General features: G+C 36.6%; 1 protein-coding gene across 1 annotated transcript; it reads left to right on the forward strand.

Moving 5' to 3' along the window:
• Positions 1-27,015: 27,015 nt before the first annotated feature.
• LOC126762304 (homeobox protein slou) lies at positions 27,016-52,410 on the forward strand. Its single transcript, XM_050478993.1, has 4 exons — positions 27,016-28,982; positions 32,254-32,506; positions 47,757-48,040; positions 51,495-52,410. The coding sequence occupies exons 1-4, from the start codon at positions 27,462-27,464 to the stop codon at positions 51,711-51,713; spliced, it is 2,277 nt and encodes a 758-aa protein (XP_050334950.1). The 5' UTR covers positions 27,016-27,461; the 3' UTR covers positions 51,714-52,410.
• The last annotated feature ends 19,679 nt before the right edge of the window (positions 52,411-72,089 follow it).

Below are 72,089 nucleotides of genomic sequence, written 5' to 3' on the forward strand. Positions count from 1 at the left end.
CGGTGCAGGTGGGCTTAGTTGCTGCCAGTTGCAGGATGGTTCAAGGGAGGCAGTGGGAGGACGTGAATGTTTTAACGCGATCAAATTTGTTGAAACACATTTGTTTCTCTGCGGCCAACAAAGTAGACAATAATACAGTGACAACAACAACAGACCCCACAGATTCACGGCTATTCCAAATTGTATGCGAAGCTGCTGATGTGTGCATATGTGATGTGATGTCAATCCATCATCATTTTATTTGATTTGGCCATTCCGAATTGTTGTTCAAAAAAAAAAAATGCTGTACGAATATTCCAAATTCTTTCAAAAAATAAATGCGTCATCTCTTATGGAGCTCGTTGAAGCTAATGAATGGAGCGCGCCAGAGCTCAAATTTCCACACAAATACATTACTTTATGCGTACACATATGCACCATACACTTGGATACGTATGTATGTACATATGTATTTATGCAAATGTACAGATACATATGTATTACTTTTAAATCATGTATAAATAAATAAAATTGAAATAAGCATTTAAATTATTTTTTTGAAACGCTGATTGGATCGGGCAAACGCATTTTTTTGGAAACAGACCTCATTGTATTTATTAGCTAACCTTTTGTAATGAGTATTAAATTTTTGATCACGTAAAGCAATTGAAATGACAAATTTATTCTGGCAATAATCCAGCAACAAAATTGTTTTATTTTAAATCTAGATCGCAGTAGATGGCGGCAGAGTTTTTTATCAAAAATCGTTCTTTTGCCTCGAAAAAGCTTGCCATACAAGGACTTGAGTTTAATCGGTGAGTTCATATGCAAGCAATACGAGTATTCTATAGTCTTCCGATCTGAGTCATTTTCTATAAGAATGAAGTATGGCGATTTCAATAAAAATTACTTATGGAAAACTTTTAATCGTTATCTCAAAATTTGAGGGAATAATTCGTTTATTTTGCAATTTTCAACTTAGTTCAGAGGTGAAGGAAGGAAATATTATTGAATATAATTATATACTTATATAATATAAAATACATTATACAAGTATATATGCATGGAGTAATGGTGAATCATGAGCAAGTGTGAAATCTTTTTCCTTTTATCATCCAACAAATAATAAATATTATAAATTAAATTAAGACGGTTTCGTTGAATGGACGAACAGAAGAGCTATAATGAAAATCAAAATTTGTAAAGAATTTTAAATCCTGTCCTTTCTGGTGTTTATAACTAAATTACTAAACAATATTAGATTATATTTAATATTCCCGTAGAATAAAAACTATATCCGAACCAAAAGGTGCACTGCCATCATATTTATAAAATCAACAAAAATCTTTTAATACAGTATTCAGTAGTACTCGGGTACTTGCGAAAGGTCTGCAATGTCATAGAAAGATCTACTGGTCCTTAGTAATGTCACACATGACATCCACGTTTTCTGCGAACTTTAGAAGCGACTTGATATCTAAGCTTGATACATTGTCTAGTCCTTTGAACTGCGAAGCTCCTTGACATTTAAGACGAGTTCTAGATAGTCCTGGACAGAGACATAGGAGGTGTTCGGTAGCCAGACTGATAAACTTTTGACAATCTCATCAGTTATATCGTTTCCCGGAATTTCTTTGTGGCCTGGATACTAGTATATATGCAGCCGTTTTCCGGCAATCGCTACATCTACTGCCTCCCTGCTTCCAAGCACATTCCCTGACGTAATGCGATATGAGATTATTGCCTTGATTGCCGCCTGGGTATTGACGTATATATTTATATATATTTTTATTGTTGTTTCTTGCGTTGCTTTCCTGAGTGCAGTATTGCGGAAGCTTGAATTGTCGCCTGAGATCCAGCCCCGAGCAATAGATCCCGGTTTCCAATCTTTTAGTTATTTTTTAACTGTGTGTGTTTTTTGTCCCATACCCGCAGGTTTTTTAAGAATTCACTTAGAGCCGCCGATTTGCCGCACAGCGTTCCACTGTAACCACTCTAAGGCAGCCGTTAGGGTGGTTCTTAGCGGTGATATCTAGGTCCTGCATCCGTTCCAACGGTTTTCCATATGAAGTTTGTCTAACAGCGGTTCACCACACCAAAACACCGCAAAGAAAGGTTGGCTTGAGTACCAACACCAATGCATTACATTCCTTAAGTACATCTTTATATTCCCTTTAGAAAGGTTCCTCATCAGCTATTTCAGTCCATTTGAATAGTTCTAGGAGCGTGATCACAGCTCCTGGTTCCATCAAAGTGGCCTAGATTCACGGTTTGCAAGACTGGACGGCAAACGATTTAATACACCTTTTTGAGAATATAGTGAGACTCCATTCCTCTAGTTAAGAGATTGAGTCACATTTCTCAAGTCTCATTAAATGCCCTATTACTAGCTTCCTGTCTAAACCTAGTTGGTAGCTTTAGGATTTGTGTAGAATTCCCGACCTCTCATTGATGAAATGAAACTGAATTGGTGAATCCACGAAACTAAAGAGACGGACAAAAATATAATAAATGAAAAAGGAAAATCTTAAGCATCTAATCATCCTGATACAATCTAAATATTAAGGACATTCAGTGATAACCATGATATTACGGGCGAAAACATTATTTATTAAATTTGTGATTGGCAAAAGTTTTTATATTATACATATTATTTAATTCTTGTTCGCCTCTGTCAAATCTCTTATATGCAATAAACGACTAAGTGAAAAAATGGTCTTTCATTTAAAAGCATTAAGTGTTAAAACAAAAATACGTCTCCAAATAAATACTATATAAAAGTAAGGCGTAAATGATGAGGGAAAACCCTGCATAAGTAGCAGACAATAAAACACTGACAATGACTTCCGCAATTAAGTGGATTCAAAGTGATGGTTTTGGAAGATATTTGTAAAAAAGATAGCTAAAGAGATTCTATTATTTTATTCCTCATCAATATGGGGGTGAAAACAACTTTCGGACGCTTAACAAACTCATAAACGTCATCAACACCTTAGGAGCAACTATTAAGAATGACAGTGCAACGCTCCGTTCAGCGGCTAACCAAAAAGAGTTGAACGCGCAAACAGTTTTATGGTGTGAGGACGCGAACTCAAAGCAAAACTAAAATTCAAAAACGAAACTAAGGAAGGGCAAGTAAGGAAGTCTTAATTTCGAGTACCGTTGCATTTATATGCTTGGGATTATATTCTTATAAATCTAATTCACTTCCAAATAATCAAAGAACTAGATTTTATATGTAATTAAATAATCAGTGAAGCTTCAAAGTGAATTCCCAAGTAGCATGTTGCGTGCGGGTATAAAAAGGTGACGATAAAAATAATCGTCATATAAATTCAAGAAAGTCAACAAGAGCATTCTTCGAATAAAACACCCTTTCCTAGATATTTTCGGCAGTCCTTTAGTACAGCTCATTTGCATTGATGTTGCCATAGTAAATGACATTTTAAAAATTCATATTGTTGTAATCATAAATTAATTTCATGGTTCATAAAAAACTGTCTATTTATTTTCTTTTCTGCAGAGGTGTCTGTTCAGCTAGTCCCCCTAAGTTGTTTGTTGTTTGTGGTTTCCAGTTTATAGCCGCGACATTTTATTTCCAATTTTTTTGTTTTAGTCTATTTTTATAGCCGTCAATCAGTTGTCGAAAGAGCGTCAACGGCTTGTTATATTTGTGGCATGTTTACATACTCGTGTACCGTTACAATTTTATTTATGTGTGCGTTGCTCAGCTGCCTCGGAAGCATGGAATGGTTTTGTAAGTTGTAAATCTTTGTATAAGTATATTAAATCTCAGAATTAGTCGTTTAATAAATTGTGTTTGTCGGAGGAAAATTGGAAGGGGAAGTGTCATCAAACACGCTGGACTAGCCCGACATAATTTTACGTAACAATAAGTATAACAATACTTATGCATATGTGTATTAGAGCGGGTTAATTTACAGAGAGTCGCATATCGGAAATGCGAGAAATTTTTTACCGATCATTCTGAATAATTTTCCATAAGATTTTACAAATTTCTTCGTCTGTTTTTGAAATATCGGAATTAAATTTACCACACAGAAGCATTTTAAGCTTCTATTAATCATTTGTCGGAATCGGACAATTACATCACATACATACATATATCTCATACAACCAAGTATTCCTAATTTTTATCAAATGCCTTCAATCAAAAAGCTAAACACTTGTAGTTTTTCATACTATATATTAGAGAAAGTTCTGGAAAATTATGTATGTTTAATTAGAAGTAGGCCACCGAAAAATAAAGTAACTGAAGGATATGGATAATGAGACGAGGCGACTGTCTCTACGTCCGTCCATCTGTGGAAACTGGAAACTGTAAGTTGAGATAGAGATATCTCAATGAAATTTTGTGCACATATTCCTTTGCGCCCTTATAATGGTATTAGAAATGGTCTGAATCGGACCGTTTCCACCCACACCAAATGCCATAATTCGAAAACCTATTAAGTGTCATAGCTAAACTCTCCAATTAGGTACAATTTATTTTTTTTAAACATCGAATCACAGGGAAATCTGTGGTTTAAAAGACATTAAGGATGTTAAAGAGGTATCAAAAGTTTTATCTGAAGTGATTTTCGTACAATCGCTTTCGCTTTTCTTTTCTAATAATACAGTATCCTTTTGTCAAAAATAGGTCAAACCCAATCAATAATGCCCCTAGCCCTAGTCATTATGTATGTATATACATAGATCGGTAAGTTTGTACAGGTAAGATCCGTATGATTTACAATGAGTCCAGATATTCTTTTAATCCAAATACACCGGATCTAATTATTTCCGACTCTCTAGCTGCCATGTACATATTTGTTTTGGTCAATATCCACCTGTGCTAACGCGGTAATAGCCGCGTTTACAAGAGCGCGCCAGATGTTCTTCCTTTTCGCTGTTTAGCTCCAGTTGGATTCCTTGTATTGCCAGATCCTTCGGAGATGATGAGGGATTTATAGAGTTGGGTCTTTGTTTGTCGAGAGAGGGGTTTACTTCTCAATTGCCTACTCAGACCGAATTAGCACCTGTGGGCAAGAGTTTGTTGTTGGTGTTAATGCTGGTTCCAAGATAGTTGAAATTATCTACGACTTCGCGAGTGAGACGACTGTTTGTTTGATGACAGAACACATTTCGTCTTGTCCTCGTTCATTACCAGACCCATACGTCTCTCTTCCTTATCTATTATCTAGTCTAGGGAAGGCAAAACTAACGGCGCGGTTGTTGAGGCCAATGATATCTATATCATCGGGGTATAGCAGGAACTGTACACTCTTATAGAAGATTGTACCTTCTCTATTTAGCTCTATAGCTCGTATTATTTTCTCCAGCAATATATTAAAGAAGTCACATGATAGGGAGTCTCCTTGTCTGTACCCTCACATGGTATCGTAGAGCTCGGAGGGGTCCTTCCCGATCCCGACGGAACTTTTAATGTTGCTCAATGTTTTTGCGGGGATACAAAGTTCAGACATAGCGGCATAGAGGCAGTTCCTTTTCGTGCTGTTGAAGGCGGTTTTAAAATCGACGAAGAGGGAGACGGTTCTTTTTCAAGATTTGACGCATGAAAAAAAATCTGGTCGATTGTAGATTTTCCAGGTCTAAAGCGACCTCAATATTTCACACAGTACGGTACGCCCTGTCATACTCACGCATTTCGGCCTCTTTCTTTTTAGTCATGCACAAATGCATCTCGCTTCCCTCTTTAGCGGTATCTATCCCATCCCGCACGTGTTGTGATCAATTGTAACATTGCGAAGTAGACAATCTGTTTTCTCTCCACTGCGACACGTACGGCACTCGTCGTCGTACCTGCTGTTCTTTGCCTTTTCCGAAAACCAATGGTTTCGTTTGCAGATGTACGTAAGGAGTTTGAAATGCCGCCCCACCGTTCCCTTATACAAAGTTTCTGATGAGTGCTCTCAGAGAGCAGGAGTGCAAGTCGAGTAGTAGTCGTTCAGCTGTCTGTTGTTTTCGACGTCGAACCTTTCCTGTGTTTGTTGACGTGCGTTTTTTGCTGCTCAGTGGCGGGTGCGTATCTTCGCTGCAACAAGATAATGATCCGAGTCAACGATAGGACCTCGGAGCGTACGCACGTATAAAATACTGAAAACGTGTCTTTTGTCCATCACAACATGATCGATCGGGTTGGTGACTTTTCGATTAATTTCTTATGCTGAATTGTGGCTAGACATTCATCCACCGGGGTGAATGCCAGGACTCGTCGACGGAGTCTCTCTTCTACCACGAATCCCACACCGAATTATATGATTACTGTAGTAAATCCCACTAGTACAAAGACCTACTCGTCTCAGTCTTTGCCCTGTTCATCGCACTTCTTGGACGGCGGTGATATCAGCCTTTAATCTTGGGTAATCCTTAATACGTTTGCAGTGGTCGTAATCAAAAAGAGGGTCTCTCATCCGAGGTTGCTTTGTTCTTTTCATTGGTGGTGTTTTTTTTTGTAGTGGCGGGTCCCAAACCCAGACCCTAAGGAGGTCGCTCGCCTTCAATTCCGTCTAAACCCCGATGTCGTGAGCTGCTTGACTCATATGTAAACGAATGGCGCTCAGAGAACTTCCCTCACTTGCGTGAACTTCTACACATATATGATATTTCGAAGTTTTCATAAACATAATGTGGCGAATATACATCGAATGTAATAATTTCCATTAAACTAGTTGGCGCAATAGCTTTAATTTAAACAAACGTGCGTCTAACACTAAATGCGGGGAGCATTGGCCTTGTGCTCCAGTTATATAACTTTTTATATAAAGATTCGATATCGAAAGTATTCAGTCGAAGCTCATTAAGTTTTTGCATAGCTAATTGTAAATAATTTATTTTCTAAAATGTTTTTCCAAAAATCTTATTTAAACAAAAATTATTAAAAATAGTCTGTGTTAGTCATAAAATAAATGGCTTAATGATATGCGTGTATATAGTACATATGTATATATTTACAATTTCGAAAACATTTTATTCGTCTCACTGCAAAACAAAGACAAAAAATTGCACGCCTCAGTGAAGATAAATTGCCTGAGATTTATTTGAAATATTTTAAGCAAAAAATTCATGTAGGCGAACGATCTTTCGGTGGGGAGGTAGCATCTTCTATTAAAATGAGGATGAAAGCATATTATAATTAACACATACAGACGAGTTTATTGGTGCGTATGCTTGAACGTGTGTCGAATACATGTTGAGCATTTTTCGCGGTTTACGTTAGTCCTCTAAATATCAAATGCCATTAAAACATATTTAACACATTTTGCAATTCGTTGATTTTGATTGCTGAATTAATCGCTCAAATGTGCCACCAGGCACACAAACCCATCCACTTGTGCCTCAGCTGCCTCAGCGAAGCTCTTGTACATAAATCTGATATTAAATTGCGCGCGCAATAAAAAATAATAAGAAGAGGACACCAACGAGCGTGTCATAATTTTGTCACCAATGACTTACATTGTTTTTGTCGCTGAAAATGTGTTTTTTGCTGATGTGTCTTTATTTGTACGATGGCCTCCGGTGACGACCCGAAGTGATTAATGTGTCGACATATACACACCGGGCTCCGACTGGCAAATGCCGTCCCCTGTTGCTCCTGCTTCTTGGCTTTGAGAGTCGGCTGCGCTGTGGGTGGCAAAATCTCCTTTGTAGCTGGAAGTTCAGGCTCAGGTCTTGTGTATTTGAGCGTTTGGCTGATTTTCGTCCGCTCGTCTGCGTCCTTTTTTATACGCAAATCTTTTTTGTGTAAGTCTATGCGGATGTAAGTATGTGTATGTACGTCAATCATCGCGCTTAAATAATTTGCGTTTGCTCGACAAACAGTTTAAAAATAAATTAATTAAGATTTCCAAACTATTAAATTAAGAGAATTATTCCATGCTCTTTGATCTGCTGCCAACTGACTGTGAATAAGCGAATGACTATAAAGGAGGCGAAAATGCTTGTTTGTGTACTATGTGTTATGTTTACATGCATACATTTGAGTGATTTTGAAGTAATAAGGTGGTATTATGTGCTAAAAACATTTATTCGTTTTTAATTCCTGCTTTAATCGTTTAGAAATTATTTGTGATATGAAAACATGTAATGTGGAACTGTTTGAATATCGCTTATATTATTTGGTATTACTCCGCCCTTATGTGTTTTATACATATGTCCAATTGACTGGCTGGTTGGTTGAGCACCGGACCGCAAGCGGCCGCACTTAAGCCATCATTAGGCCCATTATGCTCCCTGGATAGCCCATTTAAGTCCAGCAATTTAGTGGCTTTTTTCCAGCCCAGTTCCACAATGGCTCATAAGTTGCAATACTGGAAGTCGTGGAATATGTCCCTCTTCATCCGGCTGAAGGTTGGTTTCGTATAGATAGCGCATTCTCTGCATTTCGTCGAATCCACTTTTGCCATTTTGTGATGGTAGAATCTTAAGGGTAGATGTCCTGGCATGACTCCGTCAATGAACTTTTGTTATGCCCCAATTCCGGCTTGAAATACAGAATTGTATTCATCTACTTCTAGTTTGAAGTTGCCTTCTGTGTGCGGTTTACACAGAAGAAGCCCGCTCCTGTTCTTGTTTCGAACTCCGTCAGTGAATATGTAGATTTCTCCATTGGAATTGTCGACCACGGAACCATTGCTTCAATCTTCTCTACTACGGAGTGAAAACGATGTGTTCAGTTCCTAGTGGATCTTCTTCACTAGGTCGCCAGTCCGAGTTCATTGATAAGGTCGATTATGGTACCGTGCCTGTGATGACGCCTAGCCTGGCTCCAATGGCTTAAAATTATAAACCGACTGGCGGTAACCATTGCCTCATACCTCACTTGTATGTGTATTGGCAGGATATCGAGGATCCCCACCAATAAAAAAAAATGTTACAGGTATTAAATCATTGTAAAAATTCTACGGCGAGGTTCCAAATAAATCAGTAAAATTTGGGAAAAGGCCCCTCCCACTTTTAGTTGAAATTGCTGATATAAGTAACTACTTTACCAGTTACGACTAAGTTTGGTATATAATAACTGTCTTCGAGCAAATCACACCCACTAAACCAACTGTTCAAAAATACTGTCAGTTTTGACAGTTTTGTATTTAAAAATAAAATCGAAAACAACGCGTATTTTAATTTGAAAATCGATTTTAAATATAAGTGTTTGTATTTCTATTAAGAAATTACTTTGCAGATTACTCAATATTTGCAGAATGAGGAAGAGCTCAAAATCGGGAGTGTTGGTATAGTAGAATTTTATGTTAATACCTCGCAAGCCATCCAGCTGCAACTAAGAATCTTCATCGAATTTCGAAAAATGGGAGCATAAGGAAACGAACAAATGCTAAAATTTTTGTGAAGTAAATGAGGACTATAGCGAAAGCGAATTTAAATCCCACATGAGAATGAGGCGTTCAATCGTTGAAATTTTAAACAAATTTTTATACTCTTCAAACCTGTTGCTACAGAGTATAATAGCTTTGTTCACCTAACGGTTGTATGTATCACCTAAAACTAAGCAGGATAGATATAAGGTTATATGTATATATATAAATGATCAGGATGACGAGAAAGGTCGAAATCAGAGTGACCATCTGTCTGTCCGTCCGTACGGGTTGCAACTTAAGTAGAAATTGAGATATCATGATGAAACTTGATAATACAAAAAAAATCAAGTTCGTAAATGGGCGTAATCGGACCACTGTCACGCACACGCGCCGTCTAATAAGTTTAATGTACATATCTCCTAAATCAAAAAAGCTACTATAACTTAATTCTTCCAGCACCAATAATTTAAAAACTTCTACCAACAATGTGAAGGATGAAATCGGGAGATAACGCCGCTCACTCCTCTTGTAACGGTACTGCTAAAAACTAGTAAAAGCGTAATAAAACAATAACGAAATGCGCCAGAAACATTAAATTTTACCTCTGAGATGTTATGAGAAAGCTTTATGAGAGTCGATGTGCAAATTGGAAGATTGGCGTGGCACCACCCTCTTTTTGATGAAATCCCATATCTCGGGACCCGACCAACCGATTACGACAAAATGGCACGTGGCATTATACTCATATTGATATGTCAACAACCACACCTACTTTTTATGTAGCACAATTTTGAATTCCACTTGTTTCTTTCACTTTCCAGTACACAAATCAAGAAGCAATTAATATAACCTTATAAAACTGAATGCATTGAGTGATGCCCTTAATGTATGCCCCATTATGAACAAGTATTGTTCAAATCCAACAAAAACTGTTCAAGCCCCTAGTACCGAATATTTGGACTCCAGTACCTATAGTTGACTTTTGACTGAAAATATCGGCCAACCTCTTAATATGTGGTATTGGGAAAAATAGATAAAATCGGGTCGATATTACCCCAACTCTCAAATACCTCATATATGGTTTTCGTTTTTCTAACAAACCTTTTGTGTCTGTCAGTTATATATACTATATGTATATTTAAAATTGCTGGAATTTCGATACTCTGGTAAACGTTTTACACCTTAAAGTAACATTCCGAAAACATTTTTTTTTTATCGGACAACTATGGGAAATAGCTGTCATACAGACTGACCAATAAAAATCATGTTCTCGTATGAAAAGTTTTTATTTGTGAAGTACATTATATTATTGCTTCGGAGTTCCGAAGTTAGAGTTTTTTTCTTGCTCCTGTTTAGAAAAATCTACAATTAATTCTTTTATTTCAAAGCAACATTTATCAGCATACGTAAAAAATTATCAGTGCATAACGATCCTAGAAATAGTTAAAGATTTGGCGAAGAAGTGCAAAACGGACTCGATTGGTTCACAAAATTAATATAGTCACTTGCCGAAACACTTTGGTTTGATATGCAAGTTTATGCCTATCGGTTTTACATGTTTTCAATTTAGGTTAAGATTTCCTTAAAGATCAATATTTAATACTTTCAAATATAGATCTAGGCATTTTAAGTTTTGAGTTAAGAAGTTGTTTGAAATTGACAAATGATGATAACTGGGAAGGGGTCAAGGAAACGGGGAAAGGAACTTAGCATATAGTTAACGCAATATTAGGAGTATGATTTCTAGTACTATGTATGCATATTTTTCGATCTTTACTCGACATTAGATTTGAATATCGGCTGCATATGTATTCTGCCGCATCAGAATTTGGACCTAAAATTTTAATCAATACGGTTCCTGAAAACTGTTCAGGTCGATTCTGTTATCTCTAATCCAACACAACTTTTTCCATAAGAATCCCCTTAAAAATTCTTATGTAGCTGTCGTGTAAAACAGTAGACAAATGATTACTACGAAAAAAGTTTTCTCAGTCATTTCTCTCGTCTTAGATCTACAATGCACTCTAATCAGGGGCGAATGCAGGGGGGGGATTTGGGGTGTTAAAACCTCCAAAAAAATTGAGTTTTTAAATAATAGAATTTAATTCTACATAGTCATTTGAAAAATTGTAATTTGTTGTTCTCAAAGCAATCTTTCTGCCGACGATGTATGAATATGTAAAATAAATGAATACATTAGTCACTAACAGCGTTGCCGTTTTGATACAATTGTATCTTTTTTGATACCTTTTTTCTAAATTTTGTGATTTGATACTTTTTTGTTCACAAACGGCTTATTTTGATACTTTTCTGCTGATAGAATTTAATTTTTTGAAACTATGAAAATGTTAAACTAAAAACAAACCTATTGTATCTGGATAGTATTAAAAAGTTGTGGGAATGTAGGCCAATTAAAAAACCCAGAAAAATATAAACTGGACAGAGACATTTTTTTAATTTGCTTCAAAGTAATGAGCTTGCCTTATAACTCTGTGGCTGCTGAATTGGATTTTTTAGATTTAAGGGGAGTTGTGAGTAGAAAATGGACTTCTTTTCAAAATTAGTTCTGAACTGAAAAGTCACCAATAAGGTTTCTATTATTTTTTTAGAGTTTATTGTTAATCATAATAAAGGAAAAATAAAAAATCATTTATTATGACTTTCAGTTTTCGTTCCATGAGCAAACTGTTGTGAAATAAATTTAAATTACAAAAAATCATGCTATTTGCAAAAAAATACTTGAGTGTCTTAACTAAAATGTCTATATTTTTAATAAAAACAACCAGAAAAAACTGGTCTGAATTAGATACACAACTTTACTTATTATTTGTTTTTCATTTGCTGAATTTAGAATGTGGAAAAGGTTAAAAATCTTTTCTTCAGATTATATTTTCTAACTAAAATTTTGAATATATTTTCAGGAACTGGTTAAATCAAACAAAGAGATCCAAAACTTTTTTAGTGCATCGTTTTTTAAAGATTGGAGCAACAATCCCTATATCTGTCGCTTCAAGTGAACGCTCGTTTTCCTCACTTCGCAGGCTTAAAACACATTTAAGAAATAAAACTGGAGAAGCACGCCTGAACGGAATGGCTCTCTTGAATATCCATAGAGATATAGACGTGACGGAGGAAGAGATTTTAAATGTTATGGCCCAAAATAAAAGAAGATTAGACTTCGGTCTTTTTACCTAAACCCCCACCACCGATTTGATTCTGATCTGAAAACTCTACTCACTATTAATTGAAATATGACTATAAAGTGAAAGAACTTTGCATGCGTTCCGAAGTCGAAAAGGAAAATCAAAACCACAAACGATTTAGTCAACTCCAATTTAAACTTCAATTTGTAGCGTTCTTATATTTTTCATACTCCATTCCGCGTTCTAATGAGGTTCAAATAATCCCAGCAATTTACAATGCGAACGGTCAAATGGAGTCTGCTTAAAAAAACAAACAAAACTACGTTGTAAATGAGACTCTTTTTGCAAATGTATATTGTATAGAAATAGTATGGTATGTAGGAGGTCTTCGCATGCACAGCCGAGCACTTAATATCCAAAGCAATTTGCAGTTATGAAAACGACTGACAATATAACCGCAGACCGGCAACAACGAGGGGAAGGGGGGCTATCAAACGCGAAATTGGCAGATCTAGACAGAGAGTAGGACAGTGAGAGTTGTGTGAGAAGTCAGCTGAAATAAGAGAAATAAACTTTTGGTAACGAACTAAGTGCCCCAGAGGATACTTAAAAACATGAACCATTGAAGGCAGTAGACACATATAATCCCGTCGACATACAGTGTTTCCTGAGGTTTTCCGGCGCACATTGATTGCAACAAGCATAGAACAGAATTGCACATAAGTAGCGATGTAAAGGTCGCAGTTTAACGACGGTTTCAGCAATAGAGGTAAAGTGCCGTTTTGCGGTGGGCGCTAAGTCATTTGGCAAGTCGCAAAGTGGAGAATACTGCGGATAGTGACAGTTAGTGCACCATTAGCTGATGCACCATAACTGGCTTTGCAATATCAGCGGACGATTTCAGCGAAGTACAAAATAACAAATATGAGAAAAAGGATGCGTGCAATCTTCGCACCACGGAGATTACGATAAAAATAAATGGAATATTAACAGCGAGAGTTCTCGATACCTGCGACGCGGCCATATTGGAAAACCCGCCGCACAGCAACAACCTTTGAGCAGGTAGTCCATGCGAGAGTATTTTGCTTTGCAGCTTTGAGTGAATAACAGTAAAAAGGAAAAGTGAACCGTCACGATTGGCTGCACAGCGAAGGCGTGTCTCTGTGCTTGGTTTGAGTGATTGTTGAGTAAATTAAGAGTTCTTTCAGGAACTTAAATGCGCATGTGCAGTATTCAGGGAAGAACAGTTATGTGTGGGGAAATTATATTGAGAGCACATAAAATTAATAGAGTGGATTAGTTTGAGTGTTTAAATGCGCAACTGTGACTATGCAAGTGGGGTTGGTTGCTGAAAGGTAATATGGTTTATTAGGTAGAGTGAGACCGTGAAAATGTGCTCAGCGCCGCTTTTTACACAACCAACTCCATTTTTGTACTCTACTTCGCTCACATGAACTCAGACTAGCAGACATACCATCATTTGCATTTTTTGTCACTTTGACAGTGCTTACCCATTAGCCTGTCCTGGAACATTTCTATTACTTTCTTTATTCGGCACATACGTTTGAATACCTGAAAGAGAGTTTGCTGGACTGTGTGATGTGACGCCGAGCGGTGCGGCGTGGAGCGGCGCGCAATGATGCAAATATCTACTGTCGTTTACGGTTACAATGACAACCATTTATGGCAATTAACACTTTAGCTAGCTGCTTATTTCCGGCGTCGGATTACTCTGCTCTTGCTGGCAGCAGCGAATTGACCGCAAGGCTGCTGCAGGCTAGCTAGTTAACACTTGTCGTAATCCGTTGTTTGTAAAATTGTGCTCACAATTGCTTTAAAGCAAATTTGCGTTTATAATATTACTACTTCGGACATACAAAAAAGCTTGTTTAGCAAATCGAATTTACATTGTTTATATTTTTCACAGTTCCGAATATTGTGAATATTTGCTTGCGAAATTAGTACTCCCTCTTAGTTCTCAGCCTGAGACCTTATTGCTCATTTAAAATTGTATATAGGCTTCTGGCGTTAAGGCGCCACTCAGTGTCCTGCATTATTAATTGCAATTAGCACGTTTTTGTTTTCATTTCGCCCAAAATCACATTTGCCTATTCGCACAAATGAAGCGCAACCAAAATGTAGGCAGTCAGCAGAACAAGGACTGTGGTACTAAGCGGTACCGCGCGTCTAGTCGCGAACGCAGAAACTTTCTAATTACGTGTAAAGTGACCGGCAACTCGTGTCATAAAGTGCCAACGGTTGCTGTTGGATGACGTCCAACGACGATGTGAAACGCTGTAGAATTTTTAATTAGTCCCAAATTGAAGGTGGAATTAACGTCGAATTTTAGATCAGATTGCATCACAGTTTTGCATTATCCTTTCGCTCATCGACACCTACAGACACATCGATACAAATGGACTTTGATTAAGTATTAAAGCACATTTTCCAGTATTTAAGCTCAAAAGCGTTTGACTTAGAAGGCAGTGTTTGTATTTTCCAATTAAAACGGTTGATTTATAGCCTGCTTTTGCCAGAGTATTACTTGGGTTAAATAGACCTTCGTATTAATGGCCCCCATAGAGTCTGCGGAATAAAATATTTACGGTACACCAGTAAAGACTTCGTACAGCGAGGACAAACTTAAAAATTTGAATGCAGTCAAGTTTATTAAACTTTCATATTTAATTAAAAGAAAGATAAATAAAAAGTTATCAGAGCTACATAAGTATGTTGTTGTCAGAGTTATTAATGTATTAAAACATAATTGAATTAACATTTGAATTAAGGTTTTGTTTTGTTTTTCCGAATCCCAAAAATATAATTAAGAATTTAAAAAAAAAATTGTTAAAGAATTAACAAATTTCGCGTTTGCGTATTTCGTACAAAGCTTTCATCTTCAATACTCAAGACGCAAACGCAAACTTACACACAGTGGCGTAGCTACAACTTCGAGCGCCCGGGGCCAAGGATGTTCCACCGCCCCCATTTATGTACCTACCTACAAGTTTCATGAGGTGGTTCGAACAAAAGTGAATTTTTGCAAAATATCTTCGATATTAAGTATGTAGTATATAAAATTTAGGAACTAGAAGCAACGCAAATTCTGACGGCCCCCTCGCAACTCGGCAAGGCTTTGATGGAGTTTTCAAATATTTCAGCAAATTGTTTTGATGGGCTGTATTTGGTTTCAAAACCTTCAATCAATAGAGGAAGTCGAGACGATTTTACTATCACGGAAACGACGTACATACATATGTAGTATATAAAGAAGTAGATGACAATTGCAATTGTTAAGAAGAAATTGAATTCAAAATAAGTCGTTTTCATCCCAATAACAGTTTCATGATATGAAAGAAGATGAACTCAACGCAGCTGATCGTGGGATTTATCTGATAAGTTGTCCGAATCTAATCTTCTCAGACACGTTTACGATGCAAATTTGAAACATGACTTACGCCCTATAACTTATTGAATGCCGCTAATGCTTGAAAATTAGGGAGACATTTCCCTAATATTTGCATCGCTGTGATTTACCCGTTCCGGTTTCAAGTGATATACTTTCGTTTGGTGCTTAATCAAGGATCAAATATTTTCATAGGCCATGTTAGAATTTCAGGACTATCAACACTGTACAGAATAAGCCAAGAAGTTAGATTTCCAGACTTTTACTTTATCACGATAATCAACAGTTTTCAACAGAATCACTTTTCCACCAGTTAGATCGACAAATAAATGTTTGAATGAGATGTTTCTAGCTTTTTATTAACTGAAAAGTTTTATAGAGGGATATATTCATTTGTTCCTGTATAATCTGAAACATATTATTGACTGAAAGTCTATGCATGAACTGATTTGTACGTTAATCATTTTTAAAATCGTAAACAAATTCGTTTCACCCCACCAAAAAAAAGGTTATTTAATACAGATGTATTTGAGAGCATAAAACACTACGTCATTTAGGGAGGGGGTTAAGCTATTTACCTCTGGGGAAAGCCCAGCCCAGCCTCGGCGACGCTGAACAATTATATTGTTTATGATATTTATCATTGGTCAAAAGCTAGCTGCAAAATGACTTCAGCTTAATTGACTTATTAGAGCGTTGGAAAGCAGGCTGTGCTGTAGAACGCCTACGTTATTTCTGTATAGGATTTGTAGAATTTTTAGTGCAAATTGTACTCTGCGCTTGTGAACTAATTTTGAATTATATATCTACATATATCTAAGGCACACAACCAAAACGTGATTAGTTTTCGGAACTTTTGTATACTTTGCGTAGATATCTATGGTATTAAAACACCCATCAATTAGCAATTGTCTATGCAAAGCATAGGCGGTCAAAGCTGATTTGCTGCGGCAAATGAATTCTACTGCGCATAATTGCACATTGACTTTAGTCGCTCATTAGTTTAATTAGGAAACAAATTAACAAGCCCAGGCAGCGTGAACGCGCTGTAAATAGCAAATGACCGACCACACCAACACTCACTTGACGCTATGTGAGTGCAATCGCACAAATGCTTCACGAACTTATTTGCATAAATTTGCACGCATTATTTTCATGATTAATATGCATCGGAAGTGACAGGCTCCCCGTGTTATATAACACTGTGGCATAAAGAGCTCTGGCGTGGCTCGGTTGAAATGTGCCTGAAGCATTTGTAAAATGTGCAAAAACGAAGCAACAACAAGGAGCGAGGAGAATCATAAAAAAGCATAAAACAAATTGAAATAATTTAATTAGCAATAAATTATGTTGTTGACCGCAGAAAATGCGATTTAATGAACGAAAATGGCCGAGCAGATTTTAAGCTCATTTGCATGAATAATTAATTTCGCTGCAGAGTGGAATGGCGCACAGTGGAGTGTCATGAAATGAGTCGTAATTGCAAAGTGGAAAAGAGTTTTGAGACTAAAAAACCAAAAAAAAGGACTTTATATATTAAAAGCTTTGAAATTTCGAAGGAAAGTTTCGCTAAATAAATATAATTTCGTTTATAGTTTTTTTATACTATAGCAACATGTTGCTCTAGAGTATTATAGTTTCGTTCACGTAACGGTTGTTTGTATCACCTAAAATTAATATATGTATAAAGTATCAGTATGATGAGACGTTGTCCGATTTATGGTATGTCTGTTCGTCCGCCCGTCCGTCCAAACAATTATTAGTTTAATGAAGGTATCCACAAACTACTTCAGCTATGTATGTCAACCAATCACCAAGTCAGATGATAACACCTCACTCTATCAATATAACGCTAATAAATATTACAGGAGCATTCACTTTCATTTTCTGTGTGGTACAGAATGGTTTCACAGGATCCGGAATAAAAATTGGATTATGGGCATGACAGGAACTACTGACCAATTTTAACCGCAATCAATCTAGAACCACGCCTTTCAATATTGTAAAAAAATAGTATCGTTTATCTATTTTATTTGACGTTTAAGGTTTTTGGAAATTGGACCTTAATCTTTCAATGCTTTAGATACCGAGTGTATGAACCCCCATGTTCATGGCTAACTTTTCATCGAAAATATCGGTCAATTTGTGAGGTATATTATTGTAATTCGCCGCGATTATTTTTTAGATAACAGCATGCTTTTGCGGCAAAAATGGGTAAAATCTAGTCAATGTTTCCCCTAGCCCCCATATATAGAAATTGCTCTGTATGTTGCCTAAATTGCATATCCATAATATAACGGTGCCCGATTGTTTGGTTGGCTTTTTTCAATACGAGTACTCCTATTATACCGTATTAAATGTGGTACCTATGGAAGAGTTTATTCCTCATATAGGCCATTTGAGTAAAACAGGTTGATTTTCGTATAAATAAAGAAGTACAATGTACGACTATGTCGTAATGAAATGAAGTGACATGTTTAACATTTAAAATATTTGTTAATAAAATGCCATGTAATCATTTTACCCTTTCGTCGAATAAATATTTAGTGAGTTTCAACACAACAATTATTAAGGCAAAGTTCTTTCAACACCTGAATTTACTTCTCTTGCTTAGATTCCTGAAAATTGCGAGGATATTAAATGCCAGGTTATCCCTTTCTTGGTTTTTAAATAGTTTTATCCAAGAAAGGACTTTGGATTTTTATGTCGTAATTTTTTTGTTGTTAGTTACCTATTTCGGCATAAAGTGCTATGATATTTGAAAAATATTGAATCGAATTGGAATTATGTTGCGATAAACTTTTCTGTCCGCGGACCCATAAATTGACGGGAGAAGAAATGTATAATATATTTAGTTAGGGTGGCAAAGTACTTAAATTAAGCATAGTTTAAAATTTTTTGTTGCGTAAACTTTTAAAAATCTGGAAGTGATTTTTGATTTTTCAACGCTTTAGAGCAGTACAAGCCTTAAATATCCTTAAGCATTATTTTTTGAGCTGAAAATCACGTTATACAAGATTTTTTTAAAATAGTATGATTTTTAACTTCTGAAATTTTTTGGGTGGTAAAATATGTATGCGCCACCAAAAAAGACGGGCATGCATATGTTACATAAGCTTGATCCTTCATATACTCAAAACAAAATTACGTCCAAATTGTTGAAGAGAAAAAAGGAAAATGTGACGAAGATACCATCCGCGAAATTTCACTCGTATGTGTGAGTTAACTCGTTTGCATGCTATTAAATAATGAATAATGAGCAGACAAGCAATTTAAATAATTTGTGGTTGTTGGGTGCGTATGCGCTTCATTTAGTGCAACACATTCGCAGCATAAGCACGCAAGTTTTACACTTGAAGAAATACATATATGTATAGGTACAATATAAAAATAAAGGTTAAAAAAACAGTGGAATATTTATATCTTCGAAACAAGCTGCTACGGAGTTTGTAATGCATATAACTAATCGAGAGAATTACATATATATAAATGTTCAGAATGGCGAGGCGAATTGACTTCCGATTGACTATCTGTCCGACTAATCGTGTAATCGATAACTTAGGTAAAATCTAAAATATTTTGATGAAACTTGTTACACACGTTCCTTATTCTGAGGAAGTTGGTATTGCTGACAGGTGGAATCTGTCCATTGGCCCTCCCACAAAATGCTGTTAATTGAAAAGCTTTAAAGGATATAACTATGACTCGACTGGAGTCACATTTGTAATTTACTACAATTTATAAAAGTGGAGAAACATTAATGTACATACATATGTATACCACAAACCATTAAAGCTATAAAATAGGAAATGGGAAATGGGTGAAAATAGATAATTTTTACAGTAAACAAATAAGAAAGTGCTAATTTGGGGTGCAACCGAACATTTCATACTCTTGCTACTTGGAATTATCAAGGCAGGGGAAATACCTTCAGGTGTTGGTTAAACTTTATATTTAACCCATTTCTGCCCGATGGGTATTTAAATACCCACGCAGTGTTCACGCGAAGAATCATATCTCGCAAGTTTTTGGACATATTGACTTTATTTTTTTCTAAATCATAGAGGAAACGTAAAATAATATATTCTATATACTCCTTATAAGACAGGACAAAATTTCGATTAACAGGTGCCCATTTTCAAGGTCAAAGTTGAGTAATTTTAAAAAACCAGAAAACATATTTTCAATGCTTTCCAGCAAACTAAAAAATAAGAAATACCTGTAAATTAAACCATAACCAGTTTTTGTAAAAGATTTTCTTAACAAATAAAAGCGAAAAAATATATATTGCGAACCCCTTAAGATCCTGGAGCTGAATATACTTACTTGGGTATTGAAATACCCATTGGGCAGATGTGTGTACTATATGCTGAAAAAATGAGTGAAATAGAAATTTCAATTTTGTTTAAACACATAGTTTTCTTAATCGTTTAAATGCTAATTCATATTAAAACTAACCAAAGCTTTTTTCATAAGTTTATTAATTCTTTTTATTTTCCCTTAATGTTGTGGTAACCCATTATGGAAGTCAAAACAGCATTGTTTTGAATTTTCTGCAACCAAGCTGATTTTTTTTCTCCAAATTGGAGGCAGCGAGCACATCTGTCCAGTTTTGATATTAAATGAAGCCGTCTGTACGTTTACTGATATTGTTATTATGCCCTCCACCAGATCGTCGTGGAACGGCTTGAGTTATTAAAGCTTCTGCAATTTCCACAAGAATGTAAATATTGGTGTATTAATAAGTCGTCATTTTCCGATCGCATCTTTTGACATAACACATTGGCGTATGCTCCAAAAAGTTACCCATCAATGTTACTGCAGAATACAAAAATTAATCAAAAAGGAGTGATAGAATGGATTTGTTTGAAAATCTGGTTATTGCTAAATTGTCATTCCAGCGCACTGCTAATATATTGTTAGTTCTGTCGATAACCAAATCGGATGTTCCCCGTGGTTTCTTCATTTCTTTCATGCCTAACAAAGGAGCACAATTGACGCTATTGTCACGCGCAGTGGCAGTTGCCAAATATCCAAGCATGGCACATCAAATTGTGGATTGTAAGGAAGTTGTCATATGTGACGTTATGGTGTTTTGATGTTTAAAATTTGATAGTCTAATTGATTCTCAAACATGTATTTTTTATTACGATGCCATTTCGATTTTTGAGTTGATTTTGATCGACACTTGACGAACAGCCGATCAACAGGTTGGCACATATATTAAATTTCAAGTGCACTTAGAACCCTTATTAGTCCATTGGGTATTTTATAACCCATCGCATATCTTAGGTATGCAGAAAGTTACAAATTTCGCAGAGCACCTTCTATGACCTACATAAACTTCCCCGTAAATTTCCGAAAAAATCGTACGGCGGGATCTATAGGCAGGCAGTAATGGATTAAAAACGTAAGGAAGTGCAACCGAACATTTTATAATTTTGCAACTTGCAAGAATCAAAGCCAGGGAAATAATTTAAGGAGTAAAACCAATCTTATAAAGTAAGGTCAGCCAAGTGTTCGAAAAACCTGATATTAGTTATATAGGCGCTAGGTAAAGTTTTCGCTCAAATTTATCTATTTTAGGCACAAAGATACACTGTTATAAGTAAAACACGCTTTATTTTTTTCCTTGGGATAACTCACATATTGGCCGAAAGTCACCCAGAAGTTCGAAATTCTGTATACTAAGTATGTATATGGGGGCTAAGGGAAGATTTAACCCATTTTTGATATACAGACATACCATTATAAGAGAAGGATTATCCCTTAATTTCAAACATAGACCGATATTTTCGATCAAAAGTCAACTTTAGGTACCGGAATCTAAATATTCGGTACCTAGGGGCTTGAACAGTTTTTATTGGATTTAAACAATTTTAGGTGCACACACTGAAGACATTATTCGTGCAAAGTTTTATCCCGTTGTGTTAATTGCTTCTTGATTTGTGTACTGAAAACTGAACGAATCAAGTGGGATTTAAAACTGTGCTTTATGGGAAGTAGGCGTGGTTGTTTTCCGATTTCGTTCATTTTCACAATGTGACATAAAAATGTAAGAATAATGCCACATACTAAATTTTGTCGAAATCGGTTATTCGGGTCCCGAGATATAGGATTTCACCAAAAAGCGTGTGGTGCCACGTCTATCGTCCAATTTACACACCAGCTCTCATGAAGCTCATTTATACCATCTCGGTGGTCAAATTAAATGTATGTATCTGGCGTATTTAGTTATTGATTTATCGCGCTTTTAGTCGTTTTTAACAGTACCGTAATTTGGTTGTAGTAGCTTGAGTGGCTTAGGAGATATGAATCTACGAACTCGTAATACCTATACTAATCGAGATGAGTACTGAGGAACCAATATACTAAGTTTCATCGAGATATCTCAATTCGTTACGCACAACCGTTAGGTGAACAAAACTATTAAACTTTGTAGCGATCTGTGGCGAGAATACCAAAATTAATGTTTTCTCTCAGTGAATGCATTCATCAATACACCAATTAAATAAAGTGCGACAAATGGTGTTGTGAACATGGAATATGCGCTTAAAAACTAATTAAAGCGAAAAGGCATAAGAAGCCACCCATTAATAATGTTGACAACCAAGACCCGAGTACACCACCCAGATCCAGTCCTCCGCCACACTCACACTCACACATACACGAAATAAAAACCCATCAACAAGCGTAATCACAATCGCGTTCCATTGCTTCCATTTAGTGGTTAATTATAGAAAAATGTCTGTTCTTCTACGTGAAAGCAGTAATGCAACGCAAACAAGCCAGCGAAAGGAGTTCCGAAAGTGGCTGTAGCAGAGTTTAAAGAGGGCTTAGTAGCTAGACGTTTGTATGTCTGTATATGAAATATACACATATGTATGAGTATGTAGGTGGAGTGGTATAGCAAATAGCATTGAGGCAAAATATTCACTATTGCCAGCCAGTTGCAGCATGCTTGCATATACATATGTATATTTGATTGTGGTACAACTATGTTGCCATATTGTGTGGAAAGAATATTAAAAAAGATGGCTGGCTTCTTAGTAAAAACAAACTGCTGTTGCCGACAACTGCAGACCCAATATCACACAGGCAATACCAGTAAAGTTCGTTCTGTTCCGCTAGCTCCGCATATCGTCGTACTTCATTAAACAGAGTGGACTCATTTGGAGCTACCAGTAGTCCGTTTCCCCCACAACTCGCAAAGGACAGTAAACGTGTCGCCGCCGCTTATACTCCGGCTGCTCAGAATGGGCTTGCAAAGTTCGCATATTATCTGTGCGCAGATCCATTGTCACCAACCGCAAAAGATTACCCCGGCAGGCGGAAGGGGTGCTGCATGTTGCATATTGGGTGGCAGACGCAGCGAATATTGCCCGACAATGCGCATAAACCGCAAATTGGATGCGATATTAAATTGCCTGTACAAAGCGTATATAAATTTTTCTCAATTTAAACAATTTGTGCAAATGGAGAGTAAAATTGTGCACGAACGACACTCCCGAACTACAACTCGCTCATATATTTATGCATAGGGATGTTTACCCAAGAGCAGTGCACCAGAAGTGAGCGTGTGAAAGGGATGGATGCTTGACTGAAATGCTCCACATATACTAAGATGGATTTTATGCATCGTCGACTATTTGGGAGAAACTCCAGCAAATCGTCGATTAAGAGACGAGTGAGTTTCACCACATCTCCTCCCCCATCCGCTTTATTGTAGGCGACTGCTAAGTAGTTTCGAACATTTTCTCCTCTTTTTTGTATGTAATTGAGCGCGCGTTTTTCATTTTTTACAACTTTTTTCCATTTGTTTCATTTGAATTTTTCCTTCTTTTCATTCTTCATTTTCGTATTGCCCGGATCCTATTTCGTTGTTATCACACTCGCTGGCGCCACCGCCGCACTTGCTGTATTTATCCTCGTTTAGATACCCATTTCTGTTTTCGTTGTTAGCCCTTGCGTCACGTATGTAATTTATGGAAAATAAAAATGCTTGTCGCTATTGTTCAGCTTCAGTAATTCACTAAATGCAGTGATACACAAAAAATGATTTATAAGTTTATGCGATAGAGAACGGCAACAACCAAGTAACCGTTCGAATGTTTTAAGCTTATGCGCCAGATTGAATAGGGTTGCCATTTCAAAATTTGCATGGCAATTAAGTTAAATACCGCATTCACTTAAGACTTAATAGTAAAACAGGTAAATTGAAATCAGGCAATTGGAATTCATAGAGAGATAGTATCCTGCTGATATACTTCTTTTAATTTGAGCTCAACAGATTATTCAAAACAAAATAGTGAATATAATATAATCTTTCATATTCTTTTATTTATAACCCGCAAATTGGCCGATATTTGCATAGCATCGACGTTACCTGACTATATACTATTATTATTACATAATGTATTATCCAGCACTATTTATAACTGAAGTATAATTTGTTAAACCTTAAATACAAAAAGTAAACGAGTAAAATACTTGTAAAGTTCCGTTAAAAAATATAATCTAGAAATATATTCAAGTAGGTTACATAAAAGATAAAAACACAAACATAAAAATGTTCAATTCAATTACTCTCACTCGTTAAAATGGTTCCGCCGCGGCGCGCCGGTTAGATAAGAGCTTTTCAGTGATGAGAACTGTCCAAGAGAGCGACCTACAACTTTCTTCGTACATATACAACCTACATGGATATTCACATGATTTTTCTAAAATAAAAAAAAACACTTATTCATTGTAAAAAATACTTTGAGTAGAAGAAAATTAGGCGAATCATTGAAATCCTGCGTGAGTGGTGCCTTGTCAACCCCTATAATTATTACAAATTCGTACGCAATGCGCACAAACATACATACATATGTATGTAGGTACAAATGAATGTACTAAAGATGCCAGGGTATGAGCGTGTGGATACTGCAAATTTACATGGTAATGCATGGTGAATTTTAATTAATTAGCCGTCGCAAACGTTACCCAATTAACATATGAGCATGCACCGGAATTAGTGTGAGTGTAAACCTTAATGTGCTTACGGGTGTATGTTGTATGTGGCATTTATGTAGCTATTTGGCAATTAAATTACGTTCAACGGGAATTGGCAACACTACAAAGAAAATCGCATTCAAGCATCAACAACTGGCAGACAAATCGCCATCTAGCCTGCCAGCCACCCATTATAAGCGACGACAAAAAAACGTAAATAAGTATGTGCCGTTACAAAAACATAAGCGGACAGATACGTACAGACAGCAACACATACTACACGCTTTGGTCCTCATATGACAGCGCATATGCTGATCAACATTGTGTGCGTGGCTAAAACAAGTAAACGGAGGAAGCCTAAATAAAAACAAGCAACAATAAAAAACTCAGTAAGTGCTTTAAAACAAAACCGAGAAATCCATTTGCCGTGCAACCATGCGTTTAAACAAACAAATTTTTCGCTAAATAATTTGACAATTACTCACATCCTTCAAAGCAGGCGGCTAGAGTCGGAGCCGCTGGGGTGGTCGAGAGTAGTGGGCGTGAAGCCAAAACTTCATACAAAAAATGTTCTCTAACGCTCTCATCCACAGTACTCTCGGGAGACATTGGAGGCGCTCGTATAGAGGCGGAGTGATGGCGTACTCACAAAGTGAACTTCCCAAAATACACCTACATACAGCTATATATGTACATACATAGAAGGTGGGTCCCAAAACTAACCAAAATTTATATTTAAATCACACAACATGCAACGCTATCTCTATAAAATTTTCGAGGTTAAAAATGTACATTCATCTTATTTCGAACGTGCCAACAATAGCAAGCAATTGTTCCTTTTTTACGAAGAAGAAAAATATAAAATTTGATGTTCAATTAAAAAACAAATCGTTGAGACGTATGAATTGATAAAAAAAAAGTTTATGGTGATGATTTTATGAGTCGAACACAAGTTTTTACCTGTTTGGACGATTTGGAAATTGTCCTGCGGATTAAAATTATCAAAGGCTAGGTCATCCAAAAGTAATCGTACTGAATTCGTGTAAAAAGTCTGTGAAATTATTGATATTGGTGCAAATTTTATTATGAGAAGGTTGGCTTAGTGATTAAATATGAGTAAAGAGATTATTCAGAGGATTTAATTTAGGTAAAAGAAATGTCAGTTCGCGGTTTGTTCCACCTCAGCTAAATGCACACACCACAGGAAAGGAGCACTTTATGTTGATATCCCAGTCATTTTATTATATTAGATTCTATATATGCGTTAGTTGATCATTCCAGACATTTTATTGTGTTTAATTGAAACTATTTTATAAAAATAATTACTTTCAAAGATAATGTTATTTGAATTTTATTACATATCCAAAAAGTTCGGATAGATTTAGGGTACACCTTGTATGTATTACAATAAGTAAGTGCACGAGGCGATGTCGTGCAAATTGATGCATGAAAAAAATGAAAAGTCGCCTCGGAACACACCATTACATTTGCTAACGAGGAGAAAACAAATTAAATCATTAGATTGTGATACTGATCCTTTAAACTTAAGTACCGAGTGTAGTTACGGTGTGTCAAAAGATGCCGCATATGGCAGCCTGCATAGGGACAACTACAATAATGTATGTTATAAACCACCATCCACTAATGAATACAAGGAAAAGCATTGAAAAACTAAATCTCTCTTTCCATCAGCGGAGAAGGGCGGGGCTTGTTTTCGCTCTTCAGAAATCACTCAAATTTGAGCTCATCAACCATCGGAGAGCTGCAACAGATGTTTTTCCGAACCGGGTGTTCACATGTACCAACCACGTATTCTCCACCACTACAGTGACCAGAAGCACCACCGGTACCGACAGTGCGCACACAAACGACAATATTTTTAGTATGAGTGACTGGGTGAATTTGGCAGCAGCGCTCAGCATCCGCTCAGTAGCATTTTGTTTGTTATAAACAGATAGTCGGCCACTGTGCAACTCAATTAGATTAACGCCGCGTAACAAATCCGAGTGATATAAAATCCGACCCATAAGACACAGCAACCCTCTGTTTAAGAGCATACAGTTATGTATTGCCACAGATTTAGTATGTTGCGCCATCCCTTCGTCCATGCTTTCGCTGGCTTTTGATTGAGCCTGAGTGGGATGCGTGACAGCTGAAAGTACGCACTGCGGATGCGGATGTGATGTGAAATCAGTAACAGTCGATTGGCTGTCATCAGAGTTACAAGTACTTAAACGACGCGAAGCGGACGGAAATTAAAGATCTCGATCGCTTATCGCCCATGAGCAGTTAAACATTTCCGATGCTAGGTTGATTGTATTTACGCATTTCGTTGACCATTGTCACCCTCCGCATCATGTAAATTGATAGTGTCGGCCGCGAGGAATATAAGTGTTTGCACGGCGTCCGAGAGCGCCATTACAACAAGTGAACGCATGGTGTAAGGAATCCGAATTCGAATTTTGAACTATCAAGTTAAGACTTCAAAGACCTTGTGTGTCGGAACGTCGTGTGTGACAAAAAAAAATTGTGAAATCAAAAACTAGAAAAATTAACAAAATCTACTCAAATAATTTTATAGTGTCTCAAAATTTATTCGGCAAAATGGTGATGCTTCAGTCACCTGCAAAAAGTGCCGAAGCTTTACCAGCGAACACCGTCGGTGACCAGCTGAGTCCGAATTCTAATCCAGAGTCGCCCAAATCAAACACATCACCGGAGATATCATGCAGCAATGCCGCCGTCACCGTCACGCCAACGTCTACAATTTCGTGCTCTTCGTCGACATCGAAGATACCGAAATTCATTATTAGCCAACAATCCCCATCAGTTACTGACGGATGTGCCGGTAGCAATACCGGTACCATGACTTCTACAGGCAAAATACCCAATGCAAATGGCGATAGTTTACGCTATTCACTGGAGCGTCTCAAACAAATGACTGAACTAAATGTAGTAAATCGTCTGAGTCCTAGTGCGAAAGCCGGGGATTTCCCAGAACACGTTGATATGGAAAAATGTAAAAATAATAATAACAATAATAGTAATAGTGTTAGCAACTACAATACTAATGGCAATGGCCCAAATGGGAGCAACCATGAGTCCAGTATTCGTCGGTCAGTTTCACCACCGCCAACTACGTACCATAGTCCACCGTTACGTAAGGTGATCGATAGTAACGATGTTTCTTGCCAACTGACGCGCCCCGAGCCATTGTCCCATCCACATGCGGCATTGTTACAACAGCATCCACATTTGTTGCAAAATCCACAATTTATTGCCGCCGCCGCTGCGCAGCACCATCATAATCACCATCAGCACCAGCATCAGCATATCCTCCACCATTCACCAGCAAATCACACACATCCACATCCTCATCCAGTAGCAGATTTCCATCCACTACGTCCACAATTATCAAACTTAGTCGGTTTGCCGACGACACTGCAAGCTACTTCGAATTTGCAACGTCTTCCATCACCAGCCAGTTCACCGCTATCGTTACCCACATCACCACTTCAACCGCATTCCGATCAGCCACAACTGCTCTCACCCGTGCAGCCGCAACATCAACACCAACAACAGCAACATTCCGTACAACAATCCTTTAGTTCTGCCAACGCCACTGTCAGTGGAAGTGTGGCACTTTCGTCGCAACAACAACATCACCTATTGTCAACACCACCCACATCAATGCTGCTCAGTGGCCCGCATACTCTTCCACATACTACCCAAATGGCCAGCTGCAGTCCCTCATCAGTACTCCCAACGCCACATGACATGGATCTGGAAAGAATTAAACTGGTTGCGGCACAAGCTGTAGCTGCCCGCTCCACGGTGAGTTTGAGCTCAGCTGCTTCCGCGTCGAGTACCTCCTCTGCCGCCGCTGCTGCCTCAATGGCTGCCGCTGCGTCCGGTCTGTGTTTGCCACCTTCGAGTTCTCGTCCGGATCTTAGTGATTATGGCTTTCGAATACAGTTGGGGGGTCTGGCGGCGGCAGCAGCTGCAGCTGCGGCCACTTCACGCCAAATCGCAGCGGCGAATTACGCACGCAGTGATACCAGTGAGGAATTGAATGTAGATGGGAATGATGAGGATAGCAATGATGGATCCCATGGCACACCTACGGTGAGTCTTCCGAAATGCAAACCTGGAATGATTTTGCGTTTCAATGTTTGATAAAATGTTATCTACTTTTATGAGTTTTGTTTAACCAATTATATGAGTCAATAGATTAATCGTTTATCTACTGAATCGTAGCTTCATAATAAATTATGTAATTATCTTTTCATTCAAATAATTAGTTTGAAATTTTTTTGTTGTTGTTGTAGCGTCAGAAAACATTCCCAAAGTAATTTCAAGGAATGGTGTCGAGTTGACAGTCCTTTGTCACCGGGTACGTTCCCGACCCTCGGGAAAGGTTTGGAGATTCATATAATGAGATGTCTCGGATTTTAGATTTCCAAAATGAAAATTTTTTAGAAATTTAATCCAAGATAATTGCCACTGGGTCAAACCACGTCAAGTGGTCCATGAAAGTTTCGCAAAATCACTGAATTCGAAAATTAGCAGTTCATTAGGAAGGGGACCAGACGCATACCCCGTTATTGAAGGTTGAAACGATGAGCACGATAAAATTGTAAAATTATTTTCTCATAAACTACTGGAAATAAATAGATGAAACTTTATGAAATGAAAGAAAAATTGTTTGTGCTATATTATTATATAAATATTTTTCACGGTAAATTTGTTTAAAAAATAATATTTTACATAATTTTTTGTTAAACAATTGAAATTTTTCATGTGTTCTTCACGCTAAAAAAAATTGAAAAGTATATGACACAACGCGGAAAATATTATTCGCCTTTAATAATCTGCAAAAAAATGTTTGTTCAATCATACCATTTCAAAGATATTGAATATTTTGTCCTCTCTCTCTTAAAACGGTTGGCACATCCCTCGTTACGCAGTGCAAGAAAAGCATAAACTGATACAGGAAAATAATCAATAGCTCTAATATATTACAACATATAGACGAATGTGTGAATATACAAAATTAGAACAATGTATAATTTACCTTTCGTTGTTGCACACAAAAAATTATGTAAAATATTACTATTCAAACAAATAGATCATAAAAAAATATCTATAATATAGCACAAACATTTTTCTTTAACTTCATAAAATTTCATCGATTTATTTCCAGTAGTTTATAAGAAAATAATTTTACAATTTTATCGTGCTCTAAATTTCAATCTTCAATAACTTTAAAGAAATTTGACGAAATCTTTATATCACGGGGTATGCGTCTGGCCCCCTTCCTAATGAACTGCTAATTTGCGAATTCGGTGATTTTGCGAAACTTTCATGGACTACTTGACGTGGTTTGAATCCACTTATATTAAAATTTTAGGGAAACAAAGTGATTAGCCCGTAGCAAATCAAATATTCTTTTAATCTTTTTACAATCTTTAAAACGATACAATGAATGTAAAGGATAATATGTTCCTATACTTGGACTAGAGCAAATCAAATAGTCTTCTAATAATTTTTAAATATTTGTATTTGATAATATGTTCCTGTAATTTAAATACTAATCAAAACTATTTTTTTTCAGAAGTCGGTTCGTTGAAAGTCTCATACAATATCATAAAAGTATTACCAAATATTATAGAATGGGCTAAATTTTTGTGTTTTTTTATTGTTTTTGGAATTTATCGCATATTTGTATTAGTATAAATAACTCCAATATATATTTTAAATTTTTCTCTAAGTTAGGGTTGGTTAGGTTACGAGGCTGATGCTCGCGACAAAGGTAACAAAGGATCACTTGAACAGCTTGAACAGAACTTTTTGATGCTAGAAACTAGATATGGATCAAAACACCGTTATGTAAAGACGTACTTTTTGAGCTTATTACACATTTTTTAAAACGGCTAACATAAATTCCAGCTAATTAGCGGGTTCGCAGAAAAATATAGCTCTACGCCTGACAAGGTATTCAGCCACAATGCATGGACAATGCTCAGTTAGGATTTTTACTTTTGTGTAAGGTGATGTTTAATAAGAGCAAATAGTTCAAAGGTTCTCTCACGTTTCGGTCTAATTCAGAAGGAAATCGTTGCCGCACTAATAGATTCAGCGCTAAAAGAAATAATATCGGCTCCTTTCCATTGGTCCAAGAATGTTCTTTCCCTCGAGCTCATCGAATTTGCAGTATCCAGTGCATTTATCCAAGTGCCGCATATCCTTCTGTACATAGTTTTTTTAAATTTCTGTTATCATATCAGTAGTATCATGTGTACTAAATTTGTTTAGGTGACCTAACTATATCTATTGACTTTTCTTTTGGTTTATGCAGGTGAAATGTATTCAAAAGGTTGTAGTGATAGTTTGCAGACCCCTTACTACTTTGGAAATAATATGACCAGAGAGGATTAGAGAAAATGTAGATAACATATTAGTAATAAATTGGACAGCGGTTTCTCCAATATTGCCACCAAATTAAATACAGAGAGAATCCTGTCTTGATAGTAGTATGTTTGTGTTTTAAAAATGCGTTGAATAATTTGAACTTCCGAGTGACTTTATACCGCATGTGCTTAGAATAAAATCGGATGGAAACTTTGCGGAGTATTACTCCGGCTGTAATCCTGGCAGGTTGCAAGAGTGTTAAATGTTTGGTTATTCTCGAACTTAGGCTCTGCTGACTTGTTATACGTTTTTCTTATAACTGGTAACTATTACTGGCAAAGCGTTTCTTAACCTAAAAAACAGGAGCAACTACCAGAAGAGAGCACAAGTTGAGAAAGTAAAAAGCTGAGAGAGCTGCTAGTTCTTCTAGTGAAATTTCTACTAGCAGAAAATAGTGACCGCCACTTGAAGAAACAGCAGTTAAAGCACACGTCTATACCATACAAGCGATACTTAAAGCATTTCCTTTGATTTTGTTAATTTTCGTTGTTTGTGAACTGTGAAAATAATGATTAATTCAAGTGTTGATATGAAGTGATTGTGAAAATAACATTTTGATATATCAAAGTCAGTTTCTTTTGGTTTTCCGTTTTTTAATTTATTATCAATCTTTTTCTACCTGAAAGCTAGAGGCTACTAGCAGTTAAGATGCAAAGCTTATCTAATATTCAGAAATCTACCTATAGAATATTTTATCTTAGTAAAAATAATTGTAGAGATAGTATATCCATGTATTGGAATAAGCGCTTTGTTTTCAAAATTATTTAAAATGCCAAAAAGTTTTGATAATATTCAAATGATTATTGTATGCTGAGTTTCATCGAAGTTCGTTTCTTTTTATACATACAATATATGTGGTTCTATGCCTTTCTCAATTACTTATCCATGTATATAACACATTTTATTATCTTTATTGCCTTTATAGGCCTGTCCGGTTGATCTGACTAGATCAGTACCAACATCCACCTCAACAACGTCTTCGGCGACAAATGCTTCATTGGAGAAAGAGACCACCAAACGTTTAGCGTTCTCGGTGGAAAATATTTTGGATCCGAATAAGTTTACCGGCAGAACTGGATCAATGGGCCATTATGGTGGACGTGGTTGGGGTTCGAGCAGCAGTAATGCAGATCGTGATGATGAAATGCACGACGACGAGCACAGTGAAGACATGTCAGGTGAGTTATAACAACATTTTCATTAAATATAACGGTAAACGTTCTCTCAAGAAAAAATCAGTGTAATCGCATTTGTTAATAAAAATTAAATTTCTGCTTCAATTGCAAAGAGTCGTTTAGAATAATGAAATCATGATTTGCTCAAATTTATATTTCCTTAAAGCAATACAGAAGTAGTGAATATAACCGCAAAATGCTACACTCACTGAACAGAAAAACCTTCGGCGTTCATTGTGGTTTTTTTAAAGCGATTTGTAATGAGTTCTCTCAAAAGTTGTGTATTCGAAGAATTTTTTGATCCGGGTAGTTTCTAATGCAGCATTATAGAGATTTCGTTAACTTAATTATAGAGAAATATAAAAATTATAACTTTAATTAATTATATTAAATACTTCGTAATGGATTTATAATCAAAATCCATTAATTTTTAGACGATAATACATATATAGGATCGGCTTAGCCCAAGATACATATTATACTGACTGCCAGCACTGATCAAATAAAATTAAAATATTGCGTTTATTCAACAGTAAAAAAGAAAAGTGTTACGAAAATAAGCTCTTTTTTATTTACTGAATTGAGTTCGAAATATTCTACTTGAAAATGTACAAACGAACCAACACTTCAATTCTGCTTTCACACAAATCGCATTTTTGAATAAATGAATGTGCGATATTTCTGGGTTTCCACTTCAATCTTCAATAGTAGTCTATTTCTCGCAACGCAATAAAAAGACCTTTCCCACCCACATACTTGTACACACATATGGTTACGGGAAAGGCGCCCACTTTAACTGCGTGTTGGGTGCAGGCGATACAGACTGGCTTTTAGTTTAGCAAACATGATGTTTTTATTTGTATGAGTTTTGTGGCTTTTTGGAAGCATCTAGCTGTGCTTGTGTTTAGATCGGTGTTTCATGGGTATGCTTTCATTTGCCCATGCGTTTAGCTCTCAATAACACGAATGTTTATATGTATACGTATTGATGGTATTTTTCATATGTATTCATACATTTTTCAATTCGAAATGTTCTATTCGCATTTCGTTTCATTTCTGGTTATGAGCAGCACAATGTGCTTTTCTTTGAAAATCAGTTTATTTTAACTTTTTTTATCAAATCAAAAAGCTCTCTAAAATTTCGATTTGTGAAAAACCAAATACACACATGAAATACTTACATGCCTGCCTACTTAAACATAAATATCAATGAACGGAGTTCGAAATTCACCCATCACCGTTCTCTTATATATTTATTTATATGTATGTATGCTATAACTCAGTTATGCTTCGGTAGGTTTTGGTTTGATTGATATTTTAATTGGAAATTCGTTTTATGTTTTGGCGATTTTCGATTACACTCCTTAGTGAATTCTAAATCAATATTAAGAGAATGCTTTGTGCAACAAGTTAGCTCCTGAAAAAATACTCGAACTTATTGATGCGATTCTTCTTTACATGTGATTCAGATTTTATTAAATTCTAAATGTAACTCGGTTGAGATAACAGGAAAGAGTATGTTAGAAGAGAAAGAGAACTATGAAATTGAAATTATATTTCTAACGCTAAGCCATGCATAAAACCATTCCAAATTTCATTGATATCGGTGAGCCAATATTATTCCAACACCTTTGCAGAAAATATGCCTAAAAATAACTTAATTTAGTACTCTAGAGGTTGTGTTCTCAATAAAAACTAAGCTATGAATGAAGTACTGACATTGCAAATAAGATTGGTTCAAATATTTATCTTGAATACTTGATGGACTACGCAGCACGTAAAATGCACTGTTGGTGTATTTTTCTTTCGATAAAATTTTAGTTGGTTCTGAATTGAAACCATTTCTACCATTACCAAAGTTACGTATACGCCTATGCATACGAGCATACACAGCGCACACACGCTCTTGTAGCACGCAAATTAACTAACTACACACATTATAAACACAATGGCGTCCATCATCATCAACACGTTATCGTCGTGTTTGTGTTAATAAAACACAATTAACTCTATCAATGGCTGAATGGCTGTAGCCTACTACCCGCAATCTGTCTGCAGACACCCGTCAGCTAGGCGGCTCGCCGGCACTCCCACCGCCAGCCAGACACTCAAATTGACTCAACTCGATAGTCGTTAAGGTACCACTTGAAATAACTGCTACTAAAACAGGCAGCGTAAATACATGGAAATTATGTTTGCGGACAGGCGGCAGTGTGGGTGGCTCGGCCGGTTGGTCTGAGGCAGTTGTAGAGGAAGGAGTGCGCGGTTTTGTTGGCACTGCTGTAGGCATTACCGCTGCTGCAATAACAGCTATTACAGCTGCTCGGTCAACTTACCGTGGAGAAATTTGCTCTTTTGAAGATATATGAAATCAGAGGACGCTAATTTAAACCATGATCTTAGCAGAAGTATAGTTAATCATTGGTTCCCCTTCCCTCGAGTTATTCTATTTTAAGTCCTTACCAATACACCGTATTTGAATAAGGATCAATACCCCGTAATACTTTTAGCCCAAAAGTTCGATAAGATCTTTCAATATAAACAGCTGAAATATCACGAAAAAGTAATATTATTTTATTGCAAGTCAACGAAAATTATTTTGACTATCGTGGTATTCATTTTGAATCACTGTTCGCATCGTTGTAGCTAGCATTATTATTGCCATTGTCAATGTCGATAATGTGTACCCTGGTAATGATAATTACAGCGAAACGCTGCCATAGCAAGCGAGGGACCCTGAAGGCAGTGCGCAAATTGCAAGCTACTGTCTCTACAATATAGCTCTCACTCCTGCCTTACCTAGGAACAATGGCGGACAGAGAAACAACAATACAGTTAACTACATATACGCTACTGGCGCACAGATACTCAGCCACTTACTCATATGCATGCGCTTACAGATGCGGTTTCTGCTTCTGTGGGGCTTGTGCCTCCCTCCTGCTTTGCTGGGTGTTGTGGCTGCTAATGCCGTATTCTCGTTATTGTGCTGTTAGTGCAGCGGCTGGACTCATTAATTAGCAAGGTACTTAATTACCGCACATTTATTTAGCGACTCAATGAGAGTTTGGCATTCGCTTTACCGAGTGTCACTGCGGTTGTTGTTTTAATGAGGCTGTGAGGCGATTGCTGCTGCAGCCTTTATTGCCGCTGTCGCTGCTGTCTACTGCTGTCTACTATATTCGTTGGCATTGTTCGTTGATCCTTCGGCTTGTTTGTGTGTTTAACTGGTGCAATTTGCAGAAGTGGTGCCAGTAGCCGCTCCACTGCCGGCTAAAAGTCCTTGCTGCTAGTGTATTCAAGCGAATGCGAATGCTGTGAGTGTGTTTGTATATGACGATTGTATCCTCGTAAGTGTAGGTAAGTATGTTTGAGTATTACAGAGTTCATGACATGCGCATTGCACGCGCTCGTTTATTATGATACAGATTACGGTTATGCGATTCCTGAAACATACATACATACACATGCTAATATTTACATATGTGTAAGTGTCTGCTGTTTTTGTGATGCCATGGCATATATTTTTACATAATGGAGTTGATTCGATCTACTTGTCGCTTGACAACGGGGACTTGTTAATGTTGATGGTTGCACAGTGACTCTCCGCCAAAATGTTTTAAAAAATCCACGAGAAATCGGTGTTTCGAATCTTCACTTCTGCTTAAAGTTTTTAGTTTTTTGTTTTTTTGTTTTGTTTTATTGTGTTTGCTTTGGCTTTCCTTTCTTATGGCATTCATCCCCAAAGTCTGGCAACCATTTAATTGTGGGTGGTTGCTTGGCTGCTTTTGTAGCCTACCAGAGCCACTCACACACTCTCATACTACTGGGGCCATCCCTTCGCCATTATGATATGTGTTGGTGGTTGATGAAAATGTAAAATGGCTGCGAAGTTTTGTGTGCTTCGCACTAAATTTACCATACTTTAACAGTTACTCGCTACTACTTACATATGTATGTCATATACCGTTGCTAGTACTGAATTCATTAAGCACATTTTTTCCATCGTTGGTGTAAGAAATAATATGTGGAGAGAAAGCATAAATAAAATAACTGTATACCAAACGAGGTTTCAGACAAAGCGACTCCCAATCGTGCGACTTCTTCAGCCTGCTGCTGGAGAAAATAATTCGGGCCGCAAATCTTAATCGAGCAGGTACACTCTTTTATAGGAGTGTACAGCTGCTGGCGTATGCCGATGATATTGATATCATCGGCCTCAACATCCGCGCCGTTAGTTCTGCTTTCTCCAGATTGGACAAGGAATCAAAGCAAATGGGTCTGGCAGTGAACGTGGGCAAGACGAAATATCTCCTGTCATCAAACACACAGTCGTCGCACTAGCGACTTGATTCCCACGTCACTGTTGACAGTCATAACTTTGAAGTCGTAGATAATTTCGTCTATCTTGGAACCAGTGTAAACACCACCAACAATGTCAGCCTCGAAATCCGTAAACGTAGGATAACTCTTGCCAACAGGTGCTAATTCGGACTGAATAGGTAATTGAGCAGTAAAGTCCTCTCTCGACGAACAAAAACCAAAGGAACCATTGTTGTGCTATACGAACTGATACAGCATCGTGTCCGTAAACTTCACAAATTTCTTTTGGCTTGCGTGGCATTCATCTCTTTTTTATACAAAAATGTCAAAATATACTGAATTTCTTCATTATTCTCACCTTTCCAACACTATATGGTATGACCTCACCTCACCTCACCGACATCTATTGACAAAATATAAAAAGACTTCTCGACTACCCAATATATCTCACACATTGACCGATGATTTTAGTAAAAACAGTCATGGAATTTAACTATGGTAAGGTTACAGTAATTAAGAGTAATGGCTATGATTTCAGTCCGCGTTTACCAAAGATTATGTAACCAACTATGAAAGCTGTATATGCACAACTAAGAAATCGCAAAATCACACCCTGCTGCTTTCCTAGGCAGTTTGATACTTTAAGTAGGTTGCACAAGAAAATTTCTGTAAACGAATTAATGTGAATACCTGCTTCACTAATTAATGGATATCATTTTTGAATCTGCCATTTGCTTTCAGATGTCAATTTGCATATCCCTTTCAGGATCAAATATTCACGGCGCCTTTAAATGCGCATTTATGCAAAGTATCAAGTTTGTTATAAGCAATTATAATTTTATGAAAATGCCAAAATGCGACAGAAAATGCTCCCCGAGGACACATACATATCATACATACCATATACATACATTTGTATTCGAGTATATAGTTGCATGGCCGTAAGCACTTTACTAAAGTGGTTGTTGGTGAAATTTTGTGTGTCGGTGAGTTTGCCGCAACGAGTGAATACGATTACAACCATAATAACGGAAAAGACGTGAGAAGGTATCATATTGCGGGCTTCTGCTGACGCTGTAGCGCCTTCCATGGGGCAGCTTAATAACCATCAACCCATAATACCGCCGGCAGTCTGTAAACCACTCCTACCCACCAACGCACCAATCGTCTCCACCGAGTTGTTGTTTGTTTGTTTTTGTCAACGATAAAATCTTTGTGAATGTGTGTTTGAGTGTGTGTTCTCTTTATGTTTGTGTTTGGTTTGAATTATACGATGGTACTGGTAATTAACACTCTGATTTCATAATTAAGTTTATGACTTAAAATATATGTATGTTTGTTTATGAATGGGGTATGACTTGCCAAAGCTGTGCGTAGCTTTCATACGGTCGATAAGTGTACTGGTGTGCAGTGTTTGTGCAAGCATTTATGTCCTTGCTGTGCAACGTCGAGTCAAGTTTGTTTATGCCGCTGTGTTGGTTTATCAGGATCCAATAACTTAAATGTTGCTACAGCACTTCATTGACTCACACGGGAAGCAAGGAGGCATATCCGAGGCATGAGTTTGGGTGATAAGGCATGCATATAAACACACAGATATAAACCATTATAAGCCAATTTAAGTGCTTCGTTTATATATATATGTATATATCAAATATACCTATGTATATATGAACCCCATGTATATTTTCATTGCTTCGAACGAAATATCCTCGTAGATATTGCCATATGGACGTACTTTGGTGTATTAGTGTGTGTGCGTATCCCTATGTCGGCACATTTTCATAAACTGCCATTTTATTATGGGCTTCGCCTCGTAAAGTTGTTCAACTACACTTGATATGGCTGAGCTTTTGAAGTAAGAGCACTTTTCATGTAATTGCGGTACATTAAAAGTGTAAAAGTGTGTGCGTACACAATAAATTGTTGTTATAATTATGGCAATTTTATAAAGTGGCAAATTTCACAAAACACAAACATAATTTGTCTGTCATTAAAATTTCATTGCACTTAGTATATAAGTGTGCACATACACACAATCATGTACATATGTGTAAATGGCTTTGCAGATAGATGCTGCTTTGATTACACTAATAGCTTTGCTTAATTTAATGGAAGCGCAAATTAATGTATTTGACTTAATATTACATGCAAATATTTTAACAAATTTTACATAACTACCAGTACATATAAACCATTTCAACTGTGCTTACAGGTACAGCACATGTGGAGCTAATAGAGTGTATCTTTTGATTTACAAGGGAAAGTCTATGCTAATATAGTTAGAAATTAAAAAAGAAGAAACAACTTAACTTCGTTGCAGTGAAGCTATTATACCCTTCTCATCTTTCAGCTTTCCTTACAAGAACTTGATGACTCCAATCGTTCAGTTTATATGCCATCTATGTATATGCTTTTTATATGTCGGCGGTTCCGACAAATGATCATTATGAGATTCATTTAAATTTGAGATCTCTTTAAAATTTAAGTCCTCAGTTAGTTAATACTTGTATGAGTAAGTTGTAAGTATAAGTTGGGGTAAATATTAAACAATGAAAAGAAAGCATAATTTCTTGCAGAATAAATTCTGACGGAGAAATTCTTGAAATTGGTTATGGTTATTAGGTTAAAGGTTAGGTCCGTTTGTTTGTTTTGTTCCTCAATTATTATTAAACTTCTGACCTGTAATACAGTTAGGCTTCGTAGAAAAAAACGAGATGGACTCATAGTAAATAAATTCTCAAGTGTATGCTTGTGGTATATTCGTAAGAGGGTTGGGCAATCTATAAAAATATATCTGACTATCATTTTTACTTTTGTACATATGTTTCAAAGATATACAGTCCGAGTAGTGTAATAGAACACAACGAAACTTAGCGGACTCATTATCGAGCCATTATATAAACTTGGGCTGGGTAAGAGTCAGACACCCAATAGAAAATGAATTTTTTACACTTTATTTACCGTGAAATCCTCGCTCTATGCTATACCCACTAAGTGCAATCTGCATTTGTTCTCCATAGCCTGCGAACCCTGATGCAACAAAACAATAATTTCTTGTGCAAAGATTTGCTACCGTTTCCACTGCAGCCTCGCGTACCCCCTCCTTCTGGCAGAACTAACCGAGGCCATACAGATTTGCTTGTTGCTTTTAATTTCATCCTAACCATCGACGTTGTTGTTGTTCGAGCTGTATCCGTCAGCAAACCTTAAATATTAAATGAACCATTGATGTTAATTTTCTGATTAATTACCGCGTTGTTATGTCTGTATGTATGTGTAGTATGTACAAAACACACACTTTCAAATGCATACGTCCATGTTTGCAACTGATGGAGTGCAATGATTGCATGGACGCGGCGTTGTGCTGTTGTCTGTCGCAGTCGAGCCGCCGCAGCTCTTGGCGGTAATGCCCCCAAAGGCTGCTGAGCTCTGCTTGTGTTGAACGCTAATGTAAAGCAAACGAATGTGTGTTTGCTCGCGCATGTTTACCTACTTTTAGGCGCTGCAGCCGATACTCACACCTACACCTAACCTAATTACATGCAAATATGGCCAATGATGCTGGCCAATTACCAGATTTGTTCAAGCATTCTTCATCAATCTGCGGTGTAATGATGAACGGTGTTCGGTAATTCATTTGTGGATGACAGGAGTTAAGCAGATATTCCAATGTAATAAGATTTAAACTAGCTGATAACATAGGGAGTCGTCGCCGCACACACAACCACAGACTTATGCTTTGGAGATATCGCTTTGGAGTCCTTCGTCTTTGAAAGAATTTAGAAACATTTTATTTCGGGTTGACAGCTTTCCTTATCCCCATTTGCCGCCCGTTTTACGTTGCACCCTTTTCGATTTGCCACGAATGAGTTGATTTGCGTCAATCCAATTTTCGCCGTGTAATTTGTGTAAACCCGAGTGTTTGCTTATGCCGCACCATCCCATTGAGTACATTTGCCTGGTGACTTGCGCTAAGCACGACTGGTGACAACAAAGGGTTGCGCCATGCCTTGGGCTTTTCATACCAGATTGTCAGTTTATTTTGGCATTTTAAATTGTTTTGACGTGTAGTTAATTTGTTAACACGAAAAGTTTACGGCCGGAATTTTACGTTTCCTTCATGCTAAGTTTACAGAAAAGGGTGTGCCTGAAGACGGAAGCCAAACGGCCATTATAATATAGTGGTATGAATGTTCTCGCGCTTGTTGGATGGATTAGCGGTCTTATGAAGGTTTAATTTATTAGGAGATATTTTTGATTTTAACTCCATCATTTGAGTTTGAGTTTTGCTCAATCAAGTAAAAATAAAAACATATTTTATAATTATAGTTTTAATTCAATTGTTATATTTAAAAATTACAATTATATTACGTATCATGCAGGACAATGTTAATCATACTATTACACACTGAGATAAAAAACTATCTTTACGTAGAGAAACGTGTCTATTATTTTCATAGGAGCAGATATTTTTCCTTAAACTAGGCCACCAAAACAGACGGTATTTCAACGAATACTTGACAACACCTCTGGTAATAAGGTAACTAACAGAAATTGTGACTCCTTTGGTTTTGGTTGATTTATCTATAGTATACCATTTAAATCAGTGGTTCCCAAACTTATTTTGTCTACCGCCCACTTTGAGAATAAATATTTTTTTAGCGCCCCCATTTTTTCACCTATTTAAAAACCAATTATAACTTCAAATTAATTATTGTGACCTATATATGTACATATATTAACGAAGAATTCTAAACGAAACTTTTACTATAACCAGCAACTTGAAACCTAAGCGCAGTAGGCAACATACAACGGCGCTTAGATCTCAAGTTAACTCTTACGGGCTACACCTGCCAATAAGAATGATTATTGAAACACAACTTTATAGTATTAAAACAGAGAATCTTTTATTAAAAATAAAACTAAAATAATCGATCCTTATATAAAAACTAATGTGAAGGATGAATCTGATGCTGTTTAATACGTTTGTTAATATCAGGTTAAAATTTACTCAAGAACAGTCGCAAGTCGCCACGTTCGGTAACAAGCAAATGATTTCTATTTTTAGTAAGCAGTGTTGTCACAGCACTAAATCCACGTTCACACAAATATGACGATGGGAATGCTATCAAGAATCGTTGAACGTTTGACCAAAATCCAGGGTACAATTGCGAGATCGGTTTTTGTAGCCAAAATTCTTGGTAACCATTTTTGAACTTGATTTTTATTTCCTCGTTTGTTGTCAATTCTATAAGTTCTTCCTCCAGCTGAGGTGACATTGCTGTGTTGACATTTGAAAACGGATCCAACACCCAGTCTGGTATTTCCAAGTTCAAAATGTCCTGGTATCGTTCGGTGAAGTCAATGTGGAGGTTTTCCAAATGTTGGCAGTAGGCAAACAATTCGTCGTTACTGCATGATACTGATAAATTCGGAAAATTGTGAAACTCACGTCTGCCCAGATTCTTTTTGTGTAGAAGCAGTTTGGCTGCGAAAGCAGCAGTGACGTTTTTTGTTTTAATTAAATTTAGTTTATCGCCCTGCAGTTGGAGATTCATGTTGTTGAACAATTTATACAGGTCTGTCATGTAAGCCATATCATTCTTTGATGTTATGTGCTTGTCTTGAAATTCTGTAATCTTTAGTTTCCAAGAACTCTATAACAGAGTCAAACAGGTTGTAAAATCGAGTCAGACAATTGCCTCTTGATAGCCAACAAGCTTCAGTTTGAAACAACAAACGATTGAAATCCTCGTCATTAGTAACACAAAGCTGATAAAATAATCTATCATTCAAAGAGCTGTTGCGGATTTTATTGACTGCTTTGATGACATATTGCAGTGAATGAAATAGTTTTTCACTTAAGTTTCTTGCAACTAAATGTTGTCTATGAATAACGCAATGTACACCAAGGACATCTGGAATTTTATTTTTTAAGTACGCTATGAAGCCTTTATGGCACCCTGTCATAGCTGGAGCGCCATCCGTAGCAACTGAAATAATATTTTTCTAAGGAATTTCTTTCTCATCGCAAAATTTTTCCAATATACATATTGAATATGGTTTCGCCTTTTGTATCGGTCTCTAAATTTCTATCAAATAATAGTTCTTCACATATTTTCTCATCTTTAATAAAACTCACGTAAGACAACAACAATGCTTCATTAGCTGGTAAAGTGGACTCATCCAGCTGAATTGAAAATTGACTTGACCTCAGGTGATCGCACAATGATTCTTCAATGTTTTCAGCCATTTCATCAATTCGTCTTTGCACAGAATTATTACTCAAAGGAATTTTTCGGATAATATCTGCGGCCGGTTTATGAAGCACGGTAGTTATTACTTCATTTATTGCTGGCAATATTAACTCTTCTCCGATGTTAAGTGGTTTGCCTTTTTGAGCAATTAACAAAGAGATATTGTACGAAGCTCGAAGTCCGTCGTCATCTTGCTTAGCAGCCGCCGAAAATAGTTTTGCTACGCTTGGCTGAGTATTATGCTTCTTCTCTAGGTCTAGAAAATATGCTACATTCTTGTCTCTCTTATCTGGATGCATTTTATTCAAATGATCTTGCAGTCTTGAAGGCTTCATTGCTTCATTCGAAAATGTTTTTAGACATAGAAGACACAAAGGCGAGGATGGGTTTGTGGGATTTTCAATGAATCCGAATTTAATGTATTCCGCACAGTATTGCCGTCTCTTCTCTTTTACTTCCGACATTGTTTTGCTTTGAGAAATACGTTTAACTTCGCGAGTAGTGTAAAGGAGGCATAAGTAATGCTCATCTATTGCGCGCAAAACCACAAATGAATATAAAATAAATATTACATTGTTTATATAGGAATGCTTAAGCACAATTATTATATAGTAGTTCAAAACTATGAATTCTTATTTTTCCTAGAAATACATTTGTAAAAAAAGGATCTTTCTCCTTTTCTTATTATCTTATTTTTCCCAGAAATACATTTGTAAAAAAAAAGGATCTTTATCCCCAGAAATACATTTGTAAGAAAGGATAATGATCCTTTTTTTATTTTCCACATAAAAGGTTTAAGGAGTTCAAAAGCTCAAAACGTGCGTTACATCAGCTACCTATCCGACGTCATTTCGCAAGTGATAAAATAAATTATTCAAGAGCTCAAAGCATTCGCTACATCAGCTCGAACCTACCTACCCTACACCTTTGCGCAAATGATTATATTATGATAGCAAATGCCCACATACAGATTTGGCAATGGCAATAGCAATACGTTTGACAGTTAGTATTCTATAAATTCTATCCTGTCGAGATGCCCCGTTATGAAACGGATCGACCGATTGACATGATTTTAATTTTTTCTATATTCAATAAAATAGGACAGATATATGAACTACACGGAGAGAAATATAGAACCGAGTTTGAGCAATCTTTTAATTCATATTAGTTGATGTTCACAAGTTGTTGTTGAGAGTCGAGAGCTCATGTAGTCGTTGTCTAAGAGGCCTCCTAGCTAAATAAAAACACAAATAACCCCGCAGGCCTCTACACAACGCCCGCATTTTCTTTTTGGGTATCTTACCGCCCCCCATGATACCTGCAACGCCCACAAGGGGGCGCTATCGATCACTTTGGGAAACACTGATTTAAAGCCTAGATTGTATGCATTTAAATCGATTAATATTTTAAGCAGATATCCACATTATTTGTTGTGTGGTTAAGGGGTTATATACAATTAGAACGTTTAACTGTATTGATACAAAAGTCTTACCAATTTTGGTGTATTTTAATTGTATTTCTTAGTATTAGCAAAAATATTTAATTGGAAAGGAACTGCAGCTGATCTCCGAGAACTCCTCTCGAAAAAACGTTTTGCAGTGACCAATATATCTCTGAATTGCATTTCTGATATTAAAAAGCAAACAGATTTAGTTAAAGGAATGTTGAATCTAGAGATTAACCGAAGGAATAAGCAAAAAACATTTGACAAAACTGCGCTTTCTCAAAAAATAATTGATTTTTTACCAAACTTAGGGCCTTAAATTTTTTATAAACAAAAAAGTATATATCGGTGTGAAAAAATCTTCGGTTAATTACTAAAAAATATAAGTATGTTAAAATTTGAGTCTAATTGGTTTAGCCGTCGAGTAATGTTGGTCACCGACTTTGAAAACTCCATTTTCAGAAAAACGTGTTTAAAGCGTGACCTTGTATTTCCAAGCACTCCGAATGCCTTTTGAAATTTGCGTGTAACTTCGAAAATATCGAAATAAAAAACAAAAAAAAAAAAACGTTAACTTCGACTGCACCGAAGCTAATATACCCTTCGCAGGTGCATTTCTTTTAGTAACTGTTCGTTTGTATGGAGGCTATATGTTATAGGAAGCCGATCTGAACAATATTTTCGGATAATTTATTATTACCTTCAGCAGTAAACCATGTCAAATTTCGTGAAGATACCACGTCAAATGCAAAAGTTTTCCATACAAGCCCTTGATCCCGATCGTTCGGTTTGTATGGCAGCTATATGCTATAGTGAGCCGATCTGAACAATTTCTTTTGATATTAGATTATTTCTATAAATAATAACTCATACCAAATTTCGTGAAGATACCTTGTCAAATGTGAAAGTTTTCCATACAAGAACTTGATTCCGATCGTTCAGTTTATATGGCAGCTATATGTTATAGTGGTCCGATATCGGCAGTTCCGACAAATGAGCAGCTTAAAGAGAAAATGACGTTTGCAAAATTTAGTAGTTCGTAAATACACAGACGGACAGACAGACAGACAGACGGACATGGCTAAATCGACTCAGCTCAACATACTGATCATTTATATATATCCTTTATAGGGTATCCGACGCTTCCTTCTAGGTGTTACAAACTTCGTGACAAACTTAACCCCCCTGTTCAGGGTATAAAAATCGATTTTTTGAAAATTCTAACTGTATGTAATCCCTACAAATTAAGACATTGCTGACGAATCAAAGTGTCATCGCAAATGTCACACATCGGAACATAAGTTCGGTAAATTGAATATACTGATCATTGCAATAACAATTAATTGACTCAAATTTTTAATCATTCTATCGAATATGTGATATTTATGAGTATGTTATGTAACTCGATTGCATCTTCAAGTTAGTAATTACAATAATACTCGATACATTTTCATATTAAAAGCAAACAATCAGGTCATGTAATCAAATCGATTGTTCACATTATGATATACACTTCCCCCGAACTAATATAATGTGATTATATTTATAGTAATGAAGAATTTAATTACATACACACACATACCTATACACCTACTCACATACATAAGTAAGCGTGATTGTAATTGATTTATTGCTCATGTTTGTAAACAAAACGCAATGCAAGCAGATCGCATATTTTGCAAAGCGAGTAACTTGCTACAAATGCCTATGTATAATATACAAATCCTAATGCTTAATGTATGTACATATGTGTGCATAGGTACGAAGCAAGCAGTTAGTAACCCGGATCAAGAGCGATCCATCTTATAAAAGTGTTGATGATTTGCGTTTAATTGAAAGACGACCCAACGGAAGTGGCCATACGCTCTTGATGGACGATGGGCAACACCCACTGCGAAATCCATAAGCATATGTATATAAAAGTAGGAGATGCAATACATATACAGGGTTTGTTCGGAAAGTAATAGGACTGATCGCGACTTCGACAAACACCGACAATGTGACTCGTGTGTGCAAAGTTTTGAACTCAGACCGTCAACTAAATATTCGTTTAATTGCCTAGATGTTAAATTTATCAAAATCTGTGTTTCATGACATTGTGACGGAGCACTTGAACATGCGCAAGGTGTGCGCGAAGATGGTCCCAAAAGTGCTCACCGACGACCAGAAATTGCGGCGAGTGGAAGTGTGCCAGGAAATGTGAACATGTGTGAAAATGACTGCCCAACGAAAGGCAAGCATTTTGAGACGACAGAGGGGATCCAAGCGGCATGCACGTCGGCTCTGAAGGCTTCCGTGACGCCTTCAATGCTTGGAAATCGCGCTGGCAGCGCTGTATCGACGCAGAAGGAGCCTATTTTAAATAATTGTAACGATTGGTTCAATAAATTTTTTTAAATCGACTCAGTCCTATTACTTTCCGGACAAACCCTGTACATATGTATGTAAGTGTATCTAATGGTAGACACGAAAGCGGCATGTAGCTGAATGTGTGTGTTTTAATTGAATTTTGATTGGCACATGCCGGTGTGGCGAATGAGTTCGAAAAATAACTGTTATGGATGAGCTCTGTGTTATTGCACACACACATGCAGGCAACCAGCAAGAGATAACGGAACATGTGTACCCTCATGCGGCAACAGATAGCACTGTGGCATGTATGAATGTGTGCTGTTGCTCTCACAAATAAATTTACAACATACACATTTTCACCTTAATTCCCTAAGCGCGCGTGGGCGGTTGTACATACGAGTATGTGTGCGCGTTTGCGTATTTGTTTGTATTGGCTTTTCCAATTAATTCCGTAATGCTACTCGTGTCGATGTGTTTTGCCGTAGTCGTTCCTCGTCGACTTTGTTTTGCTATCATTGTAATTGTTTTCCTTGCGTTTGTTTTTGTTATTGCTGTCAGTACTTTTGTGTTATTGTTGTGATTGACCAACGCATCAGTGATTGATTTCATCAAATGACTGTTTCGAGTTGCGGCGTTTCCACCTTCATCAAACGGGTGACATCAAAGTGTTGTAGACAGGCTTTGAGCGCCCAGACAAACCCCTGAACAGTCCACTATGGAGCTAATAGCGTTGGAGAGGAAATTAAGGTGGCGTAAATGATTGATAGATGTCGAATGCTGAATATCCTTCAAAATGTTAATTGTCTCGTTTATATGATTTGCAATGATTTTAAGGGTTTTCTTGGTTTATTTTCCACTTTTCACTTATTTTTTGTAGCTCACGACCTCAATGACATGGATCAGGATGACATGTGCGATGATGGGATGAGCAGCGACATTGATGATCCGGCCAGCGAGACGGACTCAAAGAAGGGTGGCAGTCGCAATGGAGACGGCAAGTCGCAGGGAGGCAGTGGTGGTGGTTCAAAGCCACGACGTGCCCGCACCGCATTCACATATGAGCAACTAGTGTCGCTGGAGAACAAATTTAAGACGACGCGTTATTTGAGCGTTTGCGAACGGCTGAATTTAGCGTTGAGCCTCAGTCTAACCGAAACACAGGTTAGTGCTAAAATTAATAATAGTTTCATTTAGGTTTTAAAGAACTTAAATTTATTTTAATTAATAAGAACTGATCGCAAAATCTATTTTTTTTTCATAAATAATTTGAAGCGCCTTGGAATTTTTAAAACATTACATATCTTAGTCTTCGTGGAAATTTACAAGGAAATTATTTGGATTGACTATATATATTATTTATCTTAACCCTTCTGTTATGTTAATAAAAAGTTGAACATGTGTATAGGCAAAGTTTTTCGAGAAAATCCTGCGCTTTTATGTTTTTGACGCGTTCCAATTAGAGTGGATTTCTGTCCATAAAACGTAGGCATTATAAGGGCCAACGATTAGTTTCTCTCTTGCACGTATATGTTTCTACTAATTGGTTTTGTAGAATTATAAAAATCTATTATTTCCGGCAACTTCTTGGCATGGTTTTCAATAATCTAATAATGAAAAGTCTTTAATATACTAACCATTTTATACTTTATAGGAATGTATTGAACAATGATGATATCCATCAAAGAAGAAACGTCTGTTTAGTAGTGGTAATTGTCTTATTATTTCTCATAGTGCCCCTCAATGTCATATTATTATTCAGTAAAAGTAATGCCAAATCTCGAGTTGTAAAAAAGTTATCTGTTTGTTGTATTCCGTCATTCATACCCACTTACTAGATCCAATCCTACCCAAGCATCCCATTCCTTTATCTCTTATTTACATCGCTTACTTGGCATGTAAGCTAAGAATGGACATTTGCCTTTAAAAGAAATTAAACGCTCATCGACTGTTACGTTTTCATAGAGAACAAACAGTAGTGGTAAGTTAGGTACCCATTTCTCGTAAAAATCCCGAATTGGAGCAAGTTTATCATATACTTATTCTCGCTCTGCGATTGTCTCTTTTAATGAACCTCAGCACACAACTTATTTCCAAAAAATTTGTAAGTGACATTACAACGCAAAATATTAGTCGGCCACGAACTTCATCTCAAAGACTGCGGAGATTTTCTCCGTACGACCGATAAACGCTTGTTTCCAAATTATATGTATTTTAATCCTAATATCAGAGTACCCAAAAATCCATTAAATTCTATTTCATCAATTGTTATATACGAGTATTTCTCCCCAATCTCGATGTTGGTGAACTGTAGCACACGTCAAATGATTCTTTTATATTTGATATTTGGTGAACTGAATATACTGAAACCGGGGGTGTCGTCGAATTATATTTTCTGTTCTGGCTCTAGTGCTATTGGTTGTTGTCGGTGAAAAGTACACGGGAATGTTACTTATATCAGCTTCAGCAATATTGTCTTCTTCTTCACCAGCAATGTAGCATTCTTTTCAGAAGGTTCGTCATCTGGCAATTCTTCTTCTTCTTGACAATGTCTTCTATTATTGTCTACTGTATTTGGGTTTCTGTCAGACGACAAATTTGCTGAATCAGATAATACTCCATCGAAGTCAATCAAAATACTCACCGATGCTTGGTTACGTTTCATTTTACAAAATATCTGCAATGTCTGTCGTTTTACACAAAAATGGCGCGAAACTTCCTCTTGCCACTTTAAACAGCAGATGGTCACTAGATGACCTTATGTTGCCCACACGTTAGTTTTGATTCTGCCATGTTTTTTATCAAATTATAAAAAATATTTTGCACTTTTTCAAAGCGATTGCCCTCAATGCAAGAATTCGTAAAAGGAAATCTCAAATTTGGTGTCTTTTATGAGATATGTATAAGCAAAAATAACATAAAAAGGTCACGAGATGACCTTAAGGTAACAGAAGGTTTAATTGAATAAAGTAAACAGCATTTTCACTTTTAAGAAACCACTCCATTTTTTGACAAAATTCGCGTTTATTACTCAGCATTTTTGCCGAATGATCAAATCAGACTTCAGTCTAGGCGATTAATTCTTCAAGGCTCTTATGAGGTCTGAGCACAGGGAAAAGCTGAGGAAGCCAGCACAATAGTGCAGAAATTCGAACTCTCGCACAGCCAAATTAATTTCTATGAATTCATATTGTCTTCAAATATTATTCTTTATGTGATGCAAATCAGCACTTGTTGCTACGGAGCATGCAACATACCTAACGGTTGTATGTATAACCTAAAACCAATAGCGATAGATATGGGGTATATATGTATGTATATAAGTGAATGATCAGGATGGCGAGACGAGTTCAAATCCGTCTGACTGCGCGTCTGACCGTCCGTCCGTGCAAGCTGAAACTTCTGTAAAAATTAGGATATCGTAATGAAACTTGGTATTTATGTTCCTAGACAAAAAAGTAAGAGCTCGTGGGTAGGCCTAATCGGACCCCTCTCACATTCACAAAGCGCCGTTAAAAGACCTTGGGCTAAAACTTTTGAAAGAGTGGGCATGGCCCCGCCTCTAAGTTGTTCTGCGGAAAATATTGGTACTGTGCCCAAAACAATCGCTCAAAAAAGGCTCATGTCGTATCGTTGAAAAAAGTGTTAAAAAACGATAGCGGTGCTTCGAAAGACGTCCTGAAACGGGATAGATGGTGAAACAGGATTTAGGTGTATGTGCTCGAAAGTAATGAGTAGTCGAATGTATGGGTATTCCAAGATGAGCCGAATTTATCAAAAGATGTTCGAGCACTAAGCAATTCCAAGCAAATGGTTTTTCTTGATGTTTTGGAACAATTTAACATATCACCAAACAACGCAGAACAGTAAACTCTGAGTGTTATCCTACCATTTCTTTGCCAGTTATCTTTCAAGAAATAAGGAAATCCAACAGCCGTAGACGGTCCACTCTTCACCTCGATAATGTGAGCTCTCAAACATCGACTGAAACAATTGTATTTTAGAGCATAAAAATCATTAATTTGATAAGTCATTTACCATATGGTCCTGACTTAGGACCGATTGATCCCCGCTGAAGAGGTTACTGCTTTCAAAAGGCATGTTTTGGACATGCCACAATCAGGGTGGCAAAGGTGCATCGACAATTGGTAAAAACACATGCAAAAAGTGTATAGATTGTAATGGATAATAATTTGAAAAGCAGTAAAGCGATTTTCTATAATTACAATTTGTTCTCGTTCTTTAAACCCAAAGTATAAAAGACAATCTACGTTTAGCAATATAAGTAAGTCTAAGTTAATGGCCTTCAATATAAATCAAGAAGATATCCTATTTGGATAATGATCGTCCTTGCAATTTTTTACAACATTTTTTAATTTGATTTACTTTAATTCTTGCAAGTTGGAAGAGTATAAAATGTTCGGTTATGTCAGAAATTAGCTCTCCTTTACTTGTTTCAAAAATGATTTGTTCGATAGTTGTGAAATATGCTAATGTAATTTGATGGTTAGATCTAACTAAAAAATATAGTAGACCCAAACACTTAAATCAATATATTAACTGTCACAAAATGTCTTCACATAGCTTTCCTAATTCAAGGTCTATTATGTCATTTTAGGTGAAAATCTGGTTTCAAAATCGTCGCACCAAATGGAAGAAACAAAATCCCGGCATGGATGTGAATAGTCCGACAATACCACCGCCACCGGCGGGAGGCGGTTTTGGACCTGGTGCCTACGCCAGCAGCCTGCTCTACTCGCACGCCGTGCCCTATCCACCATACGGCCCTTACTTCCATCCATTGGGAGCGCATCATCTCAGCCACTCGCACTCATAAAATTGCAAGATGCAACAGCGACTGTTGCAAATATTAGAAATGCGCAAATATCAAAAGCGCGACGAACACTCGACTAAGATGGGCGGCAGTGAGAGCAGATTGGACAAATAAAATACAACTCTGAGTGTATTGGATGGCTTGGGTAGAGAACCTTAGTCGGTGACCCTTTGTAAAATGTGATTGCAGTATTGTTTTGAGACTAGACCACAAATCCAATATACAATTCTGCTTAGATTTGCGAATTACATTTGCTGCTTTAAAATGTTAACGCATCCGAACATCAATACAAAAAGCAACGCAAAGCAAATTCGCATGAAAACTTTATTTGTGCTGTCAATTATGCACCCTCAAATACACAACCGTCTACTGTAAATATGTATGCATTGGAATATCAATTGATTAAAAATGTAACATTTTATTTAGTACCAAACATTAAATTGTGAACAATGTAAATATATAATTAAGACTATATGGTATATACACGTATGTATGTGCGTTAGGTAATCATAATTATTGTAGATATGTAAAGCTTTAAATTAAACATTAGCTGTTAGTAAAGGGCTCTGCTTTTTATCTCTAAGCTTGCAAACTAAATCCAAATGTGAATAAAATTAATATAAACACCAGCGATAATTTTTAAAAGTAAGCCAAAGAAAATCAAAATTAAGATTATGAAATTTAAAAGCATTAAACTACGTATGACATAAAAATACATACAGATATAAAGTATTGTTTTTGTTTATTGAATGAAAAGGCTAAATTTATTCAGTCGGGTTAAAAGGTGGATCCTGAGGCTAGAAGCTGAATCTTCTGCAAATTTCTGAAATTTGACTTTGATATTACAACTGGTTTTTATACTCTTAGAAGACGGTGCTACAGGGTATAATAGTTTTGTTCTCCTAACGGTTGTTTATATCACCTAAAACTAATCGAGCGACGAGTTCATATCCGGGTGACTGTCCGTCCACCTGTACAAGCTGTTACTTGAGTAAAAATATAGATATCTTAAGGATACTTGGTACACGCGTTGCGTGGCAAAAGAGCAAAGACGAGTTCGTAGATGGTTGTAATCGGACTACTGCCACGCCCACAAAACCCGATTAACTGAAAGGCTATAAAATGAAATATACAACTAAATGAAATAACGAAGCACTAAAGTAAAATATAAAATTGTAATTTGTTACAGGGGATTGCAGTAGCAAGGCACGTCTGCGGTTTTAAATATTTTAAAAAGTGGGCGTCGCCCCTCCTCCTAATAGGTTAATTGTATACTGGCAGGTCGACCGGCTTCGCACGGGTATTAAACAATCATTTCAAAAGTTATAATTTTGTAAACACTACCACACACATACTTTTCGTTTTTGCGTGTGGTCACTACAAATGAGTAAAGTGAAGGAAATTCGAACAAGTACATATATTTTTTTGTATTATTATTATTTTTTTAAATTTTTGTAAAAAGTATCTATATATATAGTAATTTTACTTTCTCTGCTCCTGAAAAATAATTTATAGAGTCAGAACTTCCCTAAATCGAATTTATTTTGTTAACTTTAAATTATCTGAAGAGTAACGATCTAAGTTTTGTAAAAAAAATTGTTTGTGTATATATTGTTGCTATTCAATGCGGTTTGTAGTTGGTTAATTAAATCAATTTTTAGCATTTGAGCTATATTTGACCGCAACGATAGCTGATCTGCGTCTGAAATGAAATAGATGAATTGTGGACTTTGGCCTGATGGTGGTAGAAGGCAACCTATTAGATGATACACGTGTATCATAAAAATATCTTCCCCTATTTTTTTCGCACCAAACGACGTCATTTGAAAAAAGTTATTGTACCTACGTATGTTGTTTAAAAAATGGACAGAATGTGCGTGACTATTTGTCAATAAATTTTTGATTGGCTGTGGCGGCTCCTGCATATTGGGGATATTGACTTTTTCAAAGGTACAGCACATACCATTTGGTTAATTGGCTCATCCTATTCATGGCTCAATCAATCAATCAGTCAATCTGTAGATCGTATCTGAAGGCCAATCTGTTACTATGAGCTAAAACTTGATAACGACCTCTAGTCGTTTATGTCTTTCTCTCTGATCATGAAGGCGTTGGGAACGCTCAAAGATCGACTCCCTAGTATTTCTAATATTTTGTTCTTCAAGCGCGGCACACGCTCCGTACTTGACCCTCAAGTGATTACTTGGGAGGTTCTGAAATTTGTTCAGTAAGCCGCTGCAATCGTTCGATACTCGACTTCCACGGGGGTAGTTGAAAAGTCCTTAAATTTTGTCCTACAGCACGCGAATTCGATGCGTATTATCTTCGACTTGCAAGACGATTTTCAGTTTCTGATTGATCCCATCACGGTGTGTTTTTATACCCTCGCCTCGGGTACTATTTCTAAAAAGTGGAGATTTAGATCTTCTGGGCATTTTAAAATGAAAAAAAAGTTAAACTGTATAAATTATTTTTCTTAAAAAAAAAAAACAAAAAAAAACTGTGGATATTTTTACAATATATTATTTACGAAAACTTAGAAAAACATCAAGATTCTGAAAATAACTGATGTTTAGCTCTGAAAAGAACTTAGTTTACTTTGAAAAAAAAAAAACTTTTATTTTGGGTTGGATTGCCTGCTATACGAATTTAAAGTATATACATCCAGTATAGACAATCATGTATTCTAGCAGAATTGATTTAATCCCAAAAATGTTATTGCTGCGTAGTGGCATATCGACAGGGTAAATATTATACATATATGTACATGGAATAGTAGGTTTTTAAAATGAAAAAAGGTTAATTTCTTGACATTGACTGCTCTCCAGTGTTACATCGCTTATTATTATTTTAATGAGCAAATATTTTTGAATAGGCTGTGAATAGTAGGTTTTTAGGAATAGTAGGTTAATACATATGTTTATGTATTCTTAAAGTTAATATTTTAATGAGAATTTTTGGCATATGTGAAGATATTTTTTACTGAAATTAATACCCTCAAATAGATCAATGAATATTCTGGAAAAATTATTGAAATCCTATGAAATGGTGATGATATAATACACATTTGTATTAAAAATGCATTAGTTCTTGTAAATAATAATAATCCCAACTGCAATAGCAGTTGATTTGACAGTTAGTATGCTATAAACTTTAACTGTCGAGTTGCCCCGTAATAGTGCAGCCTAACCTAGTTGCTGGAGCGGCGACCATGCGACATTTTTCAAACTTTTTTTTTTTTTTTTGCCAATATGTTACAACTAAGCGAAAACACATCAAGATAAGGAAACAATTTAAAAGGTCATAAAAAAAACTGACACATACGAACGCCAAACCCTTTGAGGGTTTTACTATACTGACCTAGTACCATCACCCTGACTTGGAATTTCTCACCCCCCAGACAATAATCCCAAAAATTTTCCACAGTGTAATTAGGGGTCGTAAATTATTTGTTCTATAATCAATAGTTTTCGCAGCACATGCGATTTTAAAGGATTCTTTAATAATTCACATCTTAGGTTACATTATTGGAGTTTTAGTATGGATCCCTAAATATTTTGAAAATTTAATGTAACCTATGTACACCACAGATAGTGTAGCTTTCCAACAGTGAAAGCATTTTTCAGATCGGTCAAATGGTTCCGGAGCCTATTCAATGCAAACAAACAAATCTTTCTTCTTTATATATTAGTATAGATGACACTGATATTTGGGTATCCGAAGAAGACTACAATGAATGCTGGAAAAGGTTTTCATATTTGAAAGTGGTGAATGATGTTGTTGTATCTTTGGCGGAGAAGTATAATGATTGTTTAAGGCTAGATGAGGAGGGGAAAACATATTTTGCACGTTGTTCATGAACACAGAAAAAGCTATCCGAGCTGTAAAGAATGTGGACAACAAATCCGATAGAAGTAAAATTTCTCTACAGAATGATATTAAGGGGTCAGTAGGGTAATCTTTTTTAAAAATTGTTTTTGTATTTTATTGCATTTTCTGTTCCCTTATACCCTTCGAATTAATGTAGAAACCCAATTTACCATTGGAAGGTTTCGAAAAAGGACCAAAAATAATAATACCTCTCGATGTTCGGAGCACTCGGAGTGCACACCTCAAACTTTAAACGCGTTTTTCTCAAAACACACTTTTTTAAACTGGCGGACATGATTCCGGTCGAACTACTCAACCGATTTGCTTAATTTTTACTTTTTTTTTTAAATGTTCACAAAACGCCTGGTTATCATCCACTTTAGATTAATAAATTTTTATAATTTATTGACAATGTTATGATAAAATTTGTGTAAAAAAACATGGGGAAAAAGGAAAAAAAACGTGAATTACTTTTTTATTTATCAAAATATTTTCATGATTTCATTAGAGTATGTTTAATATTTTAATATCTAAAGTCCTTATTTTAAATACATTTGTTTCTTTTGATGACCAAAAAGTTACATACAATAATTGGTGTTGATTTTACATTTTTTTTAAAGGTAATTGTGTTAGATACAAAAATTTATGTAGTCGTAGTTTCAGATAAAAAAAGTTTCGACAAATCCCACTCTAGGGCTATAAGGCTTTTTTTTATAACCGCGCAAATTTACAAAAAGCGCAAAGTACAAGCGAAATCGCCGCAACGAGGAAAATGAAAATGGGCCGAGTAATGACACTGTGAGGTGGTCAGGTATTAGACTGACTTTATTCGCACAATTCTTCTCCTTAAATAATATTCTGAACAATATTTTAATACCGCCAAATACACAATTCCCCTTTGTATTAATTAATATATATACATATATAGCGGTAGCAACTCACCTTTTTCAAAAATAGATGAAAAACGTAAAAACTCGAAAAGGAAGAACTTAAAGTCAAAATTAAGGGCTGAAAGTTTAGGCATTTTTTTCAACACGAAAAACAAAATTTTCATGTGTTCTCAAGGAAATAGTTCACTATACTTGTTAATATAACGGTTTAATTTAAGATAAAAGTAAGTTATGACATTTAGTAGTGAAGTGGGTTAATTTTAACTACTATAATGAAATTTAACTACAATAGAAAACAGTAGCAATTTTCGGAATTCACTTAAGTTTTTTCAATGGCTAGAATAAAAGTGGACGATGATGTCAACCAATTAACCACATTTTCTTCGATGACCGTCTTATCATTCTCTTCAATGTTTTCTTTACAGAAACCTTTTTTTAACAGACTAAGCAGTTGGGAATTATATGGAAAAAGATAATTAACTCGTTCATATCATCGGTGTTATATTCATGATATTCACATTAAATGTATGAATTGATTTTCTAACTAGTACTCCTTTTATAATCTTACTTCTTACTTCAGCAACTAGAGCAAAAACAGGGCAAAATCACACAACAGGATTCCGTAAAGCAGTAGTACTCATTAAAATATATATTTAAATTTTTACTAATTTGATATATTTTAAGCCTACTTTCGTACACCCTTAGTAATTTCATTCCACATTTACTCCTATAAGGCCATCAGAGATATGCCAACAATGCCTGCAAAGTGTGCAAATTGTATGACAACAAAAATAAGTCAAGTGTAAAATTTTAAATTTGCTCCTCATTGCGACAACAAAAACATTCAATTATGTGAAAGTGAACGGAATTTCTTAATCCGATTTGCATTGCAGCCGCAGTCACATCACGAGCACCGGAAGGCTAAGAGTGGCCAACCCGCAACGCTGCAACTGATGAATGGGTCTATATATGTGTGTACTATATATATATACATCCGTGTATAACAATATGTATAGTGAACAAAACTCCGAAACGAGTGTGAGGGCTCAGAGTTAATGCCACATCGCCTTTTTTCAGGTTTTTCAGCATCACACAACTTAACTTTTATTGCAATTTGATTATGTAAATGTCTACCAATGCATATCGTTCTTTGTCGGCTTGTAGATACATTCGTGTGTTCGCCTATAAAAGGAATATGTGTAAACACCCAAAAATAGAGACACGCGTCAACTCGTCGGATTTACTCAGTGTTCCTGGCTTTGCTGAGGACTGTCACCGTTCAGTCGACTGCCATCGCTACCGCTGACAGTCTGAACACATATACACGCACGCACATTTCTTTCAATGCATTGAAATATATCAAACCGACAACAAGCCGGAACAAAACAACAACAGCCACCATTAATGACAAAAAGTTATTGTAAGAGGTGTTGAAAATCCGACGGCAGCCGCATCAGAGCGTCAAAATGACTGCAACACAAACAGATGAGTGGAAATGTGAATTGAAAATCACTGGCAATGCTCCGAGAGCCATCCATTTCAGAAATCCAATCGAAATTATGAGTGTTGTTTTTCAGCGTCAGTTTCGGCGATTTTCGAATGTGCAATGGTTTTGATTATTATCGGCGCATTCAGGCATTAAACAAAAGAAAAACAATTTTAATATAAATAAATGAAATGATAAAAAGTAGCGAATCGTTCTGAACTGAAGGGTAAGAAGAACACAACTCTCCAAATCACGTTAACTAGAGAGTGTCACCAGATGAGGCAACACAAATAGGTGAAATAACTCACAAGAACATAGAACAATACCATCAGTAAGCGAAGCAACAACAAGAACATTGCCATTGGCGAGAAATCAACACTCATCACTTGTCGAGAATTGAATTTTCACGTTGCTGAATTTATTTGAATATTAATATGGAAATATAATGTAGATATGTCAAATATGAGGGAGCATCAGAAGATGAACACTCGGTCGTGGGTTATTGTTGTCAAAACCCATGAACTCGGTAGACTACTCCTCATGTATTTGCCTAATGCCGCACTCACATGCTCAGTTTTCCGTATGCATGCAAACGAAGACTCACGAACATTTTAATAATTCATTGAAATTCTACTTTTCATTTGTTTTAATCCTATACTTAGATATTTGCAATTAGTTTCACAAATCCCCTTTTGTCGAGCCAACACGTTGCTTACTAATGCTGCTATGGATTCGGATAGGTATGTTTAACGTGTATCACATGTTTACTATTTTTAGCTAAGTACTATACTTGTGTTAATGTATCCGACTTAATAATTCAGTAGAATTTTACAGTTCATTAAGGGATGTATGCTCTAATTGAGAACTTCGACACATTCGAAATGACAGGTACCATGTTGCCAACTGCTAATGGTTGTTTGTAACACCTAAATCTATTAATGAGAGTGATAACCTTCTTCTTCTCTACTGGCGTAGCCGTGGTATTTTACTACGCTGAACTATGTCAATGCCGTCGTATATCTCACACAGCTCATCGTTCTATCGAAAGCGATATTAGTCGCGAGTACGACGACTGTTTGTTTAATGACAAGAGGTATTTCGTCTTGCCCTCGTTCACTACCAGATCCATCTGCTTCGCTTCCTTATCCAGTCTGGGGAAAGCATAACTAACGGCGCGGATGTTGAGACCAATGATATCAATATCATCGGCTTACGCCAGCAGCTGCACACTCTTATAGAAGATTGTACCTGCCCGATTAAGCTCTGCAGCTCGAGTTATTTTCTACAGCAGTAGATTGTAGAAGTCACTTGATAGGGACTCGCCTTGTGTGAAACCTCGTTTGGTATCGAAGGGCTCGGAGAGGTCCTCTCGATCCTGACGGAGCTTTTGGTATTGCTTAACGCAGTTTGCACAGCCGTGTTAATTTTGCATAGATACCAAATTCAGATATAGTGGCATAAAGGCAGCTCCTTTTCGTGCTGTCAAAAGTAGCTTTGAAATCATTCTTTCACACAGTACGCATGATAGAACATTATATGCGATGTTGAGAAGACAACGGTAGTTGGCGCAGATTGTGGTGTCTCCCTTTTGGTGCATTGGACATAGCACACTTACATTCCAATCGTCAGGCATGCTTTCGTCCGACCATATTTTACAAAGAAGCTGATGCATGCTCCTTATCAGTTCTTCGCCGCCATATTTGAATAGCCCGGCCGGCAATTCATCGGCAACTACCGCTTTGTTGTTCTTCAGGCGGGTAATTGCTACTCGAACTTCTTCATGGTCGGCAATGAATCGCCTGCACCTTCGTCGAAAGTGATAACCTTATAAAAAAGACTAGTTCGTTAAAATGAGATATGATTATCATTTATATTATTTATACCTTATAACTGAAATTTCGGTAATAGGCATTAAATTTGAACGTAAAGATTTTACCGCAAGTCGGTATACAAATAGTTTCAATAGTAAAGGGTGCCCTTGCTCTCTTTTAGATAAAATGTCACACCATACTGAGGAATTATGTGAAAATTTTGAATCACGATTTCATTTGACACTTCGTTGACATCCTCATGCCATAATTTCAAAATCGGACAGCACGCACGACTACTTCCCACAAGACACCAACTTCCATTTCGAACTTAGTCCTCCGTACTTATTCATGCAACGAGATATTCAGCCTCTCAGAATAATACAGCTTTTCCATGAAGAGACATATTCTATCTTTCAACTTAGACTTTGCACATAAATTGTTAAATCGTAATTTCTTGAGAATAAAGTCATGTGTTTATCTTCTACAGACTGAATACCGAATAACTGCAAAACTTTACGTACTTTACTAGATAATGTTCCTATTTACAGTTTATAAGGATACTGCACTTTTGAACCCACTCAACTGCAATACTTACCAACTGAGTGCCCACCGCCGAAATGTTTTTCAAATATTCTTATACGGACGGCCAATAGCAGATATAACATTGCAAACCACTGCACCATTACTATCCAACAAACTTGTTAGACAGCATTGCTTTCATCCGATACTCTTTAATATCTGTTCTGCCTTGATTATACTTGTATAGTCAACCGCTAGGTACTCCCTCTCCAATAAAACACTATCGAAGGAGAATAAAACGATTATATTCGATGGTGTAAAGTATGTGATGGTGTTAGATTATAAAGGAAAAGCAGGGTATGCTTATGTCCTGAAGCGTAAAAGGGACTAATCCTGTATCCAAGACAATTGCTTTCCAATTTGCCCGTCAACTAAACAGCGCCGAGTATCTTATTTATACACATTGCCGTAAACACCACCCATAAGCACACATTCTCTCATACACATTAAAAGTATTATCCGTCCTACCCGGTCTCATCTGCAATACAATTAAGTTGTTTATGCGAGTGTCACTGCCGGATCCACAGTGGCTCTTATTTTGCATTTTTTACGACAGGCTACGGCAGTATCAGTGGCAGTGGGTGACTCTCCTCACTTTTCACTCGCTTGAATTGCTGAAGATTACACATCGAAGGAGCACTGGGAAATGCACACGCTAGTAAATTATAAATCCTTGTCTGCGTATGTACGCTTTCCTTCATCATACGCGCTATTGACTTTGCTGGCAGCTCTGCTTGATTCCATTGGTGTTTGGCTGAGTTCAGCCGCGCAACAGCTTCAGCTCGGCTTCCGCTGGCATAATTGCTGTTGCTGCTTCTGCTTATATATTTGTTGTTATTGTGGTTGTTGGTGGCATGCGACTTTATGAGCGTATTCAGTTTCGTAGTTATCGCCGGGATTTATCGGAAGTTATTGTGTTTGTTTAATTGAATTTGGATTGCATAAGCAGCGGCGACAATTTTCGACTGCTCGCCCACTTTGCACAGATAATGCCAGGCTTATTTGCTTAGGCGAAGCGTGACAGCTACCAGCAGCCGCCAAAGCAGTAGTAAATAGTATAGGAAATTCCACAAAGAAGAAAAAGGTTGTTGGCGAAATAATTATTTCGTAAAGTTCTAAGCTGACACAGTTGAAATGGAATCTAATTGCGAGTGTGAGATAGCGCATGTGAAGACGATTTCTTTTACATACTTCATTTAACTTTTATTGACGTCGATGAAACTCTCATCAACAACACACAACACAACACAAGCATATACATATGTATGTATATGCCTAGAAATGGATGCTAACTGAAAATGCATATGTACTCATATAATATAACTATAAAACTATATTTATTGCAAATAGCTGAAGTAGTATACACGAGAAAACTAAATGCAGATAAATATACAAATACTCTGTAAGTACATAGTATACCTAAGGATATATATTTATATAAACAGACTGGCAACGTAAGGCGCTGTTTTAACTTGGATGCCGCAGTTAAATTAGAATTATTGAGGATACACTGTGCAACTATCTTCATTTGCTTTTGATTTTTCAATAAGGTTTCGAAACTTAAAATTTTCTGTAATTGTTGAGAGCAAAAGTGCCTGGGTTTTAAAATATTATGATTTTTATTTTTTTCAAATATGCGACTTTGACCGCTAATGCATTTATCATACACGAAAGTAACGCATCCCGAAAGTAAGCAAAGAAAGAACAAAACAATAGCTGACAGTTTAGGCTTAGTAAATATTGAGCTTTACAAGATTGAACAACGTGTCTTCGTTATTGATCAATATCTTAAATGAAATATAATGAAAGTTTGGCAGCTGATTAGTGTGAGAAACCTTGATTAGTGTGATAATTGCCAAAATTGCCGCTTTTGGGGTTCTGAGACCCCCATGCGATTGTCGAAAAAATACATCCACAACGTGTCACTGTTTGGTATTGATTTTTGGCTGGAGGCATAATTGGACCATACTTTTTTACAAAGATAACCCAGTTCTTTTTGCTGAAATTGGAGGACATTGATATGTCCAATATGTGCTTTCAACAAGTCAGAGCCACATGTCATACAGCTCTTGAAACACTTCATTTACTGTAAAAGACAGACATTTCTAGGGTGCGTACTCTCTCGTTGCGGTGATCAGAATTCCTTTGATAATGTGATTTACTTTTATAGGGTTCTGAAAATTACAGGTCTTTTGCAACAAGCCGACAACCCCAAGTGCTTTAATGGAGGACATTCAACGTTGCATAAATCCTTAAATTGAATTTTAAAGTTTTTTTGTAGTTTAATTTAATAATGTTTATATAAAAATATTAAGCACAACTTTTCAAGAATATACATATATGCAAAATCGTCAAAGAATAATTTTTAGTTCAGTTCCTTCAAAAATAGTGGACTTATGTATATTTAATAGTAAACTTACAGTGACGCCATTAATATTTTACTAAAAAATATTTTTATATTATAATTTTTTGTAGTAATACTCTTTAGAAAAAAATCGCATGGTATCTCTTTAATAATATATGGTGTCACCTTCAGCGTTTACGATACTTTTAAGTCTCTTTGGGATGGATTCGTATAAAGCACTTAAATTTTCGCTCAGTACTGCTTAAATCAGACTTATTCTATTCTTTGCTTCAATCCAATCCAATGAATGAATATCAAAATTTTCCTTTAATTTTCCAATCTGAAATATCAAAATTAACGAGTTAACGTAAAAAAGGACGGGAGTGAAAAATCTAACATAACGAGCGAGCGTTATAACAGTGATCAGAATTATCCTAAAAAACAGGGCTTGGATTATTTTCTCTTAGGGGCACCAAGCTGGGTACCATCCCTTCCGTTATAATAAGTTTTATATTTCACAGCATTCACAGAGCCCTTTAATATCAAAATTGATTCCGATTTGTACTTGGAGATGCATCCCCATATGAGGAATGCGAATTCACCATATCTGCCACGAACTGCTTGATAACCATCAGGTCCAAGATGGTTAAAATTCGACACATCAGAAAACATTACAGATTTGCACTTGGTTTGCGTTAAGTTTATTTTTAACCCAACTTAACCGCTATACTTTAATTTTTCTGGCCACAAGGGGCTTTTTTTAACATTTTCATCTCATTAGGCCGATTTTGAGTGTTCGAATTAAATTGTTCGAGTTAAAATATCACTACTAAATGATTTCTGCAACTCTGCATTAATCTTGGTTGCGTTCCTAAATCAGTCTCGTAAACTTCTTCTTAAGTTAGCACGGTTTTCTCTTAAGCTGGAAATTATTTTTGTTCCTGAAGTTTTCTTCCTCTCTAGTTCGCCAGTTTTACGATATTTTTCTAAAAATCGTCATTAAAATGTATTTGCTAATATTTTACGAATATACTTTTTTGATCAGTCAACGAAATACATGTGAATTCTATCAATACCTAATACCATTTACAATGAATTAGCAAAAACCAATACCGAACTGAAATTTTGCACAGAAGGAAGCGTCGAAGACCCTATAAAGTATATATGTACATATATAAATGATCGGTATGTTGAGCTGAGTCGATTTAGCCATATCCGTCTGTCTGTCCGTCCGTCCGTCTGTTTGTATATAAACGAACTAGTCCCTCAGTTTCTAAGATATCGTTTTGAAATTTTGCAAACGTCATTTTCTCTTCAAGAAGCTGCTCATTTGTCAGAATCGGACCACTATAACATATAGCTGCCATACAAACTGAACGATCGGAAAAAAGATCTTGTATGGAAAACTTTTGCATTTGACAAGATATATTCACGAAATTTGGTATATATTGTTTTCTAAAGCAACAATATAATCTCCAAAAAAATTGTTTAGATCGGATTACTATAGCATATAGGTTCCAAATAAACTGAACACATAGTTACTAAAAGAAATGCACCTGTGGAGGGTATATCAGCTTCGGTGCAGCCGAAGTTAACGTTTTTTCTTGTTTTGTTTTAATAATGTTTTGCATACTTTTTCAATGTGTGAAATTGCGTAAATTCGCCTGCGCAGGGCTTAGCATTTCTTATTCGTTACTCCTTAGAAATATCTATATCGATCTCAGCATTGCCAACTTTTCTAGGAGCTCTAGTTTTGGTCTATTTGTTTGTCCAAAATCATTCAACGTGTTTGTGACTTAACAAAAAATTTCAACCACTTATTTACATATTAATCTGTCGTATTCAAAATGTCAACAAATCTGACAGCAATAAAAATAATAAAGCAAATATGTTTGGCAAGAACAAACACCTTATCAGGCGCGTATTTACTCAATCAGTGATTCATATAAACGGACGAACGCACTTATTTACCACTTCAATAACAATTAAATTTTAAGTTTCACCCACCCTCTGTATGTGTATCTCCATGGCTTGAAATTTGCACCAGTTGGCACAAAGCTTAATTTGCTCCTTTGCTCCGCCACACCATACATACATACAAATGTATATGCATTCGCGTGTTTGAATTATGGTCGCTTAGTTGACATAAACGTCGTCCCTAGAGTCCTTTTCAGCTCGTGTGGCAGTCTGAGGACCCTCTGAAAACCAATTCAAATTCCAGTCGCAATAGAACACTCCCTTTCACATATGTACATACACTCTGCCTTTGCGCCGTCGCCCCAGATCGAGCAGATTTCCCAGCTCGATTACAAAATAGTAAAGCGTGCGAAATATAAGCCGCATAACGCACAGCAAAACACTCTTTTGTTAGTTGCAATGGAGGAATCATAAAAAATACAACGTTTAAGATATTTCGCTTTGATGATGCCACAGCATTTAGAGCAAATACTCCATGTAGTCTCTACCAACTGAAGCTTAGTTCTGTTCGCACATATTCGAACGCTAAAGTGCCACCGGGGACTGGGTGGAAATTGCGCTCTCTCTGCAGAACGCAGAAATATGTATGCCGCTGCCTCCGTTGCAGCATCAATTGTCGTTTTGACGTTGCCTAACCGCACGCTGCGTAGCGCGTATGTTTGTTGTCCTTATGAGTCCTTACGAATCCGTTGAATTACATTTTGATTGTTGTTCATGTGACTTTAATGCAATTTTTCAACTTGACACTTGTGGCTAAAATGCGGGGAGTGCGAGGGTAGCGTCTCACACACAGCAACTATAACAATAACAATGCAGTCACCACAGTCACATGGCTGCGTTTTCTTTGTTGGCATCGCTCGTGCCTTTGATCGTTACACTTGCTTTGTGCGTGAAGTTATCTGCCGCCGCACAGACTCTGATGACACCATCAACTAGCATAACTGCTACCTTCACCGCCCTTGATTGCCGCGCGTTACGTTGATCTCGTAATGGTGACATCTGTGGATTAAATTACAATTTGTGCTCATGTAATATTGAAAAACTGCCAGCAGGTCCTTAGTACAGCTCATATGTGACATATTTTTTCTTACACACACATATGCATATACATATGTAAACTGTATCTCTTTGCTGGAAACTGCGTTCATGTGTCCTTTCGCTTTTATGATGTTTTCCCTCGCAAAAATATGTTACTGGTGTTTTGTGGCTATTAATATTTTAAATTGTTAGCAATAAAAATTTGTAACGAATTGTCTGTCGCATGAAATTTGATGTTTTTATGGTCGATTAAGATTTCGCTCTGCGGCAGCAAATCGAGAAAAATGGCGGATGACTGGCACTTGGATGTAAAAAAGCAGTACTGTGATACAATTTATAATAAATATTTAATATGCTGTAATTTAAAGCTTTTGTATTCGCAATGTTTACAGTCGGTTTTTGTTTCGCGTAATATTAGGTACGAAGGGTGAAGCTGATGTGGTCTTGTCTAAGCCAAACTCTTTCAGAATCGAAGATTCAGAATCGTATTTGGAGAACACGACAAACTCCAGAGAATTCATAATATTTATAACCTCTCTACTTCGTTTTCAGTCGTTGAGTCTAAATTGAACGATTTCGAAAAATATTGCAACTCCTTCTGAAACAGCATTTTATTTGTTCCAGTTTGTAATTTCATCGTGGAAAAAGCTCTTTGGTGTTTTGGTGTACCTAAAGTGGTATGTACTCGTATGAATAAATCTTATAAACTAGGTAATTAAAATAGAGAACTCTGCTCGGAATACTGTATTACATCTTTTACCATGTTTATGCTTCATTTCTATTCGGTACAAGGGTAATGCCTATAAGCCTAAATGGCAAATTTTCTACTTGAAGTTCTCAATATTTTTCGAAATGTTTTCAATATTAATAAACAGTAACTATGAACATATTATAGTACACTTGTTATTTCTTTGGTTCATGTTTATCACATCGACTTTTAATTGGCTGAAAAATTAAAGCGTGGAGGAAAATGTAATAAATATACTTTGGGGCAAACAAGCACCCAGAAATTGTAATTAAGCTCCAGAGTACAAGATATTGCAAAAACATTTGCTTAGTTGGTAGGACTGTCTTTTATTACTATGCCAAATATGAGCGCGATCTGTCTACCAGTTTGTTCACAGCAGCTGCTTAAGTCCGTACACCTCAGTAGTGCCTTGCGATGTTCTGGACGACCTTCGACCTCTTCAACTGATGAAAATATTGAAAAAGTTAAAGATATGGCGTGAGAGCTCGACATCTCTCGCAAGTTCGTTCGAATGATTTTGGTGGATATTTTGCATATGAAATTGCATTCAGCATCCCGATAAAAATTGTGACCTAATTTAAAGCCAAAACGTAATGAATACCAATCAATCAACCACCGCATTCATCAGATTTAGCTCTGTGTGATTTTTTCATGTTCCCCAAACTGACAAACTGAAAATACCGCTCCGTGGAACCAGTTTTCAGTCCACCGAAAAATCACTAAAGGAGCTGAAAACCAAAAAGTGCTTTTGAAAAAAGGTTGCAAGACTACTTTGAAGGCGACAAAATAAATATTTGTGAATAATTAAATATTTTGCGTTTTATTTACAATTTCTAGATACTTTTTTGTCTCAAAATATATAATATATATACTCTTCTGAGTTTACCGTTTAACTCGTGATGACAAAGTGTTTGTGCATGTAGTTTGAACTTACCCGAGTCGAATATAACCTAGTGGAAATAAAATATAAACATTTTATTAAAACTTTTATACTCTGACAACATGTACAATGCTGTTATCTAACATTTGAGACTGATATTGAGCTATATATGTATGTGGCGCCACCCACTTTAAACATATCTTTAAATTTATCTAATTCATGCGTTCTTAGGTCAATACTAAATCCATTAATATTAGCACAACTAAAGGTTAAGTTATCCTACATTCTACTTTACATTGTTATCACAAGTGTTATAGTACTTCTTTCTCTCTTACATACATAAATTAAGCTATCATAATAATGCGTTACATATTGACAGCAACATCACCTGATGCTTGTCGATCACCGTTACCTAAATAAGCATATATGATATTAAATTCTAATCATGTCAGTTGGATTTTGGTATCCACGTCGCCCAGACGTTTCTTAATGAGCCAGTACCCCACATATATACCTGTGTAAATGACCAAAATGGAGAGACGTGGTAATTTCCGGGTGAATGTCCATTCGTTCGTTGGTCCATCTGTATTAGCTATAAGAGGAGTGCAGCATAAGACATATTCATGAAACGTAGTACACATGTACCTTAGCACCATAGGAAAGTGGGTATAGCAGGTGGACGGACCATTGCCATGAGCACTAAATATTGTTAGAAAAACGCTATAATGCACTCTAATTAAGATACAGAATTGTAATTTGGTTTTGGACATCAAAGCCATGTTATTGAAAAGGCGCTGAGAGCAAGTCTTTCCATCACTTCCTTACACAATGGAATGCGAAAATCGATGAAAACCAAGCCTACTCCCTATATAATGGTGACTTCGAAAACTTCGTAAACTGAAAACTTCTTATTATACATTGCGGGCGTAATCGGACAATAACAACGAATATTACTCTCATATCACACTTTCACAATCTCTCATTCAAAATTGGTTGGAATCCAATAATAAATTTTGAAGTTCACAGTTCCCAAAAGGTGAACCTCAGTGTCTAGGTCTGACATTATACCAAAAATATCGGCCAATCTTTCAGATGCATTAATGAAATACAGAGAGAGTTTTTCCCGATAGTAATGTCGAATATGCCTTCATTTAAGATTCTCTAGCCATGGTAAATCCACTAAACATAATGATAGTACAACTTCAGAAGGATATTATAATAATCTTGCGGTTTGCAACAAAATATCTTTTACAAAATTGAAAAGCTTTTCATAAATTTTACCAACAGTTTTCAAATTGTTGAAGCGAAAAAGAAAATCGAGTGTTAATATAAGTTAAAGATATTACTCCATGCAATACCGTATACAGGGCAGAAAAGAAAAATTATTTTCAGCAACTGCTTCGATGCAGCTATTGACGATAGATAGCTATTAAATGTTGACAGCTTAATGCCTCTAAATCCCCTAAACACATAACTGTATATGGTATGGCATCCGCTCATGAGCGCCAGCCTATTGTTGCGAGTCCGCCCACTACGCAAGAGTTCGACGCCATTTTAATGAAATAAACCCGCCGACTCACAATGGTCAAAGTGCTTTGACAATTAACGTGTTCTTGATTTACATTGTTATCGAGCGCCACACTAAACACTCAAACAACAACTACAAACAGCAGCCGCAAACGCAACGCACACATTCATAATAACTGCATACATACTCGTATTTGGTAGTAATAGTAACAACAAAGTGGGTTGTTTATCAGCGATGCCGGCTAATAGCCAAGGGCAGTGACTGTGGCTGCAGCGGTCCAAACAACTCAATTTGAATGCAACTAACCGCGTAATTGGTGCACGTGGCAGGACGCGTGCGCTATTTGCCGCTGTGGCAAACAGCCGCCGCCGTCACTCACGCCCACGACGAGGCCGCAAGCGCATCAAATTGGAGAAGTGTTGCCAATTCAACTGGTTACATTGGGATAACAGTACGGCCAACCCGGGAGGCAACGGCACACATGCACCCGCATAGAAGGCCAACAATCACCAAACACAATAATGCGCATTGACTGGTGTTTACGCACCTAGGCATCGGTGAGGATGTTTGTGCGCGCACATACTTGTGCTGGTAATGGAAACTTTATGCAGTGAAATTAGTGCGTAAATGTTTTCTCACCAAATAAAACGCAAATAGTCTATATACATTCGCCTAGTGGTCGCCCGGAACCCTCTAACCTCCAGCCGTCAACAAAATGTGTCCGTTATCACGCAGTGCGCTCACTTTGCATGCGGCGCGTTTCGTGCCTCATTTCGTTACGCTTGCGGGAAATTACCTGTGAATTACAGAGATTGCTGCAACAGCTTACCAACTGACACATCAGCAAACTACGTTCGGGAGTTAAGTAGTTTAAATATAAGATCCCGAAAACTCACACACACATACATATTATATATGCATATTTAAGTGTATGTGGTCCATGTATCTTTGACGTTTAATTTTGACAGATTTGTAATGGTTCTCATGTGCGCACACGACCTCCCCGGACAGGTTGAAGAACAAAAAGTAATTGAGCTCTAACTGCTATATTATAAAAACAAAAACAAAAAAAAACAAGTAAAAAAGCGTTATGTTAGGGTGTAATTGAACACTTCATACTCTTGCAATTTGGCAAGACCAAAGTCAGGAAAATATCAAAAGGATCAAAACCTCAACGAAAGGTGGGATTCCAAGCAATTTTATACATAGGTACGTATACTATATATACATACATATATGCACATATACATATATATATATTATGAGCAAAAAATAGTAAGACTTTCATCACAGTTTTAAAATTCTTAATTTATACTATATCATCCCCCTTAAAGTAATCCGCCTTGGCCTAAGTACACTTGTGCCACCGTTTTTTCCAATCTTCGAAACAGTTGTTAAAGTCAATTTCCGGAATAGCCTTCAATGCGCGGAGCGATTCACGCTTAATGTCTTCAATTGACTCAAAACGGTTTCCCGGAGCAGTCGTTTGAGTTTACTGCATAGCCAGAAGTTACACTGAGCTAAATCAGGTGAATACAGTGGTTGCGGCACGACATTTGGTTGGGTACTCGAAAAAGTTTTGTACCATTTTAGTCGAACACTTTTTGCCATTTTTCCGCTAGAGACATTATTCCATCAGAGTAAAACTTTTCTGGTTTCTCGGCGAAAAACTGCGACAAGTAATTTTCACAGGCTTCTCTTAAAGCCAACTTTACTCCATTAAGGGAGTTCTGCATTGACCGAAACAAATGTAAGTCCGATGGGATAAGGTCAGGGCTATATGGTGGATGCATCAAAACTTCCCAAATCAGCTCTCCCAGTGTTTGCCGAGTTATCAAAAATGTGTGTGGTCTAGCGTTGTCCAGAGGGAAGGCGAAGCCCTTTCTGTTGATCAGTTCTGGCCGTTTTTTTTTTGATTGCTTGCTCCAATTTTATCAGTTATTGCCAGTAAAATGTAGAGAGCGAGGTGCATCTTTCACATCGAAATTTCCAGAACGGAAGCGAGCGAACCATTGTTGTGCTACACGAACAAATACAGCATCGTCTCCGAAATATAGCGAATTTCTTCATTATTTTCACTCATTTTTGAACAGCTGTAACTTTTTTTCAACTTCCCCGAGTTACATTTTGTTGGTTAAATGAAGCTTAAAATCTCACCTTTCCAACACCATACTTGTACATTTGAGATATCTCAATGAAAATTACAGAGCGTATATACATACGTGTATAATAATAATAACTATTATCAAGATTTCTGATAATCCAACTGACTTTGATGATTTTTGATTTTCTAAAGAATCTTACGCCTATTAGAGAATGTGTGTATATAAAAAGGCTTAGATTCCGATCCCTGGCTTTGATTCTTGTAAGTTGCAAGAGTATAAAATGTTCAGTTGCATCCGAACTAAGCCATTCTTCCTTGAATCCATAAATAAAACATATGTACATTTTATTTTACAATATACTTATACTCAAATTTATTGTTTTATTTAAGGTTATTACGATTACAACAAATTATTGAATTATGTTTTAAATGATCAAATACAAAAGATTTTCGTTTTTTTAGTTAAAATGCTTGCAAATGCGGGGAAACTTCATTCGGCATCTACAGATGAAACGGAGCGGTATGCAAATAAAGTCAGCTCCGAATCTATGGGTTCTATGCCTTGTTGCAAAATATTATTTATTTCCTTAAGGGGTATGTATACCTTATTTCTTCCGAGAGTGGCACTAAGCTTTTAAAAATACGTATGCTTTATTTTCTAAAGTAGATATCAAGGTTCGTTCTTCTTCAACAAAGCGGATAGATTATTTTATTTCTATATCTCGAGTCAAACTCGAATAATCTATCGATCAATACATGATATGCAGAGTCGTTTGCGTTTAGTAAATTAGCGAACCTGTAAGCTTACATTCATTAACATTGGAACTATGATTACTTTTCTCATTTAACACTGGAAATGGTCGATTCTGCTATTTTCGAGTCCCTTGATGCAAAACTGTGGTGAAACGCGCTAATAATTTTCTGCGGTGAAATACGTTCTCTGCTGGAGGTTTCAAAATCTTTCTATTAGGTGTATGGCTCTTAAGGGAAGCATTGACTTGATTAAACCAATTTTTGACATACGGACTACTACTTTTAACAATATATCTGACACAATAACCCATATCTTCGGTCAGCCTTAGGCTGCGGTCAAATTTTGACAATTTTTAGACCTGAGATGGCAC

This window comes from Bactrocera neohumeralis, chromosome 2, assembly GCF_024586455.1.
Source record: "Bactrocera neohumeralis isolate Rockhampton chromosome 2, APGP_CSIRO_Bneo_wtdbg2-racon-allhic-juicebox.fasta_v2, whole genome shotgun sequence".
Taxonomy (NCBI): Eukaryota; Metazoa; Arthropoda; class Insecta; order Diptera; family Tephritidae; genus Bactrocera; species Bactrocera neohumeralis.

Bases quoted from the DNA above. Each gene is read 5' to 3' on its own strand.
- LOC126762304 (XM_050478993.1), top strand. From the start codon at position 27,462: ATGGTGATGCTTCAGTCACCTGCAAAAAGTGCCGAAGCTTTACCAGCG. The intron at 32,507-47,756 runs GTGAGTTATAAC...TATTTTTTGTAG, and splicing joins GCACAGTGAAGACATGTCAG to CTCACGACCTCAATGACATG. The intron at 48,041-51,494 runs GTTAGTGCTAAA...ATGTCATTTTAG, and splicing joins TCAGTCTAACCGAAACACAG to GTGAAAATCTGGTTTCAAAA.